Raw genomic sequence first — 69,160 nt, forward strand, 5'->3', positions numbered from 1 at the left:
GTATGTACCTGTAACAGTGGTTGAGTGTTGGCCAATCCCAGCAGCCATACTTCAGCCACTCATAGACTGCTGAGTGTTCAAACTGTGTTCAAATAAGGCAAACGTGGAGCTGGAGCCAATCCAGCCGTTCTGTACCTCACTTCTAATTTCTGTACATCATTTCCCTTTTTTTGTCTATAAATTTTCTTCCACCACGTGGCTGCACTGGAGTCTCTGTGAATCTGCTATGATTCTGGGGTCTGCCCAATTCATGAATCATTCATTGCTCAGTTAAACTCCTTTAAATTTAATCTGGCTGAAGTGTTTCTTTTATCACAAGGCAGAACAGGCCAGTGTGATCTCCAGGTTGCAACACCAAAGTGAAATTAGGCCTTCAGGAATGTTTCCTTGGCCAGTACAGTATATAGTGTATAGCTTTTTTTTTTTTTTTTTTTTTTAGACAGAGTCTCCCTCTGTCCCCTACGCCAGAATACAGTGTTGCAATCACATCTCACTGCAGCCTCAACCTCTGGGTTCAAGTGATCCTCCCACCTCAGCTGAGACTACAGTCATGCACCACCATGCCTGGCTAATTTTTTTTTTAATGTTTTATAGAGAGAGGGTCTCACTATGTTGCCCAGGCTGGTCTTGAACTCCTGGGCTCAAGCAATCCTCTTTCCTTGGCCTCCCAAAGTGATTACAAGTGTGAACCACCACACCTGGCCTCAGTACATCATTTTTTAATTTTTAATTTAGTGATCAAAATGTAAGAATCATATAAAAATCCAAATTTCTAGCTTCTCAAACAAAAATAGAACTGCCTAGCCCAGCCTATCCTGGGCCTAGCCTCCTCCCTAGTAACTACTGGCTGGATCAAAACATGCTTTTTCTAGGTTACCACAGTCCCCACCACTTCCTACTGTAGCCCCAGCATGTGGGTTGAGTATCATCGGCCACTTATCGTGTTTGTGCTCCTGGTTCTCTCATAATTGGCCTACCTCACTCATTTACTTTACCCACCTGGCTCTTATAAACATTAGCTTGTCAACTTTGTCTCAGGCAATCTGCTCCTCCCAGATGCCCTACGGTTATAAAAGATAATGGTAATGATTATTGTAAAGCTGCACTGTCCTATAGAAGTTACTGAGATGATGGGAATGTTCTATAATCTGTACTGTCCAATATGGGAACTACTAGCTCCATGAGTACTTGAAATGTGGCTAGTGTGAATAAGGAACTATATGTTGAATTTTATTTAATTTTAATTAATTTTAATTTTCATAGCCATGTATGCTTATTGGCTATCATATTAGAGATACATTTCTAGGGCAGTGCTTCTCAAGGTTTATTGAGCATGGAAACACCTGGGGATCTTGTTAAAACACAGATTACAGTTTAGCAGATCCAAAGTGGGGCCCAAGATTCTGCAAGTCTAATAAATTCAAATGCTTGTGATGCTGAGCTTTGGACCACATTTTGAGCAGCAAGATTCTAAAACAGTTCCGCTAAAGCTTTAGCATGCAAAAGAATCCCCTGGAGAGGCTATTAAAACAAATTCCGGCCAGGCATGGTGGCTCACACCTGTAATCCCAACATTTTGGGAGGCCAAGGCAGGCAGATCACAAGGTCAGGAGTTCAAGACCAACCTGGCCAAGAGACCAGCCTGGCCAGTATGGTGAAACCCCTTCCCTACTAAAAATACAAAAATTAGCCGGGCATGGTGATGGGCACCTGTAATCCCAGCTACTCGGGAGGCTGAGGCAGGAGAATGGCTTGAACCTGGGAGGCAGAGCTTGCAGTGAGCCGAAGGTCGTGTCATTGCACTCCAGCCTGGGCAACAGGGCAAGACTCCACCTCAAAAAAAAAAAAAAAAAAAATTCCTGGGCCTTAGACCTCACAGATTCTGATTCAGTGGGTCTGGGGTGGGGTCCAAAAACTCACATTTGTTACAAGCTTCTGGGTGATGCTGGAGCACTATTCTAGAAAATGGGAAAGTGATGAAAAAATAGTTTTAGTGACTCTCTAATTTTCTTTCCCAGTTGCTGCTTGCGTTGGTCCATTTGTGCCATTATAACAAAATGCCACAGACTGGGTGGTTTACAAATAACAGAAATTTATTTCTTACAGTTCTGGAGGCTGGGAAGTCCACCACTATAGGTTTGGTGTTTGGTGGGGGCCCGGTCTCTGCTTCCAAGATGGTTCCTTGTTGCTGCATCCTTAGGTGGGAGGAACACTGTGTCCTCGCATGGCTGAAGGAAGGGGAGAGCAAGAAGGCAAACTCTCTCTGAAGCCCCTTTTATAAGGGCATTCATACATACATGAGGGTAGAGCCTTAAGGACTCTTAACCACAGAACCAACCCAATCAGGTTCTACTTTGTGTGATAAAATGGTGAGTTGTTTTTCAATTGCCATGGACCCCCAGGTTGCAAGTTAAATAACCTCATCATGCTCAGATGAACCAAGCATGCAACCACAGGTGGAACCTAAGTGCTCAAACCAAGGAACCAGGACTGAATTAAGAAGCAAGCACATCATGGCATGATCCATGATCCAATCAGATCAAGCCCTGGCCTCACCCCATGGCATGATCCAGTCAGATCACACCTCCCAGCCTCATCTCATGGCAAGATCTAATCAGATCATGCCTTATTACCCTCTGCCTATAAAATCTGCCCCAGCTCCCAGGTTGGAGAGACAGATTTTAGCATTGCCTCCGATCTCCTTACCAGTTGACTTACAATAAGGCCTTTCTTTTCTCAAAAGCCAGTGCCACAGTATTGGCTTCTATGGGTGTCGGGCAGCAAGCCCATTGCTTGCTCTATAACAACTTAATCACTTCCCGAAAGGCTTCACCTCCTAATATCACCACAATGGAAACTAAATTTCCACATGAATTTTGCAGAGGACATCACATTCAAACTACTAGCACTACTAGCAGGCCACAGTGGCTCACTCCTGTAATCCCAGCACTTTGGGAGGCCGAGGTGGGTGGATCATCTGAGGTCAGGAATTTGAGACCAGCCTAGCCAACATTGTGAAACCCCGTCTCTACTGAAAATACAAAAATAGCCAGGCATGGTGGTGCACACCTGTAATCCCAGCTACACAGGAGGCTGAGGCAAGAGAATCCCTTGAATCCGGGAGGCAGAGGTTGCAGTGAGCCGAGATCGGGCCATTGCACTCCAGCCTGGGCAACAAGAGTGAAATTCCCTCTCAAAAAAAAAAAAAAAAAACTAGTTGGGCATGGTGCTGCACACCTGTAATCCCAGTTACTCAGGAGGCTGAGGCAGAAGAATCGCTCGAACCTGGAAGGCGGAGGTTGCAGTGAGCCAAGATGGTGCCACTGCACTCCAGCCTGGGTGACAGAGCAAGACTCTGTCTTGAAGGGAAAAAAAAAAAACTATAGCACTACTATTAACAGCTAATATTTTGTGTCCTACACAAAGGTAGTTGCCATCTCCATTTTACGGATTTACAGATAAGGAAACTGAGGCACAGGGAGGTTAATGAACTTGCCTAACATCACACTGCTCGTAAGTGCCATCCCCAGAGCTACCCTCTTCGCCAACACACTTTACACCATGAACAATGTGTGTTTTGCCAGTAGCGGCCTTGCTGTGATAAAGAAACTCCCTGAGTCCTTGAATTTAGACCTGAAAATAACTTTTTAAATCAGTCAGTCTGATTTTCATTCACAATTTTCCTAGTTTAATTTTATATTTCCTCATTTTACAAGGGAGGAAACAGATTCAAAGAAGGGACTTGCCTAACACTACACAGCTATTTCTCTTTAAGGATTGTTTGATGAACAACCTTCACATCAAATGATTGACAGCTTCTATTTCTAACATTTTCTGTCCCACCTTGTTTGAACACTATTGGAATTTCTAAAACAGTATTTTTAGCTAGCTGCTACTAGTGGAGACACATCACTCTCCCTCTACACGCACACACTGCGGAATCTTTTGTCCTTTATAGGCCCAGGTGTTTCTTTTTTGAAGCTTGGGGAGGAAAGGCATTTGCATGGGAACAAGATGAGAGAGGAGGGAGATGGTCAGAGAAAGCTAGGACTGTGCTCCCTACCAGGCCCGACAGTCAGGATCTGTGGCCGCATGGTTAAAGGGTGAGTTCCAGACACTGAGAAACTGTTCAAGAGAAGTCTGGCGAGAAGGAAGCGGCCAGGAGAGGGGACCGCCTTTCTTCCACCAGCAGGTACTCAGCAGCAGGGGGCGCTCCAAGATGGAGCTGAGGATCAGAGAATTAGGGCAGAGACAGGGACCGCCGTAGGTCATAGACCCGTTTGGGAGCTCAAGCGAAGTGCACCTCGGGTCATGGCGACTCCTAAAAATAACAGGTGACACGGAAGAGGGAGAGCCACCAAGATATTAATCATTTCACCTACAGCTTGTATCGTTTAAGCCACCATGATCCTCAACCTTAGTGGCACGTTAGAATTACCTGAGATTTGTAAAATTCCTACCCAGAAACATGAAATCTGGGGTTGGTGGAGTGGGGTGGTATTGAGATACTGGGAAAACCAAAGCGTTTTGCCTATCCTCCTCTATTATGCAGAATGCTTCACCTCTGGTAACTAAAATGTGTGGGGATTTCTCCCCACCACCAACTAGTCAATTCTCCAGCAGATTCTCCAGCAAGGTGTCCTCAAATTCAATTTAATTGTGACACTGTCTACCTGGAGATAGCATGAGATCCCATAGAGCGAGGACTCAGTCCCACAAGATTCTCCCCGACTTCAGATACCAATTGCAAGCCCCAGCTTGTGTCCTATGGTTCTGACCGACTAACTGTAAATCAGGGTTGCCACCATCCCCCTCCTTGGGTTTCATTAATTTGCCAGAGTGGCTCAGAGAAATCAGAGAAATCCTTTACTTACATTTACTCATTTATCATATATGATATTACAGAAAATACAGGTTGTCGACCTAAAAAAAGACTGAGGCAAAATTAATATAAAGAGTTTATTTTTCAGCCAGGTGCAGTGGCTCACGCCTGTAATCCCAGCACTTTGGGAGGCCAAGGAGGGTGAATCACCTGAGGTCAGGTGATCAAGACCATCCTGGCCAACATGGTGAAACCCTGTCTCTACTAAAAATACAAAAATTAGCTGAGTGTGGTGGTGCGTGCCTGTAATCCCAGCTACTCGGGAGGCTGAGGCAGGAGAATTGCTTGAACCCGGAAGACGGAGGTTGCAGTGAGCCGAGATCGCGCCACTGCACTCCAGCCTGGGGACAGAGCAAGACTCCATCTCAAAAAAAGTTTCTTTCTTTTCTTTCCCAAGGTGAACAGCCAGGTGGAAGAGCTGCATAGGGCAAGGTATGTGGGAAGGGGCGTGGAGCTTCTGTGTTCTCTCCAGGCACCACCCTTCAAGAACTTCCATGTGTTCAGCTATCCAGAAGACCCTCCCCAAGCCCTGTCCTTTTGTGTTTTTATGCAGGATTCATTAGGTAGGCATCATTGATTACATCATTGGCCATTGGTGATCAACTTTTCAGCCCTTCTCTCTTCTCCTGGGGGTAAGGCTGAAAGTTCCAACCTTCTAATCATGCCATGGTCTTTCCAGTGACCAAGCTGCATCCTGCCACCAGTCATCTCATTCGCATACAAAAGACACATCATTCCAGAGATTCCAAGGGTTTTAAGAGCCCTATGACAGTAAATAGAAACAAAGACCAAATATATACTTCACAATGTCACTGGTGAGAACCAGGGTTTTCATATTCCCCATTGAATCCAAGGTTGAGAACCAGTGGTTTAAGAAAAAAAAAAAAAAATAGAATGAAAAAAATGTTTTCCATTCTATTGTGGTTTTTAAAATGTAACAAAAGCTACACTGAAATGAGATTAGTTGTGAGATTCAAACAAGTTATATCAGGAAATGCTTTGGAAATTATTATTAAAGGTAGTAGTTACTGTTGGTATTATTATTAGACCTAGTTTAGATCCTCATTTCCAGCTCTAATGAACTGGAAACTATTTACTATAGAAATTTAACCCTTGTCTTTAAAGGTGGGATGCTGTCTAGAATAGCATCAAACTCAGCTGAATGTGAAAAGATAATTGAGGTGTTTGGGGCTGTTGTATATAGATGTACCTAATTAAGTATAATCTTTCCCTTTCTGTCTCTGTCCTTTTACTTAAAAGACTAGTAAGAAAGGACGAGTTATTAGAAAGGAATGATGGCGAAAACATATCCTCTTTCTCTGCCTTCCATGTCCCTGACAATCCTCAACTTCCACTTTTGGCCTACAAATTCCTTGCCAGTTCCCACAGTGTCCTGGCTCCCACCCAAGGTCCTAAACTGGCCAACTTTGGGGCTAGTCCTTGGCCAAGATCCTGTGTTCTACAAAGGGGAGATCCTTTTATCTAGACACAGGTAGAAGAAACTGTATCAGGGAGCGCAAGTAATTTGCCCTAAGTCCCAGAGTAGTTTAGAACCAGAGAAAGATGCACTTCTTCACAAACCTCTCTTAAATTCCACAGATAACTTAAGAAATAATCAAGGCAAAAATATTGGAAGAAACAAAAGAGGCCAGGTGGGAGGAGAAAGGGTAAGAATGAACTGCCTGATGCAAAATATTCTCCCACTGTGAGGCTGAGTTGCCACAGAGAGCTGAGAAGTAATAATACTGTGGACAAGGCCACACTGATGCATATCACAGAACCGGAAATTGAAGGGAATTGAAGGCTTTCATTGTGAGACATTTCATCATTTTCTCAGTAATTGCATCAGTTTTACAATTTCTTCCATCACTGACTCCCCAGTAGTCCTGGCAACTCCCGTCTGTGGTGTAGAAGTGGCAAGTAATGATGTTTGCCTCCAGGAAATTAAAGACTCCTCTCAATAACTGTATTAGTCATCAACGCTTGCTGCTGTGATTGATCTTGTAACCACCATCAGATCTGGGCAGCGAAAGGATATGAAAATTCATAAGCAGGAAAACAACCTTATCTTCTCCTTATCCAGCTCTGTGATATAGAAGGAATATCTGCAAAGTCTTTTCTGTATTTCTGATTTGCTCACCAAGGAGCATATTTTTGTCAGGCTGGGAATATGTCCAGGTACTGAAAATTATTTGTATTCATTGGAAATTGTGAATTCTGCCTAGGCTTCCCAGCATTGCTCTGTTGAATTTCCCTTTACTTAAAAGAATAAAAACGTTCTAGAATTGTATTTCAACATTTCAGGATACCCAGAAGGCAAGTAGCCACAGCACTGAAAAAAAAAACAAAAAACCTGTTCTCCTCTCTCTCTGTGGAAGGTGCCAGAAGAAATGTGTACTCTGGTTTTATTATTGCTTTATATCTTGGGCAGTCTCTGGTATTAGGGGCTAGGAAAGATGATGGGTAAATTATTCCATAAGCACAGTGCTTCACACTGAGCCACTCAACAAAGTCCAGTCTAGAGTGAAAAAAAATCTAAAGGCAAGAATCTCAATGAATAAGCATTGTTTCCTGGGTTTTTTAATCCAGTGGCCCTAAGATCTCTGAAACCTGTCAAATTGCTCCTATTGCTTTCCTGAGAATATGGTAATCAAATTCTAAATGCACATACATACTCTTTAATCCAGAAATTCCAGTGCTAGGCATTTATCCTACAGATATACTTTACATAGAAGAAATACTTTTTACAAAGCTGTTCATTACAGTGCTATTTGTGATTGCAAAAAAATTGTAAATAGCTTGAAAAGGCATCAATAGGGACAAGTTAAAAAAAAAAAAAGAGTGTGGTTCCAAAACTTAGCTGGGCATGGTGGTGGGCACCTGTAATCCCAGCTACCTAGGAGGCTAAGGCAGGAGAATCGCTCGAAACCGGGAGGCAAAGCTTGCAGTGAGCCGAGATGGCGCCATTGCACTCCAGCCTGGGCGACAAGAGTGAAGCTCTGTCTCAAACAAAAGAAAAGAAAAGAAAAGAAAAGAAAAAAGTATGGTTTATCCACACAATGGAATGCTAAGTAGCAGGTAAAAAGAATAAAGTAGCATTCACACACTAAAATGAAAAAACTCCCAAGATATATTAACTGAGTAAATGGGAGTTATTCAGCAGCGGATATACTGTGCTACCATTTGCGTAAAGAACAGAAACACATACATGTGTGTAAATGCATGGGATATCTAAGGAAAGATATGCAAGAAATAGTGCCTCAACACACACTAATGCAGTAAGAATGGGAACTAATACACACAGTGCTTACTCCTCATGTTCTAAGCACATTACATATTTAAACTAATTCAGTACACTCCTTTTAAACTGACAGATATTCACATACCTGTCTTACTTCACTGGAATATCAGCTCCTTGAGTGCATAAACATGGCATAAGCCTTTTTATATGCTACACAGGCCAGGTGTTGTGGCTGACACCTAAAATCCCAGCACTTTGGGAAGCCAAGGCAGAAGGATCACTTGAGGCCAAGAGTTTGAGACCAGCCTGGGCAATACAGCAAGACCCCATCTCTACAAAATATGTGTATTGTGTATGATATATATGTGTGTGTGTGTGTGTATCCTACACAAATGCTAGTATATTTATCACATAATATTCTCAGGAAGTATGTGTCTCATTCAGTCAGTATCAAATATAAGAGAAAATGTCTTCATTTAGAGCTGCTGATCTTAGAGGTTAATAATCATTAAGTAGAAATATCTTTTCATAATGAGTTTGCTGTAGCATGAAGTTGAGCCACAATGCAAAAATAAGTGGCGTTGAAAGTGCGCTATTCTATATATGTACACCCAATTATAGTTCTGCTGGACACACCGGGGAACTGAACTGAATTATTGAAGAAACGTCCTGTTTTCTTCTTACTTTCCATTCAAAAGACTGCATTATCACAGCACAGTCCCCTCCCTTTTTATACTTTGAGTTCAGGGGAGTATTTTTAAGTGTTTAAGTTTAAAAGGTCTGCTACTAAGTTAAATGGGATCAAGTATATAAAGTGCTTAGTACAAGCCTGCCCCACCATAAACCTCCTTTAAAGTGGAGCAATGTCTCTTTTTCATGTTGGAGGCTTCAGGCATTATGGGAGAGAAAAGTAAACAAGAGCTGGTGCTCAATCTTGTCGACAATTGGGAAATGAGTCTGTAACAAAAATAGAGTGGAATGTGGGAGTGAAGTGTTTTTGCCTTTGACAAGTCATTAAAAGTCATCAGTGTTATAAATCAGACAGTCTGGGGAAAGAGAAAAAAATAAATAAAACCCTGATTCTTAGATTCAAAAATTCACTTGTTCAATATGGTATTTATTTGGGTGCCTACATGGGTGAGGCAGGCATTATAACAGGCAATTGTTGCCTTTTGGCGGGAACCGCTCTCATCCAGTAATTCGCCAAAATAACAAACACAAAGGTAAAGAGGAGAGGCACCCATAGATGTTCTCTAGGCCTTTTAGAAAACATGGACTTGTTCCTTTGACCCCGTATATGCGAATCTATTAGAAAGGTGACATTGTATGCATAAGGGAATGGGTACTGTTCAAAAAGGAATGCCCCGCAAGTGTTACCAGGGCAAAACCGGAAGAGTCTACAGTGTTACTGCATGCTGTTGGCATTGTTATAAACACACGAGTTAAGGGCAAGATTCTTGCCAGGAGAATTAATGTATGTATTGAGCACATTAAACACTCTAAAAGCCGAGATAGCTTCCTGAAACGCGTGAAGGAAAATGATCAGAAAAAGAAGGAAGCCAATGAGAAAGGTTCCTGGGTTCAACTGAAGCGCCAGCCTGCTCCACCCGGAGAAGTGCACTTTGTGGGAACCAATGGGAAGGCGCCTGAGCTGCTGGAACCTATTCCCTATGAATTCATGGCATAATAGGTGTAAAAAATAATAAAAGACCTCTGAAATGTAAAAATGTTCCTCTTCATTGAGTAGAAGTGTGGTGTCCCTTCCCCCAAAGAAATATTTAAAGCAAATTTTAATCGTGTCCTAATTCACTGTGTAACGTCTTTACTATTCAAATTTAATGTATTTCTTGCTGAAAGATGTGAGGTGGCTTATTGTGCAACAAAGTACTCAATTGGTTACAAAATAGCCAGATATTATTTATGGCTGGTTTGAAGATAGTCCCTCTAAATCACCATGGAAGAAACAAAATAATTTACAAAAATTTAAGTTAAAAAAAAAAAAAAAACCAGGTGGCCGGGGGCGGTAGCTCATGCCTGTAATCCCAGCACTTTGAGAGGCTGAGGCAGGTGGATCACCTGAGATCAGGAGTTTGAGACCAGACTGGTCAACATGGTAAAACCCTGAGTAACTACTAAAAATACAAGAATTAGCCAGTCGTGGTGGCGGGCACCTGCAATCCTAGCTACTCAGGAGGCTGAGCCAGGGAGAATTGCTTGAACCCTGGAGGCGGAGGTTGCAGTGAGCCGAGACTGTGCCACTGTACTCCAGCCTGGGCAACAGAGAGAGACTCCGTCTCAAAAAAATAAAAATAAATAAATAAATAAATAAATAAGCTACAATGGTTGGAAGGACATGACATCTGAATAACAGACAGCCCTTTATACTGAATAAATTTAGCTTTTTAAAGGACACTGCCTGTGGGGGAGGGGAGTGGGAAAAAAATGGAAAACAAAGTTGTTGTCTTAGTCCACTGGGCTACTTAACAAAATACCATAAACTGGGTAGCTTATAAACAACAATATTTTGTTTCTCACATTTCTGGAGACCGGGAAGTCCAAGATCAGGGCAGATTCATTATCTGGTGAGGCCCCACTTTCTGGCTTACAGATGGTGACTTCCTGCTGTGTCCTAACATGGTGGAAGGAATGCAAGGGGTCTCTCTTTCTCAATCCTCTTTCATAAGAGCACTAATCCCATTCATGAGGGTGAGCCCGCATGACATAATCACCTCCCAAAGGCATCACCTCCTAATACCATCACCTTGGGTGTTAGGATTTCAACATGTGAATTTGGGAGGAACATAAACATTCAGACCACAGCACTTACTATACTCTTATCTTTCTCAGTGTGCTGTAGCCCAGTGAAAACTCTGTCACTGACTAAGGAACCTCTACTCTAAATTCCTTTTTTTTTTCTTTATTTTTCATTCACTTGTTTGCAAGCTAAAAAGTAAATATGGACTACGTGTTTTCATCAATAATTCCAACCTAAAGAAGTTCTATTACCTAACAGGTTCATTTTCATAGTTAGAATGTAATTTATAAATTTATCATTTGCGGCCAGGCACAGTGGCTCATGCCTGTAATCCCAGCACTTTGGGAGGCTGAGGTGGGCAGATCACTTGAGGTCAGGAGTTTGATACCAGCCTGGTCAACATGGTGAAACACCGTCTCTACTAAAAATACAAAAAAAATAGCTGGGGGCGGTGGCACACTCCTGTAATCATAGCTACTCAGGAGGCTGAGGCAGGAGGATCGCTTGAACCTGGGAGGCGGAGGTTGCAGTGAGCTGAGATCACGACACTGAACTCCAGACTGGGAGACATAGCGAGACTCCATATCAAAAAAAAAAAAAATCACTTGCTTATATAGCACAAGAAATCTTGTAAAAACATAATTTCCAGCTGGGCGCAGTGGCTCACACCTGTAATCCCAGCACTTTGGGAGGCCGAGGCGAGTGGATCACAATGTCAGGAGTTCAAGACCAGCCTGGCCAAGATGGTGAAGCCCTGTCTCTACTAAAAATACAAAAATTAGCCAGGTATGGTGGCAGGCACCTGTAATCCCAGCTACTTGGGAGGCTGAGGCAGGAGAATCACTTGAACCCAAGGGACAGAGGTTGCAGTGAGCCGAGATCATGCTACTGCATTCCAGCCTGGGTGACAGAGTGAGACTCCATCTCAAAAATATATATATACATATTTTTTTTCCTCAAATAAGTCATAACTTTTAAAATTAGGTTAGAAATATCTATTCAAATTATTTTTAAATACCATCAAGGCCGGGCATGATGTCTCATGCCTGTATTCTGAGCACTTTGGGAGGCCAAGATGGGAGGATCACTTGAGGCCAGGAGTACAAGACTAGCTTGGGCAACATAGCAAGACCTCACCTCTACAGAAAATAAAAAATTGGCCAGACACGGTGGCGTGTGCCTCTAGTCCCAGCTACTAGGGAGGCTGAGGTAGGAGGATAATTTGAGCACAGGAGTTTGAGGTTGTATTGAGCTATGATTATGCAACTGCATAGCCTGGGTGACAGAGCAAGACCCTAAAAAAAATTGAATTATAAATTCATTTATGAACTTTGGGAAAATTATTTATTTTTCCCCACGGGGTTCAGACAAGTAATTTCACATTTCATTGTAAGTCAAGGGTAAGAAAACAATTTTTGTACATCCATCACTAATAGAGATCACAGTATGTCAATGAAATATTTAAATACACTGTACAGAGATTGATTTTTTAATGGATTTCTATAAGTAGTATTAATAGGAAAAAGCATATAATACAACCTACTCTGTATCTAAGAGCTTTAATTTATTTAAATATTGGAAGAAATTCGTCTTCTGAATTTTTCTCATTTAAAAAGCATTATGAGAACTGATTCAAGGATGGAGGAATCAATTAGTACTCAGCAATTCACAGACATGACATAAACATGACATTTTTAAGACATAAACAAAGACTGCATGTTGGCAGCATAGGGGACAGTCTTGCTCTTCCTCATTTTTTGAAGCAGAGATATTTCATATTTCATAGTTTCTGAACTTCCTCAGGAGTTCTGAGGGAGCATCCTTGGACCAGCGGAAACGAAGGTGCCAACCATTCACATCTGAAAAACCTTTAAAGGAAAGAAAGTAAATATTTAAAATCAGAAGTAGGAAAAGTTGATCTTGTTATAGTAAAACAGCTTGGGGATAATATTTCACTGCAGCAGGTACAATGTAAGGGTAAGACTTTGGTATGAATTATTAACATCTTAGAGAAATGGATTAACTTAGACTGGAATTCTTATGAACACGAATTACAATTTATATGGATTATAAGACCTCACATGCTTAAATACTTAATAAGAGGAAATACATAGATGCCTCTGGTTGTGGGGAATTTGACAATTCACATGCAAAGAAATTCGAAACAAATTACACAGTTTTCAAAAACCTTTCAAAAGTTAAACGTCAATGGCAAAAGGATCGCTTGAAATACAAGTACTATAATTGAATTCCATGGTAATAAGATTTTTCTTTAGTTATAATAAACAACATTGTTGAAAACCAGAGGAAAAGAAGGTAATTTTCCTTCCCTACTAGAAGTATAAATTGGCAAAACTCCTCTGGCAGGCAATTTGGCAATATTTATCAAACTCGTTAAAATGTATAAACCTTTGCCAGGCGCAGTGGCTCAGGCCTCTAATCCCAGCACTTTGGGAGGCCAAGGCAGGCAGATCACGAGGTCAGGAGATCAAGACCATCCTGGCTAACACGGTGAAACCCCGTCTCTACTAAAAATACAAAAAATTAGCCGGGCGTGGTGGCGGGCGCCTGTAGTCCCAGCTACTCGGGAGGCTGAGGCAGGAGAATGGCGTGAACCCGGCATGCGGAGGTTGCAGTGAGCCGAGATAGCGCCACTGCACTCAGGCCTGGGCGACAGAGCGAGATTCTGTCTCAAAAAAAAAAAAAGTATAAACCTTTGGTCCAATAATTTTACTTCTTGAAATGTATCCTAAGGAAATAATAATGGATGCACCCAACGATTTAACTGTAAGGATGTTTATAATGATACCATTTATAAATTTTTTTTGCAAACCAAGAAACATTTTAAACTTTAGCAAATGAAAGCTGGTTAAAAGGTTTTGATATCGTCATTAACAATATTTTAACATTTACCATCATAGAAAAATGCCCATAGCATATTGCTAAGTGACAGTTAACAAAACTGTTTATATAGTATGATCTCATTCCTAAACTCATTATTTACATGAATATTTATGTGAAATTTTTTAAGTCTAAAAAAAGAAGGCCCAGCGTGGTGGCTCAGGCTTGTAATCCTAGCACTTTGGGAGGCCGAGGCAGGTGCCTCTCTTGAGCTCAGGAGTTCGAGAACAGCATGGGCAACATGGCAAAACCCCGTCTCTAAAAAAAAATACAAAAAATTAGGCGGGCTTGGTGGTATGTGCCCGTGGTCCCAGCTACTCAGGAGACTAAGACAAGAGGATTACTTGAGCCCCAGAGGGGGAGATTGCAGTGAGCCGAGAGGGTGCCACTGCACTCAAGCCTGGGTAATAGAGTGACACTCTCTCAAAAAACAAACAAACAGATAAGAAAAGGTACACCAAAATTAATAGTATTTATCCCTGGATTGTTACAATAGATGTGATTTTCCTTTTTTTTTTTTTTTTTTTTTTTCCTATTCTGAAACGGAGTTTCGCTCTTGTTGCCCAGGCTGGAGTGCGATGGCGCGATCTCAGCTCACCACAACCTCCGCCTCCCGGGTTCAAGCGATTCTCCTGCCTTAGCCTCCCGAGTGCTGGGATTACAGGCATGAGCCACCACACCCGGCTAATTTTTGTATTTTTAGTAGAATCGGGGTTTCTCAATGTTGGTCAGGCTGGTCTCAAATTCCTGACCTCAGGTGATCCGCCCGCCTCAGCCTCCCAAAGTGCTGGGATTACAGGTGTCAGCCACCGTGCCCGGCCAATTTTCATTTTTTATACTCTTTTTTGTTTATCTGTACTTTCTTATTTTTCGGCAGTAAACATCTATGCTTTTTGTCTTTTTATGTTAATAATATTGCTAATGAAAAAGCAGGTTACAGAATAATATATAAAATACACTTCCATTGATATTTTAATATAGTATATAAATATGTAGTCAGAAAAAGCATATACAGAATAGTTAACAATGGTTATCTCAGAAAAACAGATTACACTGACACTTTTTAAAGAATTATTGGAGAAAACAAATCTGAAGAATTTTCATTTGGGGAAAAAGCAAAAAGGAAATTGTTTCTGATTGCTATAATTGTTCCTATAATTAAAACTTACTCACAAAATATGTACAGTATGATCCTTTTAGATATACTAACACAAATGAAAATATACCAAAATATCGATAATACATATTTCTCTAAATGATAAAATTATGAGTTATATGTTCTTCCTTTTGCTTGATTATATTTTCTCACATTTTATATAGTAAGTAAGTGTCATTTTTGTTTAAAAAGATGTAGTTTCTGGCCAGGTGCGGTGGCTCACGCCCGTGATCCCAGCATGTCGGGAAGCCGAGGCGGGCAGATCACAAGGTTGGGAATTCGAGACCAGCCTGACCAACATGGTGAAACCCCGTCTCTACTAAAAATACAAAAATTCGCTGGGCGTGGTAGCACACGCCTGTAATCCCAGCTACTCAGGAGGCTGAGGCAGGAGAATCGCTTGAACCCAGGAGGCGGAGGTTGCAGTGAGCCAGGATCACGCCACTGCACTCCAGCCTGGGCGACAGAGCGAGACTGTAAAAAAAAAAAAAAAAAAAAAAAAAAAGATGTTTCTAGTTAGGGTTCCCGTAGAAATAGACATGCAGACAAGAACTTGAAACAGGTTGGGCACAGTGGCCCACACCTATAATCCCAGCACTTTGGGAGGCTGAGGCCAATGGATCACTTGACCTCAGGAGTTTGAGACCAGCCTGGGCAACATGGCGAAACCCCATCTCTATAAAAAATTAGCCGGATATGGTGGTGCACACCTGCAGTCCCAGCTATTTGGGGGCGAAGGTGGGAGGATCATCTGAGCCTAGGAGGTCGAGGCTGCAGTGAGTCGTGATCACACCACTGCACTCCAGCCTGGGTGACAGAGAGAGACTCTGTCTCAAAAAAAAAAAAAAAAAAAAATTTGAAACAAAGTGGCTAATTTGGGAGGTGATCCCAGGTGGCACCTTAGCAGAATGAGAACCAAAGCTATAAAAGGTACATTATCAAACAAGTTACTGCCATGGGTAACTGCAAATGATCCCACTGGGGAACCCTGGGAGATAATATAAAACTTCTTAGAGTTATCTCACGTGAGGGGTGAAGGACCTGGAGAATTTAGCTTCCCACTTCCACTCATTATTGTCATTCAAAGGGCATTTACTCCCTGACACTTACTGCCTGCTGATTTGCTGCCAAGTAGGCTCCATTGCCAGAGCAAGCCCTCTGGCAGAGTCACAATGTTTGTGGCTGGAGCCACAAGGTTGGCAATGCCTAGGAAGGTAGTGCCCAGGGACACGGCAGCACACCAAAATCATTGCGTACATTTAAATTTTTCTTGGTGGGACGCGGCGGCTCATGCCTGTAATCCCAGTGCTTTGGTGGGCCGAGGTGGGCAGATCACGAGGTCAGGAGTTCGAGACCAGCCTGGCCAACATGGTGAAACTCCGTCTCTACTAAAAACACAAAAAATTAGCCGGGCATGGTGGCAGGTGCCTGTAATCCCAGCTACTTGGCAGGCTGAGGCAGGAGAATAGCTTGACCCGGGAGGCAGAGGTTGCAGTGAGCCGAGGTGGTGCCACTGCACTCCAGCCTGGGCAACAAAGCAAGACTCTGTCTAAAAAAAAAAAAAATTTCTTTCTCTTTTTTACTCCAAGATGTTACACAAAACTATTTTATTCTAGAACTGTATTTATCAGAAGACATATTTATTGCATATTTAAGCAGAAAGAAAGTAAAAATGAGATTGTCTCGCACAGTGGTTTTCAGATGCAGTGCTCCATATTTTACTTTTTGCAATAAAGAATTAGAATGTGGTGGGGGCTATTTGGTGGCTGCTCATCACAGAAGAGACATCAAAAGGCAAATTCCAAAGTGAATATCTAGCACTGCTTGAGAAAATTAGCAAATATGCTGAAAAGTAATATATAAGAAGCCACTCAGGGCTTGGTAAAGTTGACGGGAATAATATTTCTTAAATGCTGACATTATAAAAATTTACACTGCAGTAAAACGAAATCATAAATAATCATGCAACAGCACTTTGATATATCCAAATCCAGCTTTAAGGCACTAGTCAGAAAAGCCAATAATCTTTTAAACAGCATAAAGAAAATACTTGTAAATGCAACCTTTGGCAGAATTTCATAATTCTCCAACAACAGCTTTTTAGAACAATGATTCCCAGTTGGGTGCAATGGCTCATGTCTGTAATCTTAGCACTTTGGGAGGCCAAAGTGGGCAGATCACCTGAGGTCAGGAGTTCTAAACCAGCCTGGGCAACATGGTGAAACCCCATCTCTACTAAAACTATGAAAATTAGCCAGGTGTGGTGGCGGGTGCCTGTAATCCCAGCTACTTGGGAGGCTGAGGCAGGAGAATCGCTTGAACCCAGGAGGTGGAGATTGCAGTGAGCCGAGACAGTGCCACTGCACTCCAGCCTGGGCAACAAGAGTGAAACTCTGTTTCGAAAAAAAAAAGAACAATGATTCCCATTCCCTCCACTTCATTCTTTTTTTTTTTTTTTTTTTTTTTTTTTTTTGACACGGAGACACAGGGTCTTGCTCTGTCACCCAGGCTGGAGTTCAATGGCAGGATCATAGCTCACTGCAGCTTCAAACTCCCAGGCTCAAGTAATCCTTCTGCCTCAGCCTCCCAAGTAGCTGGAACTACAGGCGCACGCCAGCATACCTAGCTAATGGTTTTTTAATTTTGTAGAGACAGGGCTCTTGCTATGTTGCTCAAGCTGGTCTCGAACTCCTGGACTCAAGCGATCCTCCCATCTCAGCCTCCCAAAGTTCTAGGAGTACAGGCCCAAGCCACTGCAGCTGGCTCCACTTCATTCTTAAACAATAGCATACATATCACAATATGAAGACATCAAAACTGGCATCACAATTTGTTCTGAGTAAATTATATGTGAAAATTGATTATATGAATTGGCATTATCTGTTATTACCCAAGTAAATTAGAGCCGAGAACCAGGGAGAGGAAAAGAAAAGCACTCAGGACACAAATGCCTACCCAAGAATTCTATCACAAGCCAGCTGCCGAAATGACCTGCCTTGCCTCTAAGGCTAGTTTTACCTATTGCCATCACTCACCAATTAGAGCTTGCTAGCTCCCAAAACTTTGCTAGTGCCAATGAGTTTTCTTTCATAACAATATGTAACATTTCTCTTTCTAATAAAACCCCCAACATTTTATTTGTTCTTCAGACACACCAAAGACCATCCCATCTGTGTGTATGCCTTGAATTGCAATGTAGTTTTTATATATTTTCCCAAGTAAAATGTTTTACATAGAGATTCGAATCTATATTTTTGTTTGACTTTGACATAACATATATCTACACTGTGGAATGTTATCAGCTGTTAAAAAGCAGGAATTCATTCTGAATGTAAGGATTTAAAGAGAAGTCCCTTAATAATAAAAGTTAACACTAAAAAAAGTGTTTACGATGTGCCTGGTATTGGTCTAAATATTTTATGTATATTAAGTTATTGTGCGTGTGTGTGTGTGTGTGTGTGTGTGTGTGTGACAGGATCTCATTCTGTCACCCAGGCTGGAGTACAGTGGTGTAATCGCAGCTCACTGCAGCCTCAACATCCCCCCACACACACACACCCGGGCTCAAGTAACGGGATTACAGGCACACACCACCACTCCTGGCTAATTTTCATATTATTTTTAGAGATGGTTTCACCATGTTGCCCAGGCTGGTCTCAAACTCCCGGCCTCAAGCAATCCGCCCACCTCACCCTCCCTAATTGCTAGGACTACAGGTGTGAGCCACTGCGCCTGGACAATTAAGTTATTTACTCCTCAAAAAAAAAATTTTATGAGGTAGACACTAATATTTTGACCATTATATAACTAAGAAGACATAGATGCAGAGGGGTTAACTAGCTTGTCCAAGGTCATACAACTCATCAGTGAAAAGCTGAGCCCACATTCTTAACCACTGCGTAACACAGAGAAATGTGTACAGTATAACCCCATTCTTTACTTTTAAAGCTCTCATAAGTGCACATATACACACCTGTGTTAGCATAGAGAATAGTGGAAGGAAACACACCTGAGTGTCAGCCTTGGTTACTTCAAGAAATAGAAGCAGAGAAGGTTGGCAGCCTGGCTATATATGATTCTTTGAATTTTTTAACAGCAAGTCTATACTACTTTTGTTTTTATTCAGTATCTAAATTACTATTTTTTTAAAAAGAAGGAAAATTTCGTAGAATCCTATGAGAGGGGCTCAAGAGGCCTCAGCATCATGCCTGAGTCTCTGAAGTGTCTCCCACCCACACTACACCTAATTCTGGTGTGCACAGACTTGGTCTGAATCTGACAGAAACAGAAAGACTTGGGGAACCCCCAGGGGTTCAAGAAACACAGAACTGAACATTCATCGTGTTTACATGTAGGGGAGTGATTGTACTCCTGTGTTTGCTTAAAACACTGTTTTTCTACATTTCGGGCTTCTCCTTTGATCAGTTTGTTAAATTATAACCATTTCCAGTTACTGGGTGATGCAATCAATGTGCAGACTCCACAGCCATCTCTTGGGTAACCAACAGAGACATCTGAATCAAACTCTATGGAACTTCATTCCCAGCAAGAAGAGAAGATGTAAAAGTTCTCCCCAAGAGAGATTTGAAGTGACTATTTCTCAGAAGACTATAATCCACCACAAGCCATCTAACTATCTTCTTTTGAATACAAGTGTTCTAAGGTGTTCAGGAACGTTCTGCTTAAAGGCTAAATTCTAATAGGGTGCTACATCACAACCCTGAGAATCAACACATAATAATTTGAAGGACAGTTACAATGTGTATATACAATGTGTGTATATATAACACATCCAAACTAGTTGGATGGCTAGATAGATAGCCAGATAGACAAATGATACAAACAGGTAACATTTACCTAGGGCTTCCTAGAGGTGAACCGCTGTGCTAAGCATTTTGTATGTATCTCCCCATTTAATCCTCGTGGTAACCCTATAAGAAGGTACTATTTTTTATTTAAGAGATGGAGTCTCACTATGTCACCCAGGATGGAATGCAAGCACCTAATCACAGGAGTGATCATCACACACAGCAGCTTTGAACTCCTGGCCTCAAGCCAGCCTCCTGCCTCAGCCTCTTGAGTAGCTAGGACTACAGCTGCACAGCAATGCACCTAGATGAGCAAGTACTATTATAATCCCTATTTTATAGATGCAGAAACTGAGGTCTAGAGAAGTTAAGTAACTTTGCCAAGTAATACAGATAATAAGTAGTAGAGCTAGGATGTGAACTCAGGTAGTGTAGCTTGGTAGCCAGGAGGTAAACTTCTATAATACTCTGCTTCAGTGGATTTATAAATGATTCAGAATGTCTACAGAGCTATTTACAGATAAGGCATTATTGGGCCGGGCATGGTGGCTTACACCTGTAATCCCAGCACTTTGGGAGGCCCAGGCAGGAGGATCACCTGAGGTCAGGAGTTTGAGACCAGCCTGGCCAACATGATGAAACCCCATCTCTACTAAAAATACAAAAATTAGCCAGGCATCATGGCAGGCGCCTGTAGTCCCAGCTACTGGGGAATCTGAGGCACAAGAATCACTTGAACCCAGGAGGCAGAGGTTGCAATGAGCTGAGATTATGCCACTGCACTCCAGCCTAGATGACAGAGTGAGACTCCATCTCAAAAAAGAAAAAAAATTCAATTCAATTCAATAAGGCATTATCATAGGATAGGGCAATGCCTTGGAACACTGACTGAAGTCAACCTGCCTTGGTTCAGACCCCTTTCCCTTCCCATACAAGCTGTATGGCTTTAAGCAAATTATTCAACCTCCTGGCCTTTGGTTTTCTCATCTATAAAATGAGAATAATATTGATATCAGCCTCACAAGCTTGTAGTGAGAATAAGTTAATATATATAAAATTAATATTAAATGAGATAATAAATGTAAACTAATATATGTAAAGAGTGTTCCTGCACATAGTAAACATTCAATCAATGTTAGCTAGCATTATGTCAGTAAAGCCAAAGACACTAAGAATTGTCTCAAGGTTTCCCTTCTGAGGAATACCTTCTAGTTTCGGTGTCAATGCTAAGTGTCTTTTAAGATGATAAACCAATCTTTAAACTTGGCACTGCTGTGCAGATTGAAAAAGTTAAGAATAAATGCAATATAAACAAAGCTCTTTAATTTCAGACCTTCTCCATTCTGCAGTTATATAACATGACTTACTTGAAGAATCTGAATTTTGCGGGGAGACTGACTTCTCTAGGGGCTTGGGTTCTTTCTGCTCCGTTTTCTCTGCGATTGAAGCCAGCTCCTCTTTCTTTCTTTCTCTTTGCTCATTCCATTCCTCATTTTCAATCTTGGTGGTATGAGTCTTGTCAGATTCTTCCAGCATCAGGTCTTTTTTACCTCTGACAACCCAGTGCATTGACTAAATTAATGTAAAGCAGAGATATAAAAATTAAATTGATATTATATGATTTTCTATATTTAACGTTTGATATGTGGTAACACCTGACCTACTACTGTAGTGCTAATTAACAGCAAGTTAGACTTGACTATTAACAAGATACTCATAAATTAATCGATATTAATTAATCCAACTATTAATAGTTACTTTTCACCATACACCCTTTTGTACCTTTTTCATTTTCTGTTCTGTATATGTATTTCCTATTAGATCTAAAAATTGGACAGATGGATGAATGCATGGAGGGATGGATGGATGAACTAACAAATGAATACAGTGAAAAAGAGCGCTTTTGAGTTTGCTGTATCAAGAATATTTCAAGTGGAATCATTAGCCCTACCATCAACCAAAATAATGCATAACTATTTCTTAAAACCTCATTGGGATATTGCGGGAAGCTATTCCTGAAGTACTAAGAAACAGCGACACACTACCTCTATTACCACAACTCAAGACTAGAAGGAAACATAGCCTTTAACACCCTAAAATTATAAATATTCTAGCTCTCTGCCCTAATCAAATCAAAGAAGTCATTTATTCCCACCTTCAACCTATCTCTTCCCAACTACAAAGAAGTGTCATCCTGAATCCTCTTCTCCAAATATAACCAGTCCACAGGCTAATCAACCCCAAGATCCAAGAACCACCCCATAAAGCAGTCATTGCCACCAATAAATGTAACCAGCTCTCACCCTAACAAGAAAAAGAAAAGAGGCTGGGCACAGTGGCTCTTGCTTGTAATCCCAGCACTTTGGGAAGCCAAGGTGGGTGGATCATTTGAGGCAAGGAGTTCGAGACCATCCTTGGCCAACAAGGTGAAACCACGTCTCTACTAAAAATACAAAAATTAGCTGGTCGTGGTGGTGCACACCTGTAATCCCAGCTACTCAGGAGGCTGAGGTGGGAGAATTGCTTGAACCCAGGAGGTGGAGGTTGCAGTGAGCCGAGATCGCACCATTGCACTCCAGCCTGGGCAACAGAGCAAGACTCGGTCTCAAAAAAAAAAAGAAAGAAAGAAAAAGAAATGGGAAGGAAAGGCACCAAAATATAACTGTAGTTATGCCTGTGTAACAGAATTACATCTTTTGTTTTTGTATTTCCCAAATTTTCTATGAGAAGATTATATAAATGTACAATTAGAAAACATTGTATTTTAGGCTGGGCGCAGTGGCTCACACCTGTAATCCCAGCACTTTGGGAGGCCAAGGTGGATGGATCATGAGGTCCGGAGTTCCAAACCAGCCTGGCCAACATGGTGAAACCTCACCTCTACTTAAAAAAACAAAAATTAGTTGGGCAAGGTAGTGTGTGCCTGTAATCCCAGCTACCCGGGAGGCTGAGGCATGAGAATCACTTGAATCCGGGAGGCAGAGGTTGCAGTGAGCTGGTATCGCACCACTGCACTCCAGCCTGGGTGACAGAGCGAGACTCTGTCTCAAAAAAAAAAAAAGAAAATATTCTATTTTAAAAATTAGATGAAGTTTCGATGCAAAAACATATAAGGAGGGAGATTCCTGGTGCCAACAATATGTGTGGGAAGGGAATAGTTACAGAGTGAACACTTCAAAATCATTTGCTAAATTGTAAATGCAAGTATTACCCATTTCTCTGTAGATTTTATTTCAAAATAAAAACGTTAATTTTTAAAAGAGGCAATGCCTCAGCTGGTATTAAAAAAAAAATGACTTTGTTGTTTTGGTTTGGTTTTTGCATATGCACAAAATAAAAGAGGCTGCCAGTGACTTCCTCTGCAGAGGGAAAAGGATATTAGGAAGGTTAGTGAAAAACAAGGAATAAGACATTCAAGAATTCAGGGCCCAGAGAGCTGAAAGTGTAAACTGTGAGCTTCACAAGCCAGCAAAGTGGCCTGCATGTGATGTATTGATCTCTGTGCCTCAGTACTTCTCTCTTGAAATCAAAGTACCTGTGGTCTGTCTTAGATAGGTTAGGATTAATGTCTAATCCACAGTAAATGCTTTAAAGGTCCTCAGTGAAAAGATGTTCTGAAATAGTAGTCTTATCCATCTCCTTTGTGAGTAAATCAGAATAAAATATGTTATCAGACTCCCATATCTGCTGATCCTCATTAAAGAAATATACAGAAGAAATATCCAAACTGTATCTAACCTTAGATACAAGTGCTTCTCACGCTTAGTAGTTCAATCAAAGGACTAACATCAGAGTGATGCTAAGCAGCCTGGTTTGCTGGGACACAGTTAGATAGTCTGCAAATCACTCATTTCTGTGTTCACAAGCATATTTCTCAACTCCACAAGGGTATTAGTTGCACAGAACAACATTTAACATCAAGCGAACTAGTCTATTATGCAGCTACTCATTTCAGTAGAATCAGCATCAATAAAAGATATCAAATGACAGCAATTGATACAGACTAAGAGAGAGACTAGAAAGGGGAGAGTCTACAGCAAGATAATAAAATGCACAAGACAGAAAATCTATATATGCATGGAAGGAACTAACGCTAAACAGACAGCAAGCCTAGGTGCAAAGGCCACTAATCTTAACAGTCTGTGAAATTTCTATGTTGTTATTCTGCCTTCACAATTAACTTGTTTACTAGCTTTCTTGAATGAGTTGGTTTTTTTTTCTCTAGGAAGTCGTTTTCTCACATTCTAGACCTTGGTCAATACTAGGAAATAGTGCTCGCCTCAGCAGCACATATACCAAAATTGGAATGATACAAAGAAAATGATCATGGTCCCTGTGCAAAGACAACAGGCACGTTTGTGAAGCATTCCATTAAAACACACACACACACACAAACACACAGGGAAATAAAAAATTTTGTTTACATGCCAGTAAACATTGGCACAACATTTTTTTTAAATCCATGGACTCAGATGAGCCATAGATCAGCTGAATAGCTATACAAAATTGACTGGTTATTATTATCCTGGATCAGTGATCACCATGAGTGAATTTTTTACTTGTCAGGGTGATTTCTGACCTGCTTTTGGATAACATCCAATTAAGACAGATTGCCTTTTGAACCAGCAGAAGGTGTTGAATTGCATACTGTTTCCCATCTGGCTGGTGAAACTGTGGCCATGTGGGCATAGTGTAGGAAGCTTTCTTGATAGGTAGTCTATGGCCAATTGAACCCACCCTAAAGACACCTTGCCCAGCTGGGAACCCAGAAACAATCAGCAGACAAATAGGTCCACACGGGGCTGACCCAACAAGCCCTCCCAGAGGCAATCAATTTGTCAAATGATCAATTCACCAAAAATGTGTTTCTATTAACTCTTTATAAAATTTATAGCAATTGAAGTGGCATGAGATAGTTTTAACGGCTTATGAGAATTTTTTTTAGCCATTCATTTTGACTGTGCCTTTGCTGTGGCTTCTTTTTCCCATAGGCATCCTAAATCCATGCTGCCATATATTTTGGTGCTAGAGGGAGAGCCATCCACACCCTGGGTCTCTTTGGGTAAAACCATTTAGCATGACAAAGATACATTTCCCTAAGATTCTTTGGAATCCTGGGATAACTCTTCAGGTTATCCCAGGATCCCAAAGGCCTGGATTACTGAATCCTCACTCCAGACCTTTTTTTTCAAACCAATACTACATGTCTAAATTTAAATTGCCAACATATTCATTGACCTGGGTGAGGTCTTAAAATATTTTTACCAATTAAACTAGCAGGAGGAACTTCTAGAAAACAAAAAGAAATAAATAAGTAGGTAGTAAAGTGACAGACTTAGTGTGGGGAAAAAATACCAGTTCAGTTGCATCACTCCTGGATGATAGAAATGTGGTGGATATATACACCATGGAATATTACTCAGCCCTAAAAAAGAGCAAAATAATATCTTTTGCAGCAACTTAGATGGACCTGGAGGCCATTGTTCTAAGTGAAGTAACTTAGGAATGGAAAACCAAATATTGTATGTTCTCCATTATAAATGGGAGCTAAGCTATGGATACACAAAAGCATACAGAGTGGTATAATATAATGGACTTTGGAGACTCAAAGTGGGAGGCTGGGACGGAGAGTGAAGGATAAAAAACTACATAATGGGTACAATGTATACTACTCAGGTGATGGGTGTGCTAAAATTTCAGACTTCACCACCATACAATTCATCCATGTGACTAAAAACCACTTGTATTAGTCCATTTCACACTGCTGTAAAGAACTACCTGAGACTCAGTAATTTATGACAAAAAGAGGTTTAATTGACTCACAGTTCCTCAGGCTTAACAGAAAGCATGACTGGGAGGCCTCAGGAAACTTACAATCATGGCGGAAGGTGAAGGGGAAGAAAGGGCCTTCTTCTCATGGTGGCAGGAAAGAGAGAGAAGGGAGAACTGCCACATACTTTTAAACCATCAGATCTCATGAGAACTCACTATCATGAGAAAAGCAAGGGGGAAATCCGCCCCCATGATCCAATCACCTCCCATCAGGACCCTCATCCAATTCAACATGAGATTTGGGCAGGACACAAATCCAAACCATATCAACACTTGTACCCCAAAAGCTATTGAAAATTTTTTAAAGTTTTTAATTTAAAAAAATGTGGCACCCCTGAGGCTGTGGCTCATTTGAGGAATTCTCCCAAAGGAAATTCCCAAGATATGATCCTGTGTGTGATGCTACAAAAGTACACCGTGATTTGTCCTGCCTTGTGGGAATACAGACTAATAATGCTCCCAAACAATGCTTTTCCGTTCCAGAGGGATTATACTCTTTAAACAAAAAGCAGAAACACAGGGTTGATGGTGTGAAGGAAAGGGAATTTATGAGATTTAACAATCTAGCCAGGTGCGATGGCTCATGCCTGTAATCCCAGCACTTTGGGAGGCCGAGGCCTTTTATCAACAATTTGCTCAAGTCTTCTAAAATAAAAACTATGAAGAAGGAAATCTAAATGTAACCCTGAAGGGCTATAATTTAAGAGATGTGAATCATTTTATACACTAATTCTAACAACTGTCCCTGAAAACTTACCTATGAGGTAATTTCTGTATTATAAGTCCCATGGCATAGAAAAGTGTTCCAATGGAGAGAATCTAGGTAATAAATCATGCCTAAATCTTTAAAATTACATTTTGTCTATAATATATAAAGGTCAATGTTGAACAAAATAAATATATGACAGTAATTATAGTGAATATTTTGATATTTATGCCTTTTAATGACATGAAGAAAGATAACACAATGTTTTTAAAGTCTAACAATTCTTTCACCAGAATGTTTAATAGGAATAATTCATGGCTTTCTCTGACTAATCAGATCCTGCCTTTTTAATGAAAATTCTAAGCCTTGAAAAGAGAGCAAGCTGACATAAACTAAAAAGATGGAGAATGTGAATTTACAATGGTTAAAACTCAGCAATTCATGAGCAACTTGAGAAGTACATTTATTAGAGCTCATAAAATAGTAAGCAATAACAGGGAGTGTGTATACTGAAACAAACAGCCAAAGAGATTGAAAGAAATGTAGTCACAGGCTCTTCTGGCACAAATTCATTGCCTCTATTCTGATGAGCTTCTCTTCATGGGATTTACGGACACTGAATTATATCCAGACTCTGCTAACTTCTTGGTTTTCTCCATCCTATTGCCTAATGATTCTTTAAGCTACTACATGAGTCTAATCCATGGGCATCCTGAGCTTCACAAATTCACGTCGCACCCAGCGAGAAACCCACCGTCTTCACTGAGTCATTCAAAGCTTCCCACTGCTGGAATGGCATCGACATCTGGCTCCTTCGCCAGTGGTCATAGCGGGCTCGACTCTCTTCATTGGTCAGAATCTCCTTTGCCTTCTGCAGTTTCTGAAAAGTCTCCACTGGAAAACAAATCAAGAAATGAGCACTTGTCTCTCAGAGGGGATATTTTAAACTCCAAAACTATCCAACTGCTCTTACTAAAACCATGACTCTGCCACTTAATAGCTATGTGACCTTGGGCCAATTTACCTCATTAAGCTTTTGTAAAGGGTATCATAAGGACAAGCAAGATCATGGATGTAAAGTGCTTGGCACAGTTTATCCACTCCCTGTATTGTGCCTCAATCATGTGCCAGAGGCTACTCCCGGTGCTGATGACACAGATGTGAATAATAGACATCATTAGCAGGGGAAAGAAACATTTGTAAACATTGAAAAAATACTATTCCACCTTATAGGAAGAAAACTACCTTTTTTAGTGCTGGGTGTGAAACAGGGCAGTAATTAGGCAAGAGGGACAGTAAAACTGAAGACTATAAAGACTATAAAACTGAAGACTATAAAGACTATGAAGACTATAAAGACATGACTGAGGCACAATACAGGGAGTGGATAAACTGTGCCAAGCACTTTACATCCATGATCTTGCTTGTCCTTATAAAGCAGGAAGGAGCACGGTGACTTAGAGGAAGTAGGAATTGCCAGTGTGGCTGGAGGACACAAGGCTAGGGAAAGAACGATGAGGGATGGGGCTGTAGAGTAGACAGACAATAGCTCAATCAACCAGGGCCTGAGATGTCATGTTAAGGATGCTGGCCTGCTTTTTGTCATAAGAGAAACGGGAGGCTTTAAGTATAATAAATAACATGGTAGATGCTGGGACAAATGGTAGCTTGTCACTAATCTACTTGACCAGATGGTATATAATAGAAACCTTTTATGGCTCTGTTAGAAACACCTCCAAAGTCTCTTCTGCTCCTCAGTGAAGTAAAAACTTTCTGCAGAGCAAAATACAAGATTTATATACAGGCCAGGTGCAGTGGCTCAGGCCTGTAATCCCGGCACTTCGGGAGGACAAGGTGGGTGGATCACGAGGTCAGGAATTCAAGACCCAGCCTGGCCAAGATGGTGAAACCCCATCTCTGCTAAAAATACAAAAAAAAAAAAAAAAAAAAAATAGCTGGGGGTGGTGGCAGGCGCCTGTATTCCCAGCTACTCGGGAGGCTGAGGCAGAGAATTGCTTGAACCTGGGAGGCAGAGGTTGCAGTGAGCCGAGATTGTGCCACTGGACTCCAGCCTGGGCGACAGAGCGAGACTCCATCTCAAAAAAAAAAAAACAAAAAAAAGTAGCCAGGCACGGTGACCCAGGCCTGTAATCCCAGCTACTCAGGAGCCTGAGGCAGGAGAATCGTTGGAACCCGTGAGGCAGAGCTTACAGTGAGCCGAGTTTGCACCACTGCACTCCAGCCTGTCCGACAGAGCAAGACTCCATCTCAAAACAAACAAACAAAAATTCATATGTTGAATTCTTAACTCCCAAAATGATAGTATTAGGAGATGGGGCTTTTGAGATATGATTAGATCATGAGGGTGGAACCCTCACGAATGGAATCAGTGCCCTAATAAAAGAAACCCAGACAACTTGCTCACTCTGTTTCCCCCATGTGAAAACACAGCAAGAAGACAATTAGCTAGGCATGGCGGTGGGCGCCTGTAATCCCAGCTATTCGGGAGGCTGAGGCAGGAGAATCGCATGAATCTGGGAGGTAGAGGTTGCAGTGAGCCAAGATCACACCACTGCACTCCAGCCTAGATGACAGAGCGAGACTCCGTCTCCAAAAAATAAAAAATCAATATACAAATATCAGTGGTGTCTCTACACAGTAGCAATGAACAATCTGAAAATGAAATTAAGAAAATTCCATTTATAAGAGCATCAAGAGCCGGACCCAGTGGCTCATGCCTGTAATCCCAGCACTTTGGGAGTCCGAAGTGGGCGGATCACGAGGTCAGGAGTTCGAGACCAGTCTGGCCAACATGGTGAAACCCCGTCTCTACTAAAAATACAAAAAAAAAAAAAAAAATTAGTTGGGTGTGGTGGCAGGCACCTGTAATCCCAGCTACTCAGTAGGCTGAGGCAGGAGAATCACTTGAACCTGGGAGGCGGAGGTTGCAGTGAGCTGAGACCATGTCATTACACTCCTGCCTGGGTGACAGAGCGAGACTCTGTCTCAAAAGAAAAAAAAAAAAGCTTCAAGAAGAATATAATATTTTTAAAAAATTGAACAAAAGAAGGAACTACACAATATTGTCAAAAGAAGCTAAAGAAGATCTAAATAAATGAAAAGACATCCCACGTTCATAAAGATTTACTATTGCTAAAATGATAATACCCCCCAAACTGATCTGCAGATTCAACATAATCTCTATCAAAATCCCAGCTGCCTTTTTTGCAGAAATTGACAATCTGGTCCTAAAATCTGTTTGCAAATACAAGGGACCCAGAATTGCCAAAAAAAAAAAAAAAACAAAAAACAAAAAAAACTCTTGAAAAAAATAAGAGCAAAGTTGGAGAATTCACACTTCTGAATTTCAAAACTTATACTACAAAGCTACAGTAGTGAAAACAGTGTGGTACTAACATAAGGATAGACATACTTATAAATGGAATAGAATTGAGAATCCAGAAAAAAACCCTTACATTTACAGTCAATTGATTTCAACAAGAGTGCCAAGACAATTTAATGAAGAAAAAAAATAGTCTTTTCAACAAATGGTGCTAGGATAACTAAATATCAATATATAAAAAGCATGAATTTAGATTTCTACCTTAAGCTATAAACAAATATTGACTCAAATGGATCACAGATCCAAATGTAAGGGTTAAAACCATAAAAAACTGGGAAAAAAAAAACATAGGAATAAATCTTTGTGACCTCAGCTTAGGCAAGAGCTCCTTAGATATGACACCAAAAGCACAAGCAATGAAAGAAGAAATAGATAAATTGGACTACATCAAAATTAAAACTTTTGTGCCTCAAAGAATACCATGAAGAAAGTGAAATGACAAACCATGGAATGGGAAAAAATATTTGCAAATAATATATCTGATAAGGTACTTATATCTAGAATTTATAGAGAACATTTACAACTCAATAATAAGACAAATAACCCAATGCAAAATGGACAAAGGGCTTGAATGAACATTTCTCCAAAGAAGATATACAAATAGCCAATAAGCACCTGAAAAGATCCTGAACAGTATTAGTCCTTGAGGAAATACAAATCAAAACCATAGTGAGATACCACTTTATACCTACTAGGATGGCTAAAATTAAAGGATAATAATTGTCTAGAATGTGAAAAAATTGGAACTGTCACACATGACAGGTGGGAATGTAAAGTGGTATATAGCCACTTTGAAAAGTAGTTTGACTGTTCTTCAAAAATATTAAGCAGAGTTGCCATATGACCCAACTATTATAATCCTAGGTATATATCCATGAGAAATGAAAACATATGTCCACACAAAAACCTGTATATGATAGCAGCATTATTCATAATAGTCAAAAGTGAAAATAACACAAATGTCCATCAACTGTGAATTGATAAACAAAATGTGGTATATCCACATAAAAGAATTATCATCCAGCCATAAAAAGGAATGAAATGTTGATATGTGCTACAACATGAATGAGTCTTGAAAATATGCTAAATGAGGCTGGGCATGGTGGCTTATGCCTGTAATCCCAGCACTTTGGGAGGCCAAGGTGGGCGGATCACCTGAGGTCAGGAGTTCAAGACCAGCCTGATCAACATAGAGAAACTCCATCTCTATTAAAAATTCAAAATTAGCTGGGCGTGGTGGTGCATGCCTGTAATCCCAGCTACTTGGGAGGCTGAGGCAGGAGAATCGCTTGAACCCAGGAGGTGGAGGTTTCGGTGAGCCGTGATCACACCATTGCGCTCCAGCCTGGGCAACAAGAACAATACTTCGTCTCAAAAAAAAAAAAAAAAAAAGAAAAGAAAAAAAAAGATGGGGCTATTGAAAGCTACAGGAAAACAAATGAACAAATAAAAGTATCTTGCCATAGCAGCTTGGTCCAGTGAGAGCAAATCTTCCTGTTGCTGACGACAATGTAAATGTCCCATTGTATAAATGATACGTCACTTTTTCCAACAGGAATAAAAAGCTTATTAAATTACCACCAAGGATGCACATGCCAGTTGCTACTCGTGTGGTGCTTGTAAAGATTTATGTATTTATCTGTGAGTCACCTTCTCTTTTCACATCATTGTTGGCTTTGCTTTCTAGAATTCCCAGAATGAAAGAAGCTGCTTAGAATTATTCTGATGTAAGTCCCTCAACAACAGTTGATAAGCAGAAAGAAAAAAGAAACCTTATCTTTCCTATAATGCAAACTTTCTCTTGTTCCATCCACTTCACCACATTTAACAAAAGTGAGTTTGGGTTTATATTTTTCCATTAATGTAGCAACTAATCAAATGAGCCACACAAGGTAAACACTTGCCAGTTCTGGGAAGAGAGATCTCATTTTGTAAGCTCATAGGAGCAAATGATGCTGGAAGTCTTGCGAGACATTCTGATTTAACTCCTGGGTCTACCTTCAAAATATAGAGGTTATTTTAAATTCATATTTCGCAATAGAATTGTATTACAACAGTCACATTTTAAATGTATGCCATTTACAATTACTTAAGAAATAATAATATGATGTCAAAATATGCTTTGAAAAAATCTGGAAGAAAATATACCAACGTTAATAGTGGTTCTCTATCAGGGAAAGATAAAAGCAAACTTTTTCTTCCAACGTTATTTATTAATTATGTTATTTTTATTATATGGGGAAAAACAGTAAAGACTGTAAAGTAAAAAAAAATTGAGACATTAAAAGATGTTAGTTAACAAAGGACAAATTGCTCCCCTTCTTCTAATATCCAAATGTCCTTGAAGTTTGCACATCAGTAACAAAAATACCATTCCACAGGTTCTTAGTCTGAAGTTTCTTTTCTTTTCTTTTTTTTTTTTTGAGACAGAGTCTCTCTCTATAGCCCAGGCTGGAGCACTGTGACACAACCTCAGCTCACTGCAACCACCGCCTCCTGGGTTCAAGTGATTTTCCTGCCTCAGCCTCCACAGTAGCTGTGATTACAGGCACCCGCCACCACACTCAGCTAATTTTTTGTACTTTTAGTAGAGACGAGGTTTCACCATGTTGGCTAGGCTTGTCTCAAACTCCTGACCTCATGTGATCTGCCCACCTCGGCCTCCCAAAGTGCTGGGATTATAGGTGTGAGCCATCACACCGGCCTTAAGTCTACTTTCTTCATGGCCATGGAGAAGTTAATAAAGTGCTAATCTGAAACAGTTACTGTCACCCACACAGAGCGCTGGCATGAGCACCAGCCAGGAGCTCTGGGGCTCAGTGACACTATTTTTATAGCAAAGTCAGTCCTGTCTGCAGCACCCACATCTGGAGAGGGGAAGGGATTTCTGGTGGCCTTAGATTTACTTTTTTTTTTTTTCAGGGAATAAAAGAATGATCTAATTATTACTTATAAAAAGAGAAAACTATCCCATCACGTTAAATGTTTACCTTGGGCTGCTACATAAAACAAGGAAAGACAATCCACTGAATTAAAATTGCCAGCATCCATTAAGCACTTTCCACATGCAGGACTCCTCATTTAATCTTCACAGCAGATGCATGAAGTAATATACTACTAGTCTACCTGTTTTACCTACGAGAATGCTGAGGCTTGGAGAGATTGCCCAAGATCAACTAGACTATAAGTGGAATGGGAGCAATCCAGACAAACAAGCCTGTGTTTATATCCACTACTCCATCATGCTACCACATCAGTAATTTCAATGGCAACAGTTGAGACTATATTTAGTGGATGAAAAAGGTATAGATATGAGTTTAATTTATCCTACCCAAAGTTCCTCTACTGTCTAGCTTTTCACCTTAATTAGATACATTTCAAAATCTTTCCATTACATTCTGAATTTCTGTCAAGCTAAACTTCAGTATCCAAGTGAATTTTTAAAGATATTTTGAGGCTGGGTGCAGTAGCTCACTCCTGTAATCCCAGCACTTTGGGAGGCCGAGGCAGGTGGATCACTTGAGGTCAGGAGTTTGAGACCATCCTGGCCAACATGGTGAAACTCCGTTTCCACTAAAAATAAAAAAATCAGCTGGGCGTGGTGGCACACACTTATAGCTCCGGCTACTCAAGAGGCTGAGGCAAGGGAGTCACTTAAACCCAGGAGACAGAAGTTGCAGTGAGCTGAGATTGTGCCACTGCACTCCAGTTCGGGCAATAGAGCAAGACTCCATCTCCCCAAAAAAATAAAAAATAAAAAAAGAGATTTTGAAATAGTCTGGCCAGGCACAGCAGCTTATTCCTGTAATCCCAGCACTTTGGGAGGCCAAGGAAGGCAGACTACTTGAGTCCAGGAGTTTGAGACCAGCCTGGGCAACATGGCAAAACCCCGTCTGTACTAAAAATACAAAAAAATTACTCAGGTGTGGTGGCGCACATGTGTGGTCCCAGCTACTTGGGAGGCTGAGGTGGGAGAACTGCTTGAGCCTGGGAGGTTGAGGCCGGCAGTGAACCAAGATCGCACCACTGCACTCCAGCCTGGGAGACAGAGCGAGATCCTGTCTCATATATATATTTGAAATATTTTCATCAGTAACCTTAATCATCCAAGTGTGTAAAGATCCACATAAACATTCAGAAAGTTGTATTAATGAAAACTGAGTAAACGGATGCTTAGATTAAAAAACAACCTCTACCCAAAGGTTGAATCATATATCAAATGCATGCCTGCCTAGAGAAGATATTGATGTCTGTGTACCTTTTCATTTTAAACAATATTTACACAGTCCAGTGTTTCTCTGAACAAGACGTCTTGAGGCAGCCCATACATGAAAACCCCCATCACCATGGCAACTAGAAATGGCAATAATTACACAGTGATTCATCATGTATCCTGAATAAAAATTGTTTGTCAGGGACAGAGAAACAACTCACAGTCATGCTTCACTGAAAAGAACCCAGTTAAAGAATAACCTGGGGTGGTGGTGGTTTTTAAGTGTTTATCAAATTTTTATAATTTTTTTTTTTTTTTTGAGACACAATTTCACTCTTGCTGCCCAGGCTGGAGTGCAGTGGCGCGATCTCGGCTCACTGCAACATCTGCTCCCGGGTTCATGCGATTCTCCTGTCTCAGCCTCCCAAGTAGCTGGGATTACAGGCATGTGCCACCACGCCCGGGTAATTTTGTATTTTTAGTAAAGACAGAGTTTCACCATGTTGGTCAGGCTGGTCTCAAGTTCCTGACCTCAGGTGAACCACCCACCTTGGCCTCCCAAAGTGCTGGGATTACAGGCATTAGCCACCGAGCCCGATCTAAATTTTTATAATTTTATGCTAGGACACCTATCTTAATATTAACTCCAGTTCAGACAGGTAGTTAATATGAATCCTAAAGAAATGTTTGGGCCAGGGGTCGGGAGCGGTGGCTCACGCCTGTAATCCCAGGACTCTGGGAGACCGAGGCGGGCGGATCACGAGGTCAGGAGATTGAGACCACCCTAGCTAACAAGGTGAAACCCCGTCTCTAGTAAAAATACAAAAAATTGGCCGGGCGCGGTGGCGGGTGCCTGTAGTCCCAGCTACTCCGGAGGCTGAGGCAGGAGAATGGCCTAAACCCGGGAGGCAGAGCTTGCAGTGAAACAAGAGATAGCGCCACTGTACTCCAGACTGGGCGACAGAGCGAGAGGCCGTCTCAAAAAAGAAAAAGAAATGTTCGGGCCAGGCTCGGTGGCACATGCCTGTAATCCCAGCCCTTTGGGAGGCCGAGGCAGGCGAATCACCTGAGGTCGGGAGATCAAGACCAGCCTGGCAAACATGGTGAAACCCCTTTTGCACCAAAAATACAAAAATTAGCCAGGTGGGATGGCGCACGCCTGTAATCCCAGCTTCTCGGGAGGCTGAGGCACGAGAATTGTTTGAACCTGGGAAGCAGAGGTTGCAGTGAGACGAGATCATGCCACGGCCCTCCAGCCTGGGCAACAAAGTGAGACTGTCACAAAAAGAAAGAAAGAAAGAAAGAAAGAAATGTTTATGCATTCACTTATTGAAGAAATTGTGCAGAATAGGTGTCCTCTTCAGTAAGTGCCATGCTAGGGGCATACGACTGTGAACAAGACAAGCAGGGTGTCTGCCTTACTGAGCTTCCAGAATGACTAATAAGCAAACATGCAATAAGGAGACAGTGTGACACACAGTCTACTGCCTGACATACAGGGTGCTCTTGTTAGGTGGGACACATGGGACTTCCCAACTGATGGTCAGCTGAGACCTGACACAGAAGCACAAATTGGCCAAGTAGTCAGGGATGTGTGTGAGCCATGGAGTGTTCCAGGCAGAAAGCATCAAGCATAGAGGGCTGGAGTGTAGAAAGAGCAGAGCACATGAATGAACTAATGTAGTTCTGAGTGGCTGAAACATGAAATTCTAGGCATGGTGAAGGAGAGCAAAAGGGGATGGAGAATTAAGGTACACAGCATGAAGGGATTTGTGCCTAAAGGCTCAACAATGACAAAGGATGAACTACTGCACAGTACAACACAGACATAATGCAAAGCGAAAGAAGCTACACACAAAAGAGTACATACTGTGTGATTCTATTTATATGAAATCCAAAACTGCAAAACTAGTCAATGGTGATAGAGATCAAAAAATGAGAGAGGGTGCTGACTTTGAACAGGAAGGGAAAAGGGATTTCTGGGGTGCTGAAGATGCTCCACATCTGTCTGGGCAGTGGTTGACCTGGATATACATATGCACAAATTTATCAAGCTCACACTTATTATTTGCTCGTAGTACCTTAAACAAGTTAATAAAAAGGGAAAAAAATCAAATGAGCAGAAGCAATAGTTAAATATCTAACAAAAGATGACCTCACATATAGAAAAAATGATCTGTTTTTGCAAATCAAAGGAATCAATGATTTCTAGAGAAAATTAATAAAGAACCTTAAGAAAAGGGACAAGGAAAACATTTTCTTTTTTCCTTTTTTTTTTTTTTTTTTTTGAGATGGAGTTTCGCTCTTGTTGCCCAGGCTAGAGTGCAATGGCGCAAGCTCTGCTCACCACAACCTCCGCCTCCTAGGTTCAAGCAATTCTGCCTCAGCCTCCCAAGTAGCTGGGATTACAAGCATGGGCCACTAGGCCCGGCTCACTTTGTATTTTTAGTAGAGACACAGTTTCTCCATGTTGGTCAGGCTGGTCTCGAACTCCCGACCTCAGGTGATCCACCCACCTCGGCCTCCCAAAGTGCTGGAATTACAGGTGTGAGCCACTGCACCCGGCCAAGGAAAACATTTTCTAAATAAAGAAGAGTTTGGATTTGTGCAATATGGAATTATAGATAGGTCTTAGTATGATATTATCCTTATAGAAAAAGCACTTATACACACATGCTATACGCATATAGTAAACATAACCATCAAATTTAAGATATAAGGCCAGGCACAGTGACTAACACCTGTAATCCCAGCACTTTGGGAGGCCAAGGCGGGCGGATCACCTGAGGACGGGAGTTTGAGACCAGCCTGACCAACATGGAGAAAACCCTGTCTCTACTAAAAATACAAAATTAACTGGGCATGGTGGCACATGCCTATAAGCCCAGCTACTCGGGAGGCTGAGGCAGGAGAATCGCTTGAACCCAGGAGGCAGAGGTTGCAGTGAGCCAATATCGTGCCATTGCACTCCAGCCTGGGCAATAAGAGCAAAACTCCGTCTCAAAAAAAAACATTAAGATGTAATATTATCTACCCTGAGGATAAAATCAGAGTAGGAAAACACAAGAGATTTCAATTGCACTGGTAAAGTTTTAAGCTGGGCAGAACATACGTGGGCATCTGTTAGAGTATTTTTTATTCCTTTTTGTACATATTATTTTTTTCCATAATTAAAAAGAAAAATCTGCAATGAGAAGCACTTAAAGAATGCTGTAGCAATCCAAGCATGAAATGATGGGGGCTTACCTACAGCAATGGCACCCAGCATGAAGCGAGGAGGACACAGTAGAGAGAGATGGGAAAGGTAAATCAACAGTGTTTGGCAATTTCCCAGATATGGACATGAGGGAGAGGAAGGAGACAAGGCTTCCATGACACCAACTGAATGGATGGTGGTGTCCTTCATAGAGATGGGAGAACACAGAAAAATAAGCGAGATTTCAGAGGAGGTGATAGGAAAATAATGAGTCTAATTTTTGACAGGGTGACTTTGAAATGTTTCCAAATGGAAATTTCCCAGAAGCAGTCAAAACCACAGTCTTAAGATGGGGAGTGAGAACTAGGTTAAGGATAGATTTGGGAGCCATCAAAAGAGCTGGTGATTTAAGCTACAGACCTGGACAAGGCTTCAGGAGAAAATGGGGAGTGGGCTCAGAAGAGAGCTTAGGAGGGAACCTTGGGGCAACAGAAGAGTCACAAAGGAGACTGAGAGAAAGCAGCCCAAAGAGGCTGGAGGAGAACCATGAGTGCATAGTATCCTGACAGCTAAAAGAAAAAAACTTTGTTTCAAGGAGGAAGATATGGTCAACAGGGCCAAATTTTGATGCAAGTTCAGGGGAGATAAGTACCAAAAGGTAACCACTAGATTTGATACTCAGGCAGTCCTTGGTCTATTTCTGAGAAACTAGGGAAGTCAGAGTGGAACAAATGGAAAAATAGTGAGAAGGGAAATAGAGACATCAACTGTGGACTTCCTTTTCGGGAAGTCTGGGTCTGAAGAGAAGAAGAGAGGCAGGAAAGTAGAGAAGAGAGACAGGTTGCAGAGGGATTATTGGTTTGTTCATATTTTTCCCAAGCTTGGATAGGTATAAGCATGCTTAAGTGATAGTGAAGGAAAGAAACAAAAGTATGAATATATGGATATATTCAGGTCCCCAGTAATGAAGAAATCACAACAAGTTTCTCATGAAGACAACTGCCTAGCCGGGCACACGCCTATAATCCCAGCACTGGGAGGCCAAGGTGGGGGATCACTTGGAGGTCAGGAGTTCGAAACCGGCCTGCCCAACATAGTGAAACCCTGCCTACTAAAAAAATACAAAAAAAAAAAATTAGCTGGGCATGGTGGTGCACGCCTGTAGTCCCAGCTACTCGGGAGGCTGAGGCAGGAGAATCACTTGAGCCCAGGAGCCAGAGGTTGCAGTGAGACATGATCGCACCACTGCACTCCAGCCTGGGCGACAGAGACTCTGTCTCAAAAAAAAAAAAGACAACCACCTGGTTACAAATATACTTAAGTTATGTTAACACTCAATAGCTGGTGAAATAAAGCATGAACTAGAAGAATTTTAAACCACAAAGCAACACAGTACAGCAGAAAGAAAAATAGATCTTAAACGACGACTATTAGAAAAGATCCTGCACAGCCCTCTCCCTTTCTATCATCCAATAGTGCAAAGAAAGAATACGGTTGGGCATAATAGACAAGAGAAAATTGAGAAAATTAAGTTACTATTCACTGGCTTTTGGTTCTATATACTACTCATTTTCTTGAGAAGTAGCCTTTATTAAGTTCTTACCAGCTTTGGGGTTTTCAGGATGCTTGTCTGGGTGACATTCCAGAGCTCTGACTTTAAATTCTGCCAGGATTTGTTCAACCTGAAACAAAAATCAGTGTTTAAAATAAAGAGTCATGCCAGGCGCAGTGACTCACGCCTATAATCTCAACACTTTGGGAGGCTGAGGCAAGCGGATCACCAGGAATAAGACCAGCCTGGACAACAAAGCAAGACCCAGTCTCTACAAAATATAAAATAATTAGCTGGGCATGGTGACACATGTCAGCAGTCCCAGTTACTTGGAAGGCTAAGGCAGTAGGACCCCTTAAGCCCAGGAGTTCAAGGCTGTAGTAAGCTATGATGGCACCACTGCACTCCTGCCTGGGTAACACAGCAAGACCCTATCTCAAAAAAAAAAGGTCAAACTTAAATGGCATGAAGGAAGAAGTTGGGGCATCAATCCCCGACCCAAAACAGCCATGATCAACCCAACTTTTTTTGATCCTTATATTTCTATTTTGACTTTTTCCTCTAAGAAATAATTTCCTCAATAATAAAATTCAGAAAGCATCCAATAAACGCTCCTATTGAAATAGTCGTTGTGATGACAATTTAACTACTTAATTTAAATGATGGCCCAAGATACCTATGAGCTCAAAATATTTAAATATCCAGTCCAGACGTGGTGGCTCACGCCTGTAATCCTAGCACTTTGGGAGGCTGAGGTGGGCAGATCACAAGGTTAGGAGTTCGAGGCCAGCCTAGCCAACACGGTGAAACCCCGTCTCTACTAAAAATACAAAAATTAGCCAGACATGGTGGCAGGCGCCTGTAATCCCAGCTACTCAGGAGGCTGAGGCAGGAGAATCGCTTGAACCTGGGAGGCAGAGGTTGCAGTGAGCCAAGATCACACCACTGCACTCCAGCCTGGGTGACAGAGCAAGAGTCTGTCTTAAAAAAAAAAAAAAAAAAAAAATTAAATACCCAAAATGATCAGGTAGGTTTCTCCTAGTAATATATAAAATATCCAAATTCTTCAAAGATGCTTAGCCACCATTACTCAAGGATAACTGTCTCTGAATTATAAGTTATAATTTATAAATTATCTATTATAAAGCTCCTTCTTCCTGTCTTTTGGTCTTTTTCTTTTATATTAAGAATTTCAAAATTAAATGAAAAAGAACATAATTCAAACCTGATAATTTTGTTACCAATTAGGAGCTTCATTAGAGATTTTGACTGGGAAAACAGAAACTCCAGCCCAAACTAAAATGAGATGTGAGAGGCATCAATGATTTGATTTGATTTCTCTTACCCATCTAATTCCTATTATCATGAATTATTAAGACTTGGCTTTATTAATTGTAATTGCAATGACAGCAGCAGGAAACAATAGTGGTTATGTGGCTCTAGAATCTGACTGCTTGGTTTTATTTTATTTTATTTATTTATTTATTTATTTTTATTTTTGAGACAGAGTCTCACTCTGTCACCCAGTCTGGAGTGCAGTGGCGTGATCTCGGCTCACTGCAACCTCCACCTCCTGGCTTCAAGTGATTCTCCTGCCTCAGCCTCCCAAGTAGCTGGGATTACAGGTGCCCACCACCACGCCTGGCTAATTTTTGTATTTTTAGTAGAGATGGGGGTTTCACCATGTTGGCCAGGCTGGTCTCGAACTCCTAACCTCAGGTGATCCACCCGCCTCAGCCTCCCAAAGTGCTGGAATTATAGGCGTGAGCCACCGTACCTGGGCAGACGGCTTGGTTTGAAATCCCAGTTCTGCCACAGGGCTTTAGGCAAATTACATAACATCCATGTGTCTAGGTTTACTCATCTTTACATCAGATGAATAATATAAGTAGCGCACTTAACACAAAACCTGATCATAATAAGAACTCAATAATAGTGGCTATTATTAAATATAAGTGGTTAAGTAACCTATCCAAAGTCATTCAGCTAGTTACTAAAAAGAGCTGAGTTTTTTGTTAAGTTAGCAGTCAAACTTTGTTTTTCTTTTTCTTTTCTTTCAGAGACAGTCTTGCTATGTTGCCCAGGCTGAAGTGCAGTGGCTAGCCACAGGCACGATCCCACTACTGATCAACACAGGTGTTTTGACCTGCTCCATTTCCAACCTGGGCAGGTTCACCCCTCCTTAGGCAACCTGGTGGTCTCCCACTCCCGGGAGGTCACCATATTGATGCTGAACTTAGTGTGGACACCCCGTCGGCACAGCACTACAGCCCAGAACCCTTGGGCTCAAGCAATCCCCTTGCTTCAGCCTCCCAAGGAGCTGAGATTACAGACATGTGTCACCATGCCCTATGGCCAAATTCATCAGGCTTAGGAAATTCTCATGGGGTTCCATATTTACTAACCACTAATTAATGAAAATAAATTAGCTCCTGTTTGATAAATTAAATCTCAAGCAACTCAGCTGAATTCTGTCATAAGATTCATGGTAGAAACATATTTTTATCAGTTCCGTGTCATCCTTAGTCAACTCTCATAAGGAATGTCTTCACTTTTACAATCAAAGTCAGACTGTATTAGATACGCATATGTATAAAACCCAGACTAATAACTCTATTATTTTCTTTGTTAAACTTCTGAGAACACCTTCGAATAACAGGAAAAGATGACTTCCTGTTAGGAACTGTAATTAACTATGTGTTTCCTCTTCCTGGCTGCTGTCTTTAACCATCAGTCACCATAACCTACTTATATAACAAATAAAACTGAGAACTAGACTTGTTTTTAAATTTTAAAGTATTAAATATTCTATACAGTGTAGTAGTAAGCATTTTTAAATTAGTAAGTCATTTATAAATACAAACTCTCTTTGAAAAACATTCTATCACTACAGAAAAAAAGTAAAAAAGTAAAAATCCTTTTATTCCTCATCCAAGGAATATACCCAAGAGAACAGGTTATATCCTTGAAGACATATCTTTTTTTTTCTTTTTTTTTGAGTCAGCTTCTTGCTCTGTCACCCAGGCTGGAGTGCAGTGGTGCCATCTCGGTTCACTGCAACCTGCACCTCCTGGGCTCAAGCAATCCTCCCATGTCAGCCTCCCAAAAAGCTAGGACTACAGACACAGGCAACCACACCCAGCTAATTTTGTATGTTTTATAGAGATGGGGTTTTGCCATCTTGTCCAGGCTGGTCTTGAACTCCTGGGCCCAAGCAATCCGCCTGCCTTGGCCTCCCAAAGTGCTGAGCTTACGGGCATGAGTCACCATGCCTGGCCTAAAGATGCACTTTTAATGCATATATATATATGCATATATATATATATAAGATGCTTATATATATGCATATATATCATATATATCTCACATATATATTATATCATTATATATAAGATATCTAATAATATATAATATATATCATATATAAGATATATAATGATATATAATATATCATTAGATATATCTAATGATATATTATATATCTAATGATATATATAATATATATCATTATATATAAGCTATCTAATGATATATATAATATATATCATTAGATATAAGCTATCTAATGATATATATAATATATATCATTAGATATAAGATATCTAATGATATATATTATATATATCATTAGATATAAGATATCTAATGATATATATAATATATATCATTATATATAAGATATCTAATGATATATATAATATATATCATTATATATAAGATATCTAATGATATATATTATATATATCATTATATATAAGATAGCTAATGATATATATAATATATATCATTATATATAAGATAGCTAATGATATATATTATATATATCATTATATATCTGAGATATGATATATATTATATATCAGATATATTATATATCATTATATATCAGATATATAAGATATATAATGATATATATTATATATATCATGATATATAAGATATATCATGATATATATATTATATATCATTATATATCAGATATATAAGATATATAATGATATATATTATATATATCATGATATATAAGATATATCATGATATATATTATATATATCATTAGATATAAGATATATCATGATATATAATATATATCATTAGATATAAGATATATAATGACATATATATCATTATATCTTATATCTAATGATATATATTATATATGTCATTAGATATAAGATATATAATATATATCATGATATATATAATATATATCATGATTTATATATATCATGATATATATTATATATATATCTCTTAGGGCTTTTAAATAGATAAAATTATACCTATATATCAAAGGTAGAAAGTTTTGGGGTTTTATCGTTGCTGTTGTTTTATTTTTAATTCCTATCCCACTAGAAAACATTCTGGGCTGGGTGCGGTGGCTCACGCCTGTAATCCCTGCACTTTGGGAGGCTGAGGTGGGTGGATCACTTGAGGTCAGGAGTTCGAGACCAGCCTGGCCAACATGGTGAAACCCTGTCTCTACTAAAAATACAAAAATTAGGTGGGCATGGTGGCACGAGCCTGTAATCCCAGTTACTCAGGAGGCTGAGGCAGGAGAATCCCTTGAGCCCAGGAGGTGGAGGTTGCAGTGAGCCAAGATTTTGACACTGCATTCTAGCCTGGGTGGCAGAGCAGGGCTCTGTCTCAAAAAAAAAAAAAAAATCTGGGCTGAGCACAGTGGCTCACGCCTGTAATCCCAGCACTTTGGGAGGCCAAGGTAGGTGGATTATCTGAGGTCAGGAGTTAAGAGACCAACCTGACCAACATGGTGAAACCCCGTCTCTACTAAAATACAAAAATTACCCAGGTGTGGTGATGGGCGCCTGTAATCTCAGCTACTCAGGAGTCTGAGGCTGGAGAATGCTTGAACCCAGGAGGCAGAGGTTGCAGTGAGCCGAGATCACGCCATTGCACTTCAGCCTAGACAACAAGAGTGAAACTCCATCTCAAAAAAAAAAAAATGTACTGGTATTTAGTACATGGAAGCAAATGTGTCAAAATGGTTGATTCTCAGTTTGTTTACATGTGTGACTGTTATTTTCTTCTTTATATTTTCTAGGTTTTACCAATTTCACATTTTAAAAATTAAGAAAGTCTATATCTTTCTTTCGTTATTTTTCATAGCTTTACTATCATGAAGTTTATTACAAAGCTTCCATAGAGCTGGCTCTATGTAAACTGGTAAAGTGGGTTAGTTTATCTTGAACACATTGTATTTATCTTCTGGCCTCCCTACTCCATGTGACCACTGCCAAGTGCAGTCCATTGGAGGGGACACCCCCGATGTCAAGGTCCACTAAATCCTGCCTTCCTGACCCAAGTCCAGTAGGCTGCAAAACTGCCTACCCTGTTGTCCTGTAAACATACAAAAAATGTTCAACTCTACTCATAATCAAATAAATCAAAATATCCAAAGGATTGTAATGACCAGTGTTACTGAGAGTGCGAAGAAATTAACATTCATGCTCTGCTGGCGAGGATGTAAATAGGTATAGACTTTCTTGAAAAAAATTGAGACATATATGTTTGTATGTGTGTGTATATATATGTGTGTGTATCTGTCTCTCTCTATATAGATATATGTGTGTATCTATCTCTCTATATGTAGATCAGCTCCATGTCATCCTTAGTCAATTCTCATAAGGAATGTCTTCACTTTTACAATCAAAGTCAGGCTGTATTAGATAGGCATATGTATAAAACCCAGACTAATAACTATTATTTTCTTTGTTAAACTTCTGAGAACACCTTCGAATAATAGGAAAAGATGACTTCCTGTTAGGAACTGTAATTAACTATGTGTTTCCTCTTCCTGGGTGCTGTCTTTAACCATCAGTCACCATAACCTGCTTATATAACAAATAAAACTGAGATCTAGACTTGTTTTTAAATTTTAAAGTGTTAAATATTCTATTTTCTCTCTCTCTCTCTATATATATATATACACACATATATATGAAGAGCCTTTAATTTATTTCCTAGCCTTTGATTCAACAATTCCAATTCTAGGAATTTGTCTAAGGAGATAATCAGAGGTAAGAAAAGAATAGCTGTAAGAAGGTCCAAGAATAAAATATAAATTTTAAACAAAAACCTATGATAGAGCAAGAGCACCATCAACTCAGACAGACACCGCCACTTTAAATTCCAGTTCCCTTTCTAGTCTCATGCATTTCAAGGAAATCACTTCTCTTCGAACTACAAGCAGCCAGAAAGAGCAGACAGTAAAACACAAATAAGACAGCTCGGGCGCAGAGGGAGATGGGGGGAAAGTCTCTGGAGCAACTGCCAAACTTCACCCTCACAAAATGGGCCCCAGTAAAACAGTGAGCCTTACTTAATAAGCACATTCCTTTCCCTTCAGGTGTAACAAGATAGGGAAGCAAAAAGCAGACTCGGGCGGGGTATGCCTACAGCTGCAGAAAGATGGATGGGAACAGACACACAACTCTCCCTCCCAGAAAAGCACAACAAAGAGACAGAGAAGCAGTCCAAGCCTCTGATAAACTCTCCCACCCTGAAGCCTTAGAAACTCTTAGTCTGTAGGAGAGTGTGTCTCTAACCTAACTCAGCCAGCCGCCCCTCTCAGGTTTATTCAAAATAAACCTGTCAGGCCGGGTGCGGTGGCTCACGCTTGTAATCCCAGCACTTGGGGAGGCCGAGGCGGGTGGATCACGAGGTCAAGAGATCGAGACCATCCTGGCTAAAACAGTGAAACCCTGTCTCTACTAAAAATACAAAAAAATTAGCCGGGCGTGGTGGCGGCCGCCTGTAGTCCCAGCTACTCCGGAGGCTGAGGAAGGAGAATGGCGTGAATCTGGGAGGCGGAGCTTGCAGTGAGCCGAGATTGCGCCACTGTACTCCAGCCTGGGCGACAGAGTGAGACTCCGTCTCAAAAAAATAAAAAATAAAAATAAATAAACAAATCTGTCCCTGTTGACTGTCGAACCGCCCTTTGTGTTTCTCTCCTCTTTCTTTAATTCTTACAACCTATATGTCCAATAATAGGATGTTTGTTACAGTTGATTGTAATGTAACTGTAGGTTAGAATACTTTAGTCATTTAAAAAATTATCTTGTCATAAAAGATTTTTAACAACCTGAGAAAATTTAAATATTTCTATGAGAAAAGGTAAGATATGTGCAATATATTATGTTATACTGCATATAATAATATGTAAGTATTATGTGCAATTTAAATCCATGTCTTATCTCAAAAGGGATTATGTAACTATATATGTATATAATAATGATAATTATTATCATTTTAAATTTATTGACCTGGGTGCAGTGGCTCACACCTGTAATCCCAGCACTTTGGGATGCTGAGGCGGGCAGATAACCTGAGGTCAGGAGTTCAAGAACAGCCTGGCCAATTGCCAAATGGCAAAACCCTGTCTCTACTAAAATTAAAAAATTAGCCTGGCATGGCCTGTAGTCCCAGCTACTTGGGAGGCTGAGACACAAGAATCGCTTGAGCCTGGGAGGCGGAGGTTGCAGTGAGCTGAGATCGCGCCACTGCACTCCAGGCTGAGTGACAGAGCAAGACTCCGTCTCAAAAAATAAATAAATAGGCCGGGCGCTGTGGCTCACTCCTGTAATCCCAGCACTTTGGGAGGCTGAGGCGGGCGGATCACGAGGTCAGGAGATTGAGACCATCCTGACTAACACAGTGAAACCCCGTCTCTACTAAAAATATAAAAAATTAGCTGGGCATGGTGGCAGGCGCCTGTAGTCACAGCTATTCAGGAGGCTGAGGCAGAAGAACAGCGTGAACCCGGGAGGCGGAGCTTGCAGTGAGCTGAGATCCCGCCACTGCACTCCAGCCTGGGCGACAGAGCAAGACTCCGTCTCAAAAAAAAAAATAAATAAATAAATAAATAAATAAATAAATTTTTTGATACTTAATATGTGCCAGGCACTTTTCTAAGCACTTTACATAGAGTGTTTCATTTAATTCCCACAACTGTATGAGGTTAATACTATCATTATTCTCATTTTGCAGATTAGGAAATCAAGACATAGAAAAATTAAGGAATTCTCCCAAGGTCACACAGCTAATAAGTAGCACATCTAGGAACTGAACCCATGCAGTCTGACTCCAAATACATACAAAAATACACTTATAAATACATACACATAGGCCAGGTGTGGTGGCTCACGCCCCAGCACTTTGGGAGGCCAAGGTGGGCGGATCACGAGGTCAGGAATTGGAGACCAGGCTGACCAACATGGTGAAACCTCATCTCTACTAAAGATACAAAAAATTAGCCGGGTGTGGTAGCACGTGCCTGTAGTCCCAGCTACTTGGGAGGCTGAGACACAAGAATTGCTTGAGCCTGGGAGGCAGAGGTTGCAGTGAGCTGAGATCGCACCATTGCACTCCAGCCTGGGCCACAGGGTGAGAATCTGTCTCAAAAATACATACATACGTACATACATATACACATATGCATTTACTTATTTATATACATATACAGATATAGCATATATGCACAGATAATTAACATGTATAAGTCATACTCCAAAATGTTAAATATGTAGGTTAACATTTTTATTTGTGCTTTCTTTGTATTCCACATTTCCTTATTGAACATATATTAATTTTAGAACTTAAATTTTAAAACTTAGAAACTTATCTTTTCCATATTCTGCTAGCAAAATATTTTTGTCTAAGCAAGGAAATACTCCAGTGTGCCATGGAGACTAATCCAATTCCCACTTGGATGAATCTTCTCCAAGATTTCCTAGCCATACAAATGCCCTGTCTCTCCCACAGTGCATTAAAATTATGGCCATCTAGTAAGGCCATTTCAAGCCCCATCTCTTTCTGAAGTCTATTCAGATATTCTTTCTTTAATTTCTGCTGCACTTATAGACAGTACAGAGCACAATACTTAATTGTTCTCAAATTGTTTCCTGTGTATTAGCTTTGGCTCCTCAATTGGATACCAGGTTCTTTATACACTAGCATCATGTCTCACCTTTTTGTTTTGTTTTGTTTTGTTCCCCACCCTATGTCACTTCTAGTACTGGCCCAACAGGAAATGTTCAATAAATACTTGATCATAGACTGACAGATGTTCTTCAAGTAACATAACTATAGTGTAATAGGAGCTTTCTGAAAATTATGGCTAATTCATTAAGAGTGAATTGATTCCAGTGATGGAAATTCATATGATGCAAAATGTGCTGCAGAAAAGAGAAGATTTGGCTGGGTGCAGTGGCTTACGCCTGTAATCCCAACACTTTGAGAGGCCGAGGTGGGCAGATCACCTGAGGTCAGGAGTCTGAGACTGGCCTGACCAACATGGTGAAACCCCATCTCTACTAAATACAAAAAATTAGCTGGGTGTGGTGGCGCATGCCTGTAATCCCAGCTACTCGGGGGGCTGAGGCAGAAGAATTGCTTGAACCCGGGAGGCGAAGGTTGCAGTGAGCCCAGATTGCGTCATTGCACTCCAGCCTGGGCAACAAGAGTGAAACTCCATCTCAAAAAAAAAAAAAGAAAGAAAAGAAGATTCATTTTAATACTGATTTAATTGATATATATTATTTTAATTCACTCGGTTTAAAACTAGATTTTTCCCACAAAATTCCAGATATTAGCAATATCCCTGAAATAAATGAGAGATCCTCCTACATTATTCTAATCAAATGATAATTAATTAAGACATGAGGCATAGAAACAATTTGAGACACAAAATAAATAATGGTAATATTTGGGTTATAACACTTAAAATACAATAACTATTAATTGATAGTGATAAAACTAAGCCAAATAAACAAATAAATGTGGGAGAAGGGATAGTTTTTCCTTACTGAAGAATTTCCTTACTGTAGAATACTAATAAATGTAAAATTAATGAGAAAAAGAAAGTCACCATTAGGCAAACACCATAGTAGTAACTGTTACAGGCAAGATCCACTGAAGGATGCTAAACTTAGTGAGTAAAAGTTTGAGAAGAAACAGGACAGTCTCAAAGTACCTTCCCCAAGATATTTGTTAATTACAAAAGGAAAAATAACCCTACCTTGGAAAAACCTAGCAGAAGACACCTGACAGACATCACCTTAATGAAGTGCTCAAGGTCAATAAAGCACATCCATATCATGCACCCCCACATGAGATACTAAGAAAGGCACAACATCACTTCTGAGGAGTTCTTTCCAAAAATGCATAACCTCGATCTAATCATGAGAAAATATCAAAGTCAAATTGAGGGACATTCTACAAAATACTGACAGTAGTCTTCAAACTGTCCAGGTCATGAAAGACAAAGAAGGTAGAAGAAAGCATCAGATTGGAGGTCATTAAGGGTTAAGCGTAATAAGGGATCCTGGCTTGGATCCTAGAACAGAAAAAGGGCATTAGTAGGAAAACTGAGGAAATTAGATAAGACTTATAATTTAGATCAGGGATTGATTGACTCTGGCCTGCTGCTGCCTGTTTTTTAATTAAAGTTTTATTGGAAGACAGCCAAGATCATTCACTTACATATTGTCTATGGCTGTTTTCTCCAATGGCAGAGCTGAGTAGTTAGGACAGAGACTGTAAGGCCTGCAAAGCCTAAAATATTTGCTATGCCAGGATCAGCATTAGGTGAGGCAAGCAGGACACCTAGGTCTAAGGAAATATCCTCTCTCTCTCCCTCTCCCTCTCTCTTTCTCTCTCTCTCTCTCTCTGTCTCTCTCAAATTTCTGTACATGCGCAACCCTAAATGTTAGTGCCTCCTTAAATTTTGCATCCTACACACCCTACTTGCCTCATTCTAGTCCTGAATCTGTCTATCTAGTCCTTTACAAAAAAATGTTTGCTGGACCATGGTAGGGTTAACTATAGCAATGTTAATTTTCTGATTTTTTGGTGGTTTGTGCTTGCGATCGGTGGCTGCGTCACTCTGGTAAAGGTGTGCAGTTTAGGGCCATGATCTCTGGGCTGGGATGATCCAGGCTCTCGATAGAGGCAAGGGAGCCCAGCTATAGCCATGGCCAGTACAATGGTAGCAGTTGGACTGACCATTGCTGCTGCAGGATTTGCAGGCCATTATGTTTTGCAAGCCATGGAGCACATGGAGCCTCAAGTAAAGCAAGTTTTTCAAAGTCTATCAAAATCTGCCTTCAGTGGTGGCTATTACTGAGGTGAGTTTGAACCCAAAATGACAAAACAAGAAGCAGCATTAATGCTAGGGGTAAGCCCTACTGCCAAAAAAGGGAAAATAAGAGATGCTCATTGATAAATTATACTCTTAAATCATAACAGCCAAAATCAGTGAAGCTAGAAATTTACTAGAAGGTCAAGCTAAAAAATGAAGTAAATGTATGATGAATTTTAAGTTCATTTTAGTTTATGTATATGAGTACCAAGCTTTTATAATAAAATGCCTCGGAGCTATAATTTTTTTTAATTTCTGATTTTGATCATTATACTTTCATTAGGTATGATGTTAACATAAAGGGAAGCTGGGTTAAGGGTATATAGGAACTCTGTTGTACTATTTTTACAACTTTTCTGTAAGTCAAAAATTATTGCAAAATAAAACATCTTAAAAATAATGCAAACTCAAGGATAGGATAAGTGTACTAAGTTCCAAGTGCACAGTAACACTGTGGGGGCCAAAACAACAGCCACAACCACAACCACCACAACTTAGCGCTCTGCACCAGGCACTGTTCAAAGTACTTTATATATCATGTATTATTTAATCCCCACAACTCTGTGAGGTGGGTACTATTTACTTCCATTTACAGGTTAGAAAACTGAGGAATAGAGGCCGGGTGCGGTGGCTCATGCCTGTAATCCCAACACTTTGGGAGGCCAAGGTGGCGGATCACTTGAGGTCAGGAGTTCGAGGCCAGCCTGGACAACATGGTGAAAGCTCATCTGTACAAAAATACAAGAATTAGCTGGGCATAGTGGCATGCACCTATAATCCCTGCTACTCAGGAGGCTGAAGCAGGAGAATCACTTGAACCCAGGAGGCTGCAGTGAGCTGAGATCCTGCCACTGCACTCCAGCCTGGGCAACACAGTGAGACTTCATCTCAAAGAAACAAAAATTTTAAAAAAAAATCCAATATAGGGAGAAAGGCTAACTGTCTTGGAATCAATCTTTGTTAAATTGTTTTGAAATGGGGAATATATTGTTTTCTATATAACATGGAAATCCTCCCATAATTTATATATGTCATTATGTAAACTAGAAAATTAGTCTCATTGCTTGTTTTCATGGTTGTATTTTCAATTTCTGAAAGATAATTTTAAAAACTCTCTGAGAAGGAAAAGCTTCAGGATTACTGCTCTAGAACCATTAGAAAATACATAATTTTACTTTAATCAATTTCTAGCACAAACTTTAAATTGTAAGAACTATATACCAAAGCAAAAGTATTATGTGGGTGTCTCAATTCAATTGTGATAAGTAAAATTAGAATATCAAATTATTTTGAAATTATAACAGCTAAAATGCTTTCGGGCATGATGAGTTCTGGTTAATTTTAGAGCATCAAATGAAGGAATACCTGAAGTAAAGGCAATCTATCCAATACAAATCAAGTAAAGGAAATGTCATATTAGTCAAAAATGTCATAAAAATATTTTTGAAATGAGAAGCATACCTATAAAAAGAAGAGAAAAGCCAGGTGCAGTGGCTCACGTCTGTAATCCCAGTATTTTAGGAGGCCGAGGTAGGCAGATCACGAGGTCAAGAGATGAAGACCATCCTGGCCAACACGGTGAAACCCTGTCTCTACTAAAAATACAAAAATTAGCTAGGCATGGTGGCACGTGCCTGTAGTCCCAGCTACTCAGGAAGCTGAGGAAGGAGAATCACTTGAACCTGGGAGGCGGAGGTTGCAGTGACCTGAGATTGCACCACTGCACTCCAGCCCGGCAACAGAGTGAGACTCCATCTCAAAAAAACAAAAAAAAGAGAGAAAAAATGACACACACACACACACACACACACACATATATAAAGAAGTGACAATATTATGACAAACATTTCATTAAAAATAAATAATTGTTATCTAGATATGATATGCCATTGACAGACCAGTAAAATACATCCAGTAAAAGGAATGTTGAGACAAGGAAGTATGACTCCACCTGGTAACCATATTTTGAATATTACACATTAACAATGAGATTATTTTCTGCAAGGCTGTCCAAAATGAATCCTCCTTCTATGTAGATTGAAAAGACAACAGCATAACTTCAAAAGACTGACTATGCAGCCATAAAAAAGAATGAGTTCATGTCCTTTGCAGGGACATGAATGAAGCTGGAAACCATCATTCTCAGCAAACTAACACAGGAACAGAAAACCAAACACCACATGTTCTCACTCATAAGTGGGAGATGAACAATGAGAGCACATGGACACAGGCAGGGGAACATCACACACCGGGGCCTGTCAGGGGGTGGGGGAGAAGGGGAGGGACAGCATTAGGACAAATACCTAATGTATGCGGGGCTTAAAACCTAGATGATGGGTTGATAGGTGCAGCAAACCACCCTGGCACATGTGTATCTATGTAACAAACCTGCACATTCTGCACATGGATCCCAGAACTTAAAGTAAAATTTAAAAAAAAAAAAAGGACCGACTAAATAGGTCACAAGATTATGGAGATATAATGACCCTTACTGTATAAGCTAGCATGTATTTTTTAAAATCCAAATTGTCAGCCTTATCAAGTTAAATTATATTCCTTTGATTTTACATTATTCCTTCAAAAATTGTTTGATAATAGTATAATTTCAACTGTGAATAACACATGGTAAAAATGGTAATAAGCTTTCTCAATTGCTATAAGCAAATCACCACCAACATAAACAAGAGTAACACATTCTTGAGAAGAAATATGCAACTAAAAGACCATTATAAGCTATTCTGGGGGCGGGGCAGTTTTTTTAATTTCAGCGTGTCTAAGATAACTTCCTCAGCATGGCAAAAATAGAGATTTTAATCCTTTGTGTCCAGTAATGCATTCTATTCTTAAAACAAAACTAAGTACATTTTATTAATGAACTACTGCCTTTATGAAACAACAATAAATATAAAAACATTTTGCTTTACAATGTTAATTTTACTACTTAGATTTTAATAAAAATAAATAAAATAAAATATATTAATTATAAAACATAAATATATCCTAATAACATGATTTAATAATATATAATTTAATAATGAATATATTTTATATTAATCTCAACATTATTTGAAATATTGAAAAATTGGAAATAAAATATTTAACAATAAGAGAATAATTCAACTGTGGTAACACAGCAAAATAAAATATTTTGCAACCACTAAAAAGTGTACAAGGAAAGTTTAATAGCATGGAAAATTCCTTGTTATAATACGAATGGGTAAAAAGCAGGAATCAACAAGTACATATAATATCCTCCCAAACAGGTCTTTAAAGAATATACATAGAAAGAATAGTGGAGATTAATATGCCAAAATATTAATACTGTTATCCTTGGGAGAGAGAATTATAAATGATTTTTCCATAATTTAAAAAACCTCTACAACCTTTATAATTGTTTATTGGGAACTTTAAAAATTTTGTTTTCTTACAGATCCAGTGAACAGCTACAGAGTTTTCACATGTTTTGTTTCAGAAGCCACCCTTTCAAGAAGTAATTTCTGTCACACAATTTGAAATATTAACATAAAGGATGCTTCTTTGTTTCTATTTTGACTGCTCACATAGGAGTACACATTTTAATAAAATATATTAAAATCCCTAGTTTTATAAGAAATTTCATTTCACCTCAATTATGAGTCACCATAATAAAGGTATAGCTTATATATACTGTGAAACACTGCCATCAGAAATTACAATAAAATTTCAAATATTTATTTTTAATATACTATATTGTGAAACAGCATATGGCCATGTGCCAGAATACACATATTTAATCAGAAGCTTCCGTAAAATTCCCATAGGACACTATTCAAGTAAAATCCCAACATACATTTAAATTCTTAACTTTCTCTGAGCCAAAAGTGCTTTAAAACAACACAAGGTTAGGTTTGTAGGCAATGTGACTAAAAATTCAAAGTTAAAACCTTAAATAAAAACTTGAAATACTATTGTGAAAAAGAATACTGTTGTGATAAAAATATTATCCACTGTCTTACCGAAGATAGTTCATCACATCCCAGTAATGTGTAGTAATCTTCAGTATCTTCTGACCTGTAATTCAGTATTGCATCCATTTAGATGACTTAATCAGTCCTTCTTCCCTCGGAAACAAGAGGCACAGTGAGCTTCGAATTAACAGGAAGAAACTCTTTAAATCTGAATTAGAGCAGCATGTTCCACATAGCAAAAACTAGCTTTAAGACTGGCCACAGTCAATACACCAGATGTCATCCTAGACCTTTGTAAACTCTGCCTCTCATTGGCTGTTTACAGAGAAGAAAAGAACAGTCCACGTGTCTATTATTGCAGTGCTGCCTGGGATCTGTAGTTTGAGTTTATATAAGAGATGCATGTGAACCATTTGTCTTATGAGTTAATAAAGACTGTCTATTTTCAGAAACTTGCCACATTAGCCACTTCTCCATCTCCTATATATTTTTGTCTCTATCCTTTAAAAAGAAAAAAAAGAAAAAAATGTGAAACAATGTGGTAAAATCTTAGGATGTGTTAATAAGGATAATGGGAGCTTTTCTTAGTGTTTAAAATACTTAATTTTATTTATTTGTTTATTTTCAGACAAGGTCTCACTCTGTTGCCCAGGCTGGAGTGCAGTGGTGCAGTCTCAGCTCACTGCAACCTCTGTCTCCCCAGCTCAAGCGATCCTCCCACCTCAGCCTCCCGAGTAGCTGGGACCACAGGCACATAGCACCATGTCCGGCTAATTTTTGGTTTTTGTTTTGTTATGTTTTAAGAGAAGGGGGTTTTGCCATGTTGCCCAGCCTGGTCTCGAACTCGTGAGCTCAAAGCGATCTGCCTGCTTCGGCCTCCCAACGTGCTGGGATTACAGGCATGATCCACAGCACCCGGCCAATAACACAGTCTTGATTTTTATGGAGCTTACGCTCTGATGGAGGAAGACAGCTGAAAAACATGCAAAAAAAAACAAAAAAACATGATCATTTAAAATAGTGATTTGTAGGCCAGGCATGGTGGCCCACACCTGTAGTCCAGCTACTTGGGAGGCTGAGGCAGAAGAATCACTTGGACCCAGGAGGCAGAGGCTGTAGTGAGCCGAGATGGTGCCACTGCACTCCAGACTGGGCTACAGAGCAAGACTCCATCTCAAAAAATAAAAAAATAAAATAGTGATTTGTGCTTTAGAGAAAATAAAATAGGACAATGAGAAGAACTGTATGATAACTCGGGTCAGATGGCTGTGCCATTTCTCCTGGGTTGGTTCTCCAGACTCAGGAGTGTCTCTAGTCTGAGGTAGGTCCAGGCAATTTATGTTTCAGTTCATTTTAGCCCAAAGAAACACAGTTCAGGTCTGGGATTTAGAGAACAAGGTGAGTGGTCAGGGACACAACACTTTGACTGCCTTAACACTTTTTTTGTTTCATTTTTCAGAGAGACAGGGTCTCGCCATATTGCCCAGATTGGTCTTAAACCCCTGGACTCAAGTGATCCTCCCACTTTGGCCTCCCAAAGTGCTGCGATTACAGATGTGAGCCAACATGCCTGGCCCTTAACACTTTAAATTCCCCCACCTGAGGGGAAAAAAGTAGTTTTTCTTTCAGCCCACCTATATACATCTTTTTAAAGGTTTATTTCTGAAGAGAAGCAAGAAAAAGCACTGAAGCACCATTTTTTACTAATCCTTCATTGTACATGCTGTCTTGCTAAAAGTTCTATATAGAATTTTAAGGCCAGGCACGGTGGCTCACGCCATAATCCCAGCACTGGGAGACCAAAGCGGGCAGATCATGAGGTCGGGGGTTCGAGACCAGCCTGACCGATGTGATGAAATCCTGTCTCTACTAAAAATACAAAAATTAGCCAAGCATGGTGGCATGCACCTGTAGTCCCAGCTACTCAGGATGCTGAGGCAGGAGAATTGCTTGAATCTGGGAGGCGGAGGTTGCAGCGAGCTGAGATCGTGCCACTGGACTCCAGCCTGGGTGACAGAGCCAGGGTCCATCTCAAAAAAAAAAAAAAAATTAGATCACAATATCTTGATCTAAATCACTGATAAATGGCCTTTTAATGATGTGAAGTTGCCATGGTGGAAAGCAGTATGGTGGTTCCTCAAAAAATTAAACATAGAACTACCATGTGACCCCACAATTCCACTTCTGGGTAAATACACAAAAGAATTGAAAGAAGGAACTTGAAAAGATATTTATATACTCATGTTCATCAAGGCATTAGTCATAATAGCCAAAAAGTGGAGGCAATGCAAGTGTCCATCAACGGATGACTAAACAAATGGAATGTTAGGGCTGGGCATGGTGGCTCACGCCTGTAATCCCAGAACTTTGGGAGGCCGAGGCAGGCAGATCACTTGAGGCCAGGAGTTCGAAACCAGCCTGGCCAACATGGCAAAACTTCATCTCTACTGAAAATACAAAAAAGTTAGCTGGGTGTGGTGGCACATGCCTGTAATTTCAGCTACTTGGGAGGCTGAGGCACGAGAATTGCTTGAACCCAGGAGGTGGAGGCTGCAATGAGCTGAGATCACACCACTGCACTCCAGCCTGGGTGACAGAGCAAGACCTTGTCTAACACAAACAAACAAAAAAGTGTGGTATTGGCCAGGTGCAGTGGCTTATGCCTGTAATCCCAGCACTTTGAGAGACCAAGGCAGGAGGATTGTTTGAGCCCAGGAGTTCAAAACCAGCCTGCGCAACATAATGAGACTCTGTCCTTATTTTTATATTAATAATATAATTTTTTTTTGAGACAGAGTTTCACTCTTGTTGCTCAGGCTGGAGTGCAATGGTGTGATCTTGGCTCACCACAACCTCCGCCTGGGTTCAAGTGATTCTCCTGCCTCAGCCTCCTGAGTAGCTGGGATTACAGGCATGTGCCACCATGCCCGACTAATTTTGAATTTTTAGTAGAGATGGGGTTTCTCCATGTTGGTCAGGCTGATTTCGGACTCCAGACTTCAGGTGATCCACCCGCCGTGGCCTCCCAAAGTGCTGGGATTAGAGGGGTGAGCCACTGTACCTGGCTTAAAAGTTTTTAAAGTGTGTGGTATCTTCCCCCTGGCTCTCTTACTCCTGTTCTCACCATGTAACATGTCTGCTCCCACTTCACCTTCTGCCATAAGTAAAAGCTCCCTGAAGCCTACCCAGAAGCTGAACGGATGCTGGCTCCATGCTTCCACATTCTGCAGAACTGTGAGCCAATTAAACCTCTTTTCAGTATAAATTACCAAGTCTTAGGTATTCCTTCATAGCAATGCAAGAATGGCCTGACACAAAAAATTGGTACCAAAGAGAGGGGCCTTGCTATAAAGATACCTGACAAAGTGGGAGCAGCTTTGAAACTGGGTAATGGGCAGAGGCTGGAAGATTTTGGAGGGCTCACAAGAAGACAGGAAGATGAGGGAAAGTTTGGAACTCCTGCAAGACTGGTTAAATGGTTGTGACCAAAATGCTGACGGTGATATGGACAGTGAAGTCCAGGCTAATGAGGTCTCAGATGGAAATGAGGAACTTATTGAGAACTGGAATAAAGGTCACTCTTGTTATGCCTTACCAAGGAACAAAGCTATATGGTATTCATGCCCTAGGAATCTGTGGAAGTTTGAACTTAAGAGTGATGACTTAGGGTATCTGGCAGAAGAAATTTCTAGGCAGCAAAGTGTTCAAGAAGTGACCTGGCTGCTTCTAACAGCCTATCCTCAGATGCAGAAGCAAAGAAATGACTTAAAGTTGGAACTTATATTTAAAGGGAAAGCAGAATGTAAAAGTTTGGAAAATTTGCAACCTAGCCATGTGGTAGAAAACAAAAACCCATTTTCAGGGCAAGAATCTAAGCAGACTGCAGAGCAACCACTTGCTAAAGAGATTTGCATAAATGAAAGGGAGCCAGGTCAGAGGCTGATAGACAAGACAATGAGAAAAAAACCTCAAAGGCATTTCAGAGATCTAAGAGGCAGCCCCTCTCATCACAGGCCTAGAGGCCCAGGAGGAAAGAATGATTTAGGGGGCCAGGCTCAGGGTGCTGCTGCCCTGTACCACTATGGGAGGCTGCTTCCTGCATCCAGCCACTTCAGCCCCAGCCTCAGCTCAAAGGGGCCCAGGTACAGCTCAGGCCACAGCTCAGAAGGGTGCAGGCTGTAAGCCTTGGTGGCTTCCATGTGGTGTTAAGCCTGCAGGTGTTCAGAATGCAAGAGTGAAGGAGGTTTGGCAGCTTCCTCCTAGATTTCAGAGAATATATAAGAAAGCCTGAGTACCCAAGAAGAAGCCTACCACAGGGACAGAGCCCTCACCAAGAGCCTCTACTAGGGCAGTGCAGAGGGGAAATGGGAGGTTGGAACTTTAACATAGTTTGGAAAGTGTCCCTGCCTGAATCTCATGTTGAATTGTAATCCTCAGTATTGGAGGTAAGGCCTGGTGGGAAGTGATCAGATCATGGGACTGGATTTCTCATGAATGGTTGAGCACCATCCTCTTGATGCTGTCCTCACAAAAATGAGTGACTTCTCTGAGATCTGGCTGTTCAAAAGTGTGTATCACTTCACTCTCTGTCTCTCTTGCTCCTGCTCCCACCATAGGAGATGCCTGCTCCCCCTTCACCTTCTGCTGTGATTGCAAGCTTCCTGAGGTACCCCCAAAAGCAGATGCCTGTGTTATGCTCCCTGTGCAGCCTGCAGAACCATAAGCCAATTAAATCTCTTTTCTTTATAAATTACCCAGTCCCAGGTATGTCTTTTCTTTTCTTTTCTTTTCTTTTTTTTTTTTTTTTTTGAGACAGAGTCTCACTCTGTCACCCATGCTGGAGTGCAATGGCACAATGTCAGCTCACTGCAACCTCTGCCTCCTGGGTTCAAGCAATTCTCTGCCTCAGCCTCCTGAGTAGCTGGGATTACAGGTGCCTGCCACCACACCTGGCTAATTTTTTGTATTTTTTAGTAGAAATGGGATTTCACCATCTTGGCCAGGCTGGTCTTGAACTCCTGACCTCGTGATCCACCCACCTTGGCCTCCCAAAGTGCTGGATTACAGGCATGAGCCACTGCACCCAGACTTAGGTATTTCTTTTTTCTTTTTTTTTTTTTTTTTTTTTGTGATGGAGTCTTGCTCTGTCACCCAGACTGGAGTGCGACGGCGCAATCTTGGCTCACCACAACCTCCGCCTCCCGGGTTCAAGCGATTCTTCTGCCTCAGCCTCTCAAGTAGCTGGGACTACAGGCACACGCAACCATGCCCAGCTAATTTTTGTATTTTTAGTAGGGACAAGGTTTCACCATACTGACCAGTCTGGTTTCAAACTCCTGACCTTGTGATCCGCCCGCCTCAGCCTCCCAAAGTGCTGGGATTACAGACGTGAGCCACTGCACCTGGCCAGGTATTTCTTTATAAAAATGTGGGAATGGCCTAATACAAACTCCCACACAGAGTCCCCACTGGGGCACTGCCTAGTGAAGCTGTGGGAATAGGGCCCCCACCTTCCCGGCCCAGAGTGGTAGATCCACTGGCAGCTCACACCCTGCACCTGGAAAAGTCACAGAGTCACAGGCACTCAACTCCAACCCAGGAGAGCAGCCTGCAAAGCCACAAGGGCAGGGCTGCCCAAGGGATTGGGAGCCCGCCCCTCACAGCAGTGTGCCAAGGACGTGAGACATGGAGTCAAGAATTATTTTGGAGCTTTAAGATTTAATGAATGTCCTGCTGGGTTTCAGGCCTGCTTGGGACTTGTTGCTCCTTTCTTTTTTTTCCTTTTTTTTTTTTTTTGAGATGGAGTCTTGCTCTGTTGCCCAGACTGAAGTACAGTGGCACGATCTCGGCTCACTGCAACCTGCACCTCCCAGGTTCAAGCTATTCCCCTGCCTCATCCTCCCTGAGTAGCTGGGATTACAGGCATGTGCCATCACACCTGGCTAATTTTTGTATTTTTAGTAGAGACGGGGTTTCACCATGTTGGCCAGGCTGGTTTCCAACTCCTGACGTCAGGTGATCCACCCTCCTCAGCCTCCCAAGGTGCTGGGATTACAGGCATGAGCCACAGCACCCGCCATGTTGCTCCTTTCTTTTAGCTGATTTCTTCCTTTTGGAAAGGGAATGTTTGCCCAATGCCTGTATCTCCATGTATCTTGGAAGTAAATAACTTGTCTTTTATTTTACAAGTTCATAGGTGGAAGGAACATGGCTTGAGTCTCAGACTAAGACTTTGGACTTGGGACTTTTGAGTTAATGCTAGAATGAATTAAGACTTTGGGGAACTATGGGCAGGGGATAATTGTATTCAGCAATGTGAGAATTTGAGGGGTCAAGGTAGAATGATGCAGTTTAGATGTTGTCCCCTCTAAATCTCATGTTGAATCATAATCCCCAATGCTGGAGGTAGGGCCTGGTAGGAGGTGATGGGATCATGGAGCCAGATTTCTCATGAATGGTTTAGTACCATCCTCCTGGTGCTGTCCTCAGAATAGTGAGTGAATTCTCATAAGATCTGGCTGTTTAAAAGTGTGTGGTATGGCATCTTCCCCCTCACTCTCTTGTTCCTGTTCTTGCCATGTGACATTCCTGCTCCTGCTTTGCCTTCTGCCATGAGTAAAAGCTCTCTGAGGCCTCCCCAGTAGCCAAGCAGATGCTGGCTGCATGCTTGTACAGCCTTCAGGACCACGAGCCAATTAAAACTCTTTTCTTGGCCGAGTGCCACAGCTCATGCCTGTAGTTATAGCACTTTGGGAGGCCGAGGCAGGTGGATCACTTGAGCTCACGAGTTCGAGACCAGCCTGGGCAACACGGCAAAACCCCATCTCTACAAAAAATACAAAAATTAGCTGGGCATGGTGGCGTATGCCTGTAGTCCCAGCTATTCCAGAGGCCGAGGTGGGAGGATCACTTGAGCCCAGGAGCTCAAGGCTGCAGTGAGCCACAGTCATGCCACTGCACCCCAGCCTGGGTGAGAGAGTGAGACCCTGTCTCAATGAAAAGTAAAAATATATATATATTCTTTATAAATTACCCAGGTTCAGGTATTCCCTCATAGCAATGCAAGTATGGCCTAAGACAATGTGATTTTTAGGAACATTTTAACCCAGGAATTCATAGAAGCACTCACAAAATAAATGAAAAGCAGGAGAAAGGAGCAAAACACATAAGCTATCATACAGAGATGGAAATGTCCATTGCGTGTTCAGTTAAAGGTAAGGAAAATGACCTCATGGCAAGGTATGTTGGAGAGAATGCCTTTAATACTGGGATTGAACAGAAGACCTGGGCCAGAATGTAGAAAGCCTTGATGATCAGGTGGAAGACACTGAGTGAGTATGGATGCAACAGGAACTGTTGTAGGTTCTTGAGCACGTGAATAACATGTTAAACTTAGAGCTTTTAAGATTAGTCTGGTCAGCCAGGTGCGGTGGCTCACGCCTGTAATCCTAGCACTTTGGGAAGCCGAGGCAGGTGGATCACAAGGTCAGGGATTCAAGACCAACCTGACCAACATGGTGAAACCCCGTCTCCACTAAAAATACAAAAATTAGCCATGCTTGGTGGCTCACACCTGTCATCACATCTACTCGAGGGATCACTTGAACCTGGGAGGCAGAGGTTGCAGTGAGCTGAGATCGCACCACTGCACTCCAGCCTGGTCAACAGAGTGAGGCTCCATCTGAAAAAAAAAAATAATAATAATATAAATGTATTTCATACATTTATGGAGTCTTGGAAGTTCAAGATAAAGGTGCCAGCAGATTCAGTGTCTGGTAAGGCTTACTCTTTGCTTCATAAATGACACCTTGTTGCTGTGTCCTGACATGACGAAAAGGGCAAGGCAGCTCCCTTCAACCTTTTATAAGGGCACTAATCCCATTCATGAATACAGAGCCCTCATGATTTAATCACTTCCCAAAAGGCCCAACTTCTTAATTCCATCACAATGAGTATTCAATTCCAACATAAATTTTGGAGGGACACACTCAAACCACAGCAATAGACTTCTGAATCTTAGTGCTCTTTTTCCCTTTTCATTTGATTGTCTCATTCTTTTCAACATCTGCACAGCGTTCCACCCTGGTCATACAATACTTTATTTAAGTGTCTTTTTTTTTTTTGAGATGGAGTCTCGCTCTGTCGCCCAGGCTGGAGTGCAGTGGTGCGATCTCAGCTCACTGCAACCTCCGCCTCCTGGGTTCAAGTGATCCTCCCACCTCACCCTCCCGAGTAGCTGGGACTACAGGCACGTGTCACCACACCCAGCTAATTTTTTGTATTTTTAGTAGAGCGGTTTCACCGTTTTAGCCAGTATGGTCTCGATCTCCTGACGTCGTGATCTGCCCGCCTCGGCCTCCCAAAGTGCTGGGATTACAGGTGTGAGCCACCATGCCCGGCCTAACCAGTGTCTTTTTAAAGTTGCGTATGGATTAGAAAATTTTCATTACTTATTTTAATAAATATTGGCATAGGATATTGTTCAGAAAAAGCAATAATACAAGATGAGCAGATGTTTTGAGGGAAGTTGGAGTGCCACTTTGTTATTCCTGCTCTGTTCCCCAAAACTAACCTTCAAACCTGTTGCAGCATCTCATGGTAGGATATAATTTTAATATTCTTTGGGATTTTCTCCCCATCTATAGAGGTAACAAAAATCATGACAAGACCACTAGCTAATCTTTTGGAGAAGTGATAAATAATAAAGCTAGAGCCACTCCTCCTTATACCAAAATAAATTACAGAAAAATCAAATAACTCAGAAGCCATGGAAAAAAATCTCATGAGCATAACTATATAAAAATTAAGTGGCCTGGCACGGAGGCCCATGCCTGTAATCCCAGCACTTTGGGAGGTCAAGGCAGGTGGATCGCTTGAGCCCTAGAATTTGAGACCAGCCTAGGCAACATGGCAAGACTCAGTCTCTACAAAAAAAAAAAAAAAAAAATAGCGCTTGTATCCCAGCTAGCTACTAGGGAGGCTGAGGCAGGAGGATCACTTGAGTCTGGGGAAGTCCAAGCTGCAGTGAGCTGAGATCACGCCACTGCATTCCAGCCTGGGCGACAGAGCAAGACCCTGTCTCAAAAAAAAAAAGTAAGCACATTTATGTGACCAAAAAAATACAAAAGCAAAATCAGAAGGCAAATAATATACAAAGAAAAAAATTTCATAATTCTCATAACAGACAAAAGACTAACTTCCTTAATATACAAGTGCAGACAAATCAATTTTAAAAAGATGAACAACACAACAGAAAATTAAGCCAAAAATGCCGGGCTTGGTGGCTCACGCCTGTAATCCCAGCACTTTAGGAGGCCGAGGCAGGCGGATCACCAGGTCAGGAGATGGAGACCATCTTGGCTAACACGGTGAAACCCCGTCTCTACTAAAAATACAAAAAAAACAAAATTAGCCGGGGGTGGTGGCAGGAGCCTGTAGTACCAGCTACTCGGGAGGTTGAGGCAGGAGAACGGCGTGAACCCGGGAGGCGGAGCTTGCAGTGAGCCGAGATCACGCCACTGCACTCCAGCCTGGGCGACAGAGCGAGACTCCGTCTAGAAAAAAAAAAAAAAAAAAGAAAGAAAGAAAATTAAGCCAAAAATACAACTACTTTCAGAAATACAAACGACCAATAAACATACAAATAGTAGTGCAACATCACTAATAATTATGAAACTGCAAATCAATCCAAAGAAGATAAAGTTGTTCACCTCTCAGATTAGCAAAGGTTTGATAATACCCATGCTAGAAAACAGAAATGAGGAAGAAAGCATTTCCATACATTGTTGGATGAGAGTGTAAGTTGGTACAATTTGGCAATTTGGTGTATTTATCACCTTTTATAAAGCATATCTATCCTTGACAGGGCAATTTTGTCTCTACAAATTCAGCTTGTGGATATACACCAAAATATGTTCAAGAGGACCACTGCAGTGTTGTTTGCAACAGGAAAAAATATATATACAACGAAATGTTCATCGGTGGAGTTGAGGAGGGCAGGAGATTAATAAATTATGCTATTTGTAGGATGAACTACTGTATTGCCAGTGAAAAGGGAATAAAGATAGCTTTTTATGTGCAAGTATGGAAAGATGTCTAACGAGTGCTATCAAATGAAAAAACAGGTTTGAGAAGAGTATTACAGTATTACCTCTATTGTGTACTTTTTAATAGTATGTACATTTGCACTTGTAATTTTTTCTAAAGATAACTGCCTTTAAAAAGCAAGCAACAGGCTGGGAGCGGTGGCTCACGCCTATAATCCCAGCACTTTGGAAGGCCGAGGTGGGCAGATCATGAGGTCAGGAGTTCAAGACCAGCCTGGCCAACAGGGTGAAATCCCCGTCTCTGCTTAAAAAAAAAAAAAAAAAAAAGCAAAAATTAGCGTGGCGTGGTGGTGCGTTCCTGTAATCCCAGCTACTCGGGAGACTGAGGCAGGTGAATTTTTTTAACCGGGACCCGGGAGGTGGAGGTGCAGTGAGCCAAGATCGTACCACTGAACTCCAGCCTGGATTACAGACCGAGACTCCGTCTCAAAAAAAAAAAAAAAAAAAGCAAGCAGCAGGCCGGGCGAAGTGGCTCATGCCTATAATCCCAGAACTTTGGGAGGCTGAGGTGGGTGGATCACCTGATTGAGGTCAGGAGTTCGAGACTAGCCTGGCCAACATGGTGAAACTCCGTCTCTACTACTACTAATAATAATAATTAGCTGGGAGTGGTGGCGCACACCTGTAATCTCAGCTTCTAGGGAGGCTGAGGCAGGAGAATTGCTTGAACCCGGGAGGCGGAGGTTGCAGTGAGCCGAGATCGCGCCATTGCATTCCAGCTTGGGCAACAAGAGCCAAAGTTCATCTCAAAAAAAAAAAAAAAAAAAAAGCAAGCAACAGTATTCTTTTAGGGGAGGAACTGGGCAGGTACTCAAAAGAAGATTTTCATTTCCTTTTATACTTTTTTAAACTGTGTGAAGTCGATGTAGTCATCCCATAATTTTTCTTCTGTATGGAAGAATATAGCGTATAGTAGAAATTATGTAGACCTTTTTAACAGAGTTAAAGCTCTGTGGAGGCCGGGCGCGGTGTCTCACGCCTGTAATCCCAGCACTTTGGGAGGCCAAGGCGGGTGGATCACTTGAGGTCAAGAGTTCCAGACCAGCCTGGCCAGAATGGTGAAACCCCATCTCTACTAAAAATACAGAAATTAGCCGGGTGTGGTGGCGGGCGCCTATAGTCCCGGCTACTCGGGTGCCTGAGGCAGGAGAATTGCTTGACCAGGCAGGCGGAGGTTGCAGTGAGCCGAGATCGCGCCACTGCACTCCAGCCTGGGCAACAGAGTGACACTCCGTCAGAAAAAAGAAAGGGGAGGGCAGGGGAGGGCAGGGGAGGGCAGGGGAGGGGAGGGAAGGGGAGGGGAGGGGAGGGCGGGGGGGGGAAGAGAAGAGAAGAGAAGCGAAGCGAAGCACACACACAAGACACGGAGAGTCCGATGCTCAATCCTAGGCCTTGGGGGCCTGTTCCTCCCTCCCGAGAAGCGTCTCTCACCCGAGACTACAACTCCCATAAGGCATCGCGAGAACGGCGCCACAGAGGAACCGGAAACAAGCCAGTTACTTTCATACACAGGGACACCGTCCCCCCCTCCGTCCCCCGCCCCCCGCCCCCCGCCCCCCGCCCTCCGCCCTCCGCCCTCCGCCCTCCGTCCTCCGTAAGTGCTATTTTTACATCGAATGCCCTAGTCTGGAAGTAGGTAAACTGAAACTAAGCTCAAATCAAAAGGAGAAAGGCTGGAAAACAAGAGGCTACAAGCTCCAGAAGCTCCGAGCGAGGATGAAAATTAGCCAGCCCACAGGTGGGCTCTGCGCGGCCCTGAAAGTCGCACTCTGACCTGACCCTTTCCGCCTCTCGTTTTTCCTTCCAGTCTCGCTTCAAAGTTCTGTATTGCAGAATGAAATCGGCGCCTTTCCCCAGCGGTTTTTCCAAATACGAGCAAAGGAGGCACAAAACGCAGGTTCCAGAAACTGTGCCTGCAACCATTCGTCCTTATTTCCCGACACACGGGCCCCTGCTCCCCGCTAAGGTTGGTGTCCTGGACACGAGTTTTGCGCTCTGATAGAAGGGCTTAGATTCCAGATTGACACTGGGCTCTCTAAAGCCTGCTCCTCAATCTACTGATCCGGTCCAGCTTAAGATCCAGTAGAAAGAAAACATAGCCTGCCCGGACCGTAACCTTTTTGTTTCAGACCCTGCATTTGTAAAATAGCCTAATAAAATCTCTCCCTGGCTTACAGAGCAAGACAGCGTCCTGGTCCAAGAACCGGATGAGTCAAAAGGCGTTACTGTTGAGTCAGACATAGAATATATGAATACCTAGAAATTCGTAAATGATTCTTCAAAGGCTGTTGAAATAGCGTTTTCAGGCCAGGCGCGGTGGCTCACACCTGTAATCCCAGCACTTTGGGAGGCCGAGGCGGGCGGATCACCTGAGGTCAGGAGATGGAGACCATCCTGGCTAACACGGTGAAACCTCGTCTCTACTGAAAATACAAAAAATTAGCCGGGCGTGGTGGCGGGGGCCTGTAGTCCCAGCTACTCGGGAGGCTGAGGCAGGAAAATGGCGTGAACCCGGGAGGCGGAGCTTGCAGTGAGCCGAGATCGCGCCACTGCACTCCAGCCTGGGCGACAGAGCAAGACTCTGTCTCAAAAAAAAAAAAAAAAAAAAAGAAATAGCGTTTTCAAGTTATAATCAGGTGCGATGATGAATGCTATTAATGCCATTATTAAGAATAGTAAGTGCAGGATGTTGATAGGTTATTCTGGGAGGAAGGGAGATGGGGTATGTGAACTCTGTACTTTCCCCTCAATTTTGCTGTGAAACTAAACTGCTCTAAAAGTAGTTTGTTTGTTTGTTTGTTTTTAAGTAACAATAAGAAGTATAATAGGCCGGGCACGATGGCTCACGCCTGTAATTCCAGCACTTTGGGAGGCCAAGGCATGTGGATCATTTGAGGTCAGGAGTTTCAAGACCAGCCTCACCAACATAGTGAAACCCCGTCTCCACTAAAAATACAAAAATTAGCTGGGCGTGATGGTGGGCACCTGTAATTCCAGCTACTCCGGAGACTGAGGCAGGAGAATCACTTGAACCAGAGAGGCGGAGGTTGCAGTGAGCCAAGCTCGCACCACTGCACTCCAGCCTGGGCAACAAGAGCGAAACTCTGTCTCAAAAAAAAAAAAAAGAAAAAAATAGACGTATAATAACCACTCATCAGATAAAATTACAACAAATTTAAAGATCTTAATTGGCTTTTATTTGCAATAAAAATCAGATAACACCTCATTCTGTAAAATAAATTGAGTGTTCTGGGATCTGGGCAGGAGGCTGGCTTTATAAGCCAAAAAGGGGCTGAAGAAAGCAGAAAGAGATGATAAAAAGCAGATTGGTCGTTTCAAAGTTACTTTCCTTGTAAAATTAAAGCACAGCCGACTTTCTTATTATGCCAGCTGAAACTGGCCTGTGTGGGTTTCTCTCCTGATTTCTTGAAAGGTGGAATAAGCAACTTAGTTTTGTTTTGGTGACATGGTAGTTTGGCATGAGTAACTTCATTTTGGTTTTGTCTATTGGGCCTAGTGCAGGAGCTCAGTTCAAACCAATGGCCTATAAATTTTATTTAACACCATTAGTGAGCTCTTATTATATGCTAGTGACAAAGCTGGGACTTGAACTCTGCTGTGTCTGACTCCAAAGTCCCTGGTGAAGAAAATGTTTAAAATGTTACATCAAATCATCTGGCCAGAATTGTGGCATATTAGAAAATGCTTGTAATCCCAACACTTTGGGAGGCAGGAGGATCGCATGAAGCCAGGAGTTCAAGACCAAACTGGGCAACAAAGTGCGATGTTATCTCTACTAAAAATAAAATACAATAAATTAGCCAGACATGATGGCGTGTGCCTGTAGTCCTAACTACTCGGGAGGATGAGGCAAGAGGGTCTCTTGGACCCTAGAGTTCGAGGCTGCAGTGAGCTATGATTCCACCACCAATGCACACCAGTCTGGGGGACAGAGGAAGACCCTGTCTCAAAAAAAGGAAGAAGGGGGGTGGGGAGGAAAGGAAGGAAGGAAAGGGAAATAAAGGAAAGAAAGAAATGCACTAGACGAGGTGTCAGAAGACCTGATTTAGAGTATCAGTTCTGCACTGGCTCCTTGCAGAACCATGCTTCCTTGATTTGTTAAGATTGGACAAAAACAATGATTCTCAAACTTAAAGGTCCACACAAATCACCTGGAGGTCTGGTTAAGATGCAACTTCTGCTTCAGGATGCCTGGGTGAGGTCTGAGACTCTTCTTTTCTAGCAGGCACCCAGGTGAGCTCCATGTTGATCCAAGGACCACACTTGGATTAAAAAAGGACAGGATGACCTCCAGATTCTTTTACACTCTAACACAATGAATCAGTCTTTCCCTCTAACCTTAGCTCCGTTACTATCAAGGAAATATTAAGGAAACTGTCAAAAAAGAGAGTGATTAAAGAAAATTCCTTTCTGGGGCTGGGCACGGTGGCTCACGCCTGTAACCCCAGCACTTTGGGAGGCCAAGGCGGGCGGATCACGAGGTCAGGAGATCGAGACCATCCTGGCTAACACGGTGAAACCCCATCTCTACTAAAAATACAAAAAATTAGCTGGGCGTGGTGGTGGGCGCCTGTAGTCCCAGCTACTCGGGAGGCTGAGGCAGGAGAATGGCGTGAACCCAGGAGGCGGAGCTTGCAGTGAGCCAAGATCACACCACTGCACTCCAGCCTGGGTGACAGAGCGAGACTCCGTCTCAAAACAAAAAAAAAAAAGAAAAAAAAGAAAATTCCTATCTGAAGCCAAAAGATAAAAAAGAACTATTTAACTTACGATAATAATGTCTCTGGAAGGATTCACAAGCAACCCATAAAGTAGTTGCCTTCGGGGGAGGGACTAGATGGCCCTAGTACAGGCATGAGCCACGGCGCCCGGCCCCCGTCTTATCTCTTTAATTGCAATCTAAGTTCCTTATGGGAAGAACCACTAAAATAGATTCCTTTTACACCTCCTGCAGCACTAGGCATATACCATGTTCTCAAGGAACTTTTGCTGAGCCATCAATCTGCTCATGAATATTATTCTATATTTATTTCACTTCCTTTTGGCAGACATTCATTTGGCAAGCTTGGGCTATCACGGAATCGTATGGCATTTGTGACTCTATCACTGAATCAAATGGATTCTCTGAATTTACCACAGAGGACAAGGCCTAGGGCATAGAAAGTATGTATTACAAGTTCTTGTTTTTATTCCATTAATATTTCCTATAGATTAACATCCTTGGTCTACGTGACACCTTGCTGCACATTAGAATCATTGAGGGGAGCCAAAAAAAAAAAAAAA

The 69,160-nt window shown here is 41.3% G+C and overlaps 1 protein-coding gene, 1 non-coding gene and 1 pseudogene across 5 annotated transcripts; 2 read left to right on the forward strand and 1 right to left on the reverse strand.

Annotated features, from left to right (window-relative positions):
• Positions 1–12,338: 12,338 nt before the first annotated feature.
• DNAJC12 (DnaJ heat shock protein family (Hsp40) member C12) lies at positions 12,339–54,463 on the reverse strand. Of its 4 annotated transcripts, none has more exons than XM_034930665.3 (6): positions 53,799–54,463; positions 38,697–38,775; positions 31,589–31,678; positions 27,036–27,175; positions 21,111–21,315; positions 12,339–12,746 (listed from the first exon to the last, which is right to left on the reverse strand). In XM_034930665.3, the coding sequence occupies exons 1-6, from the start codon at positions 53,874–53,876 to the stop codon at positions 12,652–12,654; spliced, it is 687 nt and encodes a 228-aa protein (XP_034786556.1). In that variant the 5' UTR covers positions 53,877–54,463; the 3' UTR covers positions 12,339–12,651. The 4 variants fall into 4 exon arrangements, with proteins under 4 accessions (XP_034786556.1, XP_008954036.1, XP_034786557.1 ...); XM_008955788.4 differs by having other exon boundaries at positions 31,589–31,682; positions 53,799–54,123; XM_034930666.3 differs by lacking the exon at positions 38,697–38,775 and having other exon boundaries at positions 31,589–31,682.
• Positions 24,015–24,121, forward strand: LOC112441054 (U6 spliceosomal RNA). The gene has a single exon (XR_003029036.1). It is a non-coding gene; the product is annotated as a U6 spliceosomal RNA (small nuclear RNA).
• On the forward strand, positions 49,555–50,043 carry LOC100985641 (mitochondrial import inner membrane translocase subunit TIM14-like; annotated as a pseudogene).
• Positions 54,464–69,160: the final 14,697 nt, after the last annotated feature.

This window comes from Pan paniscus, chromosome 8 (assembly GCF_029289425.2).
Source record: "Pan paniscus chromosome 8, NHGRI_mPanPan1-v2.0_pri, whole genome shotgun sequence".
Taxonomy (NCBI): Eukaryota; Metazoa; Chordata; class Mammalia; order Primates; family Hominidae; genus Pan; species Pan paniscus.

Coding starts and splice junctions, on each gene's coding strand:
- DNAJC12 (XM_034930665.3), bottom strand. CDS start 53,876: ATGGATGCAATACTGAATTACAGGTCAGAAGATACTGAAGATTACTAC. Junction 21,316..27,035: donor TGAATGACTCAGTGAAGACG/GTGGGTTTCTCG, acceptor ACATTAATTTAG/TCAATGCACTGGGTTGTCAG. Junction 12,747..21,110: donor GCAAAATTCAGATTCTTCAA/GTAAGTCATGTT, acceptor TTTCCTTTAAAG/GTTTTTCAGATGTGAATGGT.